The following is a 72,089-nucleotide window of genomic DNA, read 5'->3' on the forward strand; positions in this document are numbered from 1 at the left end:
TATGGAATGCTTGGAGTGTTCATGTTTTTCCTTGGTACATGTTGATATACTGCAACAAACTGATGATAGTTATTGGGTGGGCTCATGTGCATAGCATATTTGGGTTGTATAGCATATTTACAATATTTTGAAGCATGTGCATAGCAGATCTTGGCAATTTTGAAGCACATAAACATTGAAGTTTTACCAAAATTTCCGGTTCCATGATGCAGGCCTCGTGCTTTCATTGTAGCAACATTGGTTTTAACTTGATGTTTGGACTAGCTGATTCGGTTCTTTGTGAGTGCAGAGTGGTGGAAACAATCTTGGAATATAATGCTTTGCAATATAATCGCAAAGAAAAAGTTCAACCATTGCAGTGCAGGTTATCAATCATTGTGTGATAAGTTGGTCATAAATTAACAATAGGTATGCTTTTTCTACAAGTTATCAGCTCACAACAGTCATTTCTGCATACCTGTATATTTATCTCACAACTTGCTTTCACTAAATTATAGTTTGTAGTAATTTTAAAATTTATTATAGTTTGTAAGAGAATGATGAAAGACATGAGGTGAATAAAGAACCTGGATGGATTTAGTTAAAGACAAAATAATAACATTGACTGAATTTATTATAATCAGACTGTTGGCATTTTTGGGTTCAGTGGGAAAGATCATATTGAAAAATATAGTTTTCCACCTCTGCATGTAAGATCCATTTCTCCCCTATGTGTATTTCTTATTAGTTTTTTTAATATATCATTTTTGGGTTTGCTGTCAGCTTGAAATATGAGTGTTGGATTTCCTCATAATATGAGTGTTGTTTTTTAAATATACATAATAATGTTTTGTTCTAATGTTAGTGGTAAAGACAGGCTTGCCTCCCATTGGCTGTGTTAGCAGAGTAGCATATTGATGTCATTTTGTGTATCCATGCCATGTTAACAACCTTTTACTTATTGTTCTAAACATATTTTTAATATACTTTACCTGGCAATATCCAGATTAGTTATGTAATTGGTAAAGAAAGTTGTCTGCATGGATTATTAGGAATATAAATTTTTGAGTAACTTGTGTTGTGTTGCTAATGATTTCGAGGTTGCATGGAAATATAGGAGGCCAACACTCATTTCATGGGCATGAAGTTGCAATGAGTTGTTTCTTCGGTATTTGAATATTGAACTTACTGATTTTTGTGTTTGTATATGTTGTGATTTCAGTCACTTGCTTCATATATACTGACGTGTTTGTTTGCACTTCAATACTATGGCCTACATAATGCGGGGTTCTTTTTCTAGCTGATAATATACATAAGGTGTTTACTTTGAAACTGGCAGAGGGGGTTCATATGCTAGACAAACTTTCCTGGAAATCAGGATGCCGATTGGTAACCATTATCTGGTTTACACAAAAGAATCTACACAAGGGAAGAAGTAGGCAAATGTTTTGATATTGATTTGTATACATGAGTAATTTCAATTAATTGGTCTTTACATTTCCAATAGGATTTTAAGTACGTAATAAATAATTGGCAGGGGATTCTTTAGAAATAGCTATTGTTCCATCCTTACACAAATTACATAAAAAATACTTTCTGTTTTTCTATTTCTCCACACACAAAAATTAATCCATTTGTTTTAACAACTATCCACACTTTAGTTTTCAGTTGAACAAAAAAACCAAATATATAATTTACTCTTTCAAAAATTTTCAATAGGATAAATAGCTAACTAAATTACTATTAAAATGTTGACACATAATATTAAATCGCCATATCATGGTCATCCTTAATTGTGTCTTCTATAAGTTATGTGAGTTATAACAATATTTTAATTGTTGTTGTTTTCTATTTTAAAAATATGTTTTTCTTTTAAAAATTACAATCTATTTTGATAAAATTATTTTACTTTTCTTATTAATATTTTTATTATATTTTTAAAATAAAAGAGTGCGTACTACACCAGTATCCGTGTGAATACACAGGTAACACACCAGTATCGTGTGAGCGCACATGTAATCAGATCAAATCTCGTGTGAACGCACGGGTAACACACAAATATCGTGCAAACGCACAGATAACCAGACAAAAATCCCTGTGAACCCACAAATAATCAGGCCAAAATCCGGGTAAACGCACGTGTTATTACAAAGAAAAAATCGTATCCATCCAAATACGAGACAAATGTGTTGTTTTTTAATTATTTATTTATATAATATTTTATTTTTACATTTTTTAAATTTTAAAATATAATAATTTTTAAAGTAATATATGAATAACTCAAATATATATTATTGATGTCTTTCTTTGAAAAATTGGTACAATTTTGTTTTTGTTTTAAATTTTTTTTATTATATTAAATTACTATGGTAAAAATTCTTTTGTCTTTCTTATTAGCATTTTAATTATATTTTAAAAATAAATGTGCGGTCCATATCATATTCTATAAATAAAAATTATTTTTGAATTATTTTTTTATCAATTTAATATTTTTGTTTAAATATTAAAAATTCTATATTTTGATTTGATATAAAAAAATTGTTTGATAAATTTAGTCCAACCCATACCAGAACCCGTGTGAACGCACGGGTAACCATGCTAATATTGTGAATGCACGAGTAGTACACGAGTATCGTGTGAACGTATAGATGAACATGCCAAAAATCCGTGTGAACGCGCGGGTAACACACCAATACCGTGTAAAATTATTTTTCTATTAATTTTCAACTAATTTTAATTTTAATTTTGAATATTTATTTTTCTCATTTATTAAACTTTACAAATGTTTTTATTATTACAACTCTATCAATCTTAAAAAAAATATTATTTCTATTTTTCACAATTCATTTTTTTACAAATTAGTTGTTTATTAGTTTTTTTCGCCGTCTATATTTTTTCTTTTTTCCAAATAACATTTTAATATTTTTAATTTGTCTAAATTCCCATGGCAAGTATTGCGCGGTCCACAGCGGAACCCGTGCAGACGCACGGGTTTCCTACTAGTTAGTTGTTATTAGAATAGTATACAAATATTTATTGTCATACTTTTATAAATTAGTTTGAAAATATATAAGTATTTTACATTATATAATTTGATGGACTATGTGTATAAAAGAAAATTACACCTGCTATACATACAAATTAAATATATTTATATTAATCATATTATAGATTATTTACAACTGCTTATATAATTGTCTATCATATCTTACTAATACTACTACTGCAGAAGAAGATTGCTCCAACCAAAATGTCAGAAGATTTACAATTACGAATGAAAAGTTCCCATAGTTCATAGAAAAAAAATACATATGATTGAATCATAGTAAAAGGCACCAAAAAGACACGAAGGTTTTGATGCACAGGTCCATTAATTTTAATTAGTATACAATTTATTTATATGAATTTGTAAATATGAATTGATAAATTTAGTTGTGTAGTGCATTCAGATTATATCAAATGAGTAATAAATTAAAACTGTCAAAAATAATTTATCAACATAAGTTCTCTCGCAGCTCACTATTACGATGAAAAATAATAATCGGAGAAACTAAGGTTAATTAGGTACATTTTCCATGATAATGTCAAATAACAGTCTTGTTACTAAGAATTATTACATTTGCAAAAAATTCTGGTCAGCCTCTAGTTACTTGTCTAAACAGTATTATAGCTGATATTGGTGCATACTATATCATAGTTATGGACAGACCACAAAATGCATACCTTCCTAATTCCAATTTTTCATTATTCATTTGAAGTTTTGAACCATATGGTGACAAATTTAACTGAAAGAAGAAAATATAGTTAAGAAATAGTATATTAGTGAATACAAACTACATTTGATGATCTGCAGGGCACACATCAAAATTGAGGAAAAAGAGATTAAAAAAACAACTTATATAAATTGGATTCATTGACTTCAGGTTTGAATTGCGAGACATGAATAATCAAGAGGATTAAAAATATTATTAAGAATATTTAGATCACATAAATGCAAGAAAATACTACTCTATGATCATCATTTTTTATTTGAATTTTAACCACTAAAAATTGAAAACTTAATTTCCACACTTCTCCCTTCAATTCAACTGTTTGAATGTGATTTTTAATTTCACTGTCAACTCAAATACTCCATCCATGCTAAGACCATCAAGGCATCATCAAGTATTCCTTAGCAAAAACCAATCTACTCAGAGGCTGTAACAGAAGTCATGGATGAAATTCAGAGATCTAACTTCAAACAACCACTAACAAATCAAATCAAGTCTAGATTTAATATCTTAACAAAATCACTATTTATTAAACAAAATGTTATTATTTATATAGGAACAAATAACCAGAGCCTGCAAGATGAGAAATCCAAAATATGTACCGCAATTTGGGACTTGAGATCATTCTCCTCGGTAGTAGTTAATTGAGCTGCAACATAATATTATTTAATTTAGATGAAATTAGATTTGGTAAAAATCGGATCAAATATTATGTTATAACAAATCCATAATGCTTAACTGTAGAAATATTAAGATAAACTATTAACCATTGATAGTGTTGTAGAACCAGCCCCAACTTTTTCCTGTAGCGTGAAGAACATAAGAAACCATGAGATTAATTTCAACAAATCAGAAAATAAACAAATATTTCGAATTAGTCCAACAAATCACTTTTTGATTAATTTCAACACGTCACCGACAAGATTTATGGAACCTGATGCATCAACAACACAAATTTTGCAGTTAGATAGTATACACAGTACAGAAAAAAGAAAGTGCAGAACATAAGGAAGCTAATCTTGATTGTAAAATATTCACAAATTTACAACGTAAATATGTATTAGTTAAATTTACCTGAAAGAGAGTTGACTGGTTTTGTTGCACTCTGTCCCTAAGCCAATTGTCTGCAGAACAATATTTTTTGCAAAGAAATGGGAAAAAATATGATTCATGATGCTTATGTGAGTGAATAAGCTTAAGTGAATGAAATTGGATTCATGATGATGAATATTTTTACACAGAATTCTAGTCGTTATCGCCGCGACAGAATTATATCCGTTGACGACATGGTGTTGGCGGTGAAAGCGACGGTTAGACTGAAAACTCTGAACCAAACCTCTGTCTCTATGATATTTAATTAATTCGGGTCTCGGTTCGGGTTCATATTTCGTAAGTTCGGTAAATGAAAGGGTTCATGATAAATACTAATTCACCATTACACTTGGTGGTGATAAACGATGAAAATCTTCGTTTATAACCATGCGACTAAAAGTCAAGTCTAATGCATTCTCACTGCTCTCGGGAATCAAAATTGGGGTCAGTATTAGTAACATTATTTGAAGAATCAAACTACTAAACTATTTTCTAGTGGAATATATGTTACTTTTGCTTAGCTGAAGATTACAGAAGATTTATTTGAAGAATCAAACACCAATAAGAACCTAATTGACAATTGCATAAACAAAACCATTACCAATCAAATGAAAAGAAAGTATGTCAAATGAAAAGGCTTACTATACATAAGGACATTTCTTGCATGATATGTATACTGCCACAACCATCCAACACAGATATGACAAAATTCCATGGTTGACACAGACTACTGTTCTTGATATATTTATCAGTAAGAATTGAAAATGTCACCTAATCCTCAAGGAACATGCGTGGAGGTGTACACCATGCACCATGATGTAAAGCATTGAAGGAGCTTACACTGCTCAACCCAGTAAATAAGCTAATGGTTGACATTTGGGGACTTTGCTGGCCTCTAACTCCTAAATGTTGTTCCTGCTCTTGCTCCAGCTCCCTCATAGCTACAATGTAATCATATATGTTGAGTCCCTGAGTCAATCGCAAAAGCATAACATTGATGTTAAATGGGAATTATGATGTAATCTTATACTTTTCAACATGAAGGCATACTATCTTACCTTTTTAATGAGGATGATCTGAAAGATGAAAAGTAGAACAACAGGTAAAGTAGCAATCATAGATAGTTGTTGAGCCAGTGCAAAAGCTCAAAGTACATCAGTCATTCAGAAAATATGCCAAAGAATGAGTATAGAAATGGTAAATCAAAAAATCATATTCGGCAATGATGGCCAATATCTAGGAAGAATCTCTAGATTATATATTGAAATTGAAAACCAATACATGAGAATGGGTCCTGATTAGAGATACATTTACACTGTTATTGAAATAATTATTTACCTTGACACGAAACTCCTCGAATGAAAGCCACAAAACCTTTTTCAACAATGCAATCAGAGCAGTGGTAGTAGCTGAACCAAATTCAAGGGCAGAAGCTAATAAAGGAAGTAAATGTAAAAACCAAAAATTAATGACATAATCAATTAGGATAAACTGTTGATAACATCAAAGGTTAAGAATTATAACTTCCAAAGAGACAGTTTAATATATATCAATCGGTTTAATGTATATTACCTGCAATTTCCGCTTTTTAAGCATTTGTTCTTCAAGTTCATCGAAAGAGCTATAAGGAAAAGAAACACCAAAATAGTTACATCAACTGTGGTACGACCAGAATCAACCATAACTTTAATTAACCTACAACATACGAATACTTTAATAAACTAAAATCTGAAATAGTAGTGTAATCTTACAAAAACATATAATCACGTTTTACTTAAAGACCATAGCTTTCAACTTGAACATACATTAAAAAAATAAACCGACATAAATATAAACCTACAATGTTGAAAACTATAGAACGAAATTCATCCTGAAAACAACAGAACAAAGAGACATGAAGCAAATGTTAGAGTTTGATCCAAAAAAAAAGTTAGGGCAAAATCACATGAAATAGACATTGAAAGCATTTTTCATCAAAAACAAAAATCAGAAGCTGTATAATTCAGATTTTAAAAACAATCATTGATTTTAAAAAAACTATGGAGAATGAAAGGTTTAAGTTGACTGAGTCTTACTTGAAGAATTAGATTCAGATTCAGAATCTAAGGTAGTGAAGTTTGAAATTCATGTGCATCTTCTTCGAAACAACCTTTATCAACGACATCTTCACATGATTCTTCATCTTCTTCTGAATTTTGAGTTGAGGAGTTCGCATATGGGGGTTCGTCAAGAGGAGAAGGACAAGGGGCGATAGCGGTCTAGAGAATAGAGGCCAAAGAACACGAAAGAGAGAAAGGAAAGGTACGTTTAAGAGAGAAAGAGAAAACGTAGGGTTTGTGTGGAATGTTGCTTCGAAGAAGATGATGGAGTAAGGAGATTCATGTGTGGAATGTTAGGGTTGGAGGGTAAAGGGAGACGAGAGAAAACAGAGAGATATAGAAAAAAAATAGGGGAGTAGTGTTTTGGGGGGAAATAAGTTTTTCAATTTAGACCAATGAAAGAGTAACACTTGGTGCAAGCAATTAGAAAAGATGAAAAGTGAATGGTTATTTTGTTAATTACTAAAATGTCCAATTTGTAGTGTAAATTATTTTTGAGGGAAGGGTAATTTAGAGAGTTTGATCAATCTATTATTAATAGGTAGATAGTAGACTAGGGTTTTGAGTTCATCTTCCTTCTTCTTCGACATTCCGCCGCCCCCCTCCTCTCATCTGTTCAACTTCAACCTTTTAGAAAAATAGTACTTCCACCACAATATTCAACCTTTGATGTCTTCATCATCGCCACATTCATATCTCCTGCTCAATCTCTTCTCCTAATGTTACCCTTACTCACATATTAGTTTTCAAACCCAAACCCTAACCCCCAAATTCATAAAAGATCGCAATGAAACACTTGAAGAACATCTTCCTACTATTTGTCTAGAAGGTATAATATGTTGTGATTTATTAATTTCATAGATACTATTTTGTTACCGTTTGATTTGTTTCACTAACTTATGTTATGATTTTTTATAGCTACGTCTTTTATTGAGGTGATTTCTGTGTTGAATCAGAGCCTTCTTACTATAGGGGTGGTTAGTTTATTGTTCTTACTATAGAATGGTTTCTTTTAGATGTTTACAGTTAACTCTATTGTGAAGTTGAATGGAATATCTTCTATTTCTTGTTTATATTTATAGATCTGTGTACTCAATTGAAAATATAGTGAACTTAATGGTTTCTTGTTGTGAAAATACTGTGAACTACAACACTTTAGTAGATTGAAGTGGGGTTGAACAAAAATGAGTTTTGAAAATTTTATTCTAATTGTTTATTTTGAATTTTGATTCAGTTCCACTTTAAAATCATTTCTCTTGTCTCATAAACTCTGATTGGATTTATTTCTTGTTTTGCTAATAATGTTAGATTCAATATTTTCAGCTATAGGAGGGACATCACTGAATGAAGCAAGCTCTATATCTCATCAGATTCTCAGATTGGTATGATATGTTGTTATTTTTGTTGACAAACTTAGTGAATGAATCAAGCTCTAAAACTCATCAGATTCTTCACTGGTTTTGATATGTACTCATCTATTTTGCCTCTATTTTTATTTTTAATTTTGTTTGAGGTAAGAATGAAGCAAGCTCTAAAAGTCATCAGATTCTTCACTGGTTTGATATGTACTCATCTATTTTTCCTCTATTTTTGTTTTTAATTTTGTTTGAGGTAAGAGTGGAAGCAAAGCACAGAGGTGAATGCTTGTTTAAAGATGTTGAAGAGGTGTGTGTAATAAAGAAGTGGAGTTGGGTTCCATTCTTGGGAAGGGTTCATTCCTTGATGTATGCAACAAAAAAAAATAAGAGCTGTGAACAATATTGATTTCATTTTATATGTATTCATCTAATTTTCCTCTAATTTCATTATGCAGGTTAATATGCAATCTCACCTAATATAAACATGATGTAAAGTTGATGAGGGGTTAATATTGACTTAATATGCAATTTCTAATATCATTAAATTGTCTGACAATTTGATTTTTTTATTATTTCATCAGAGGGTATTCTTGGAAGGAAATCCTTACCTCCTAGGAATTACCATGATTGTTTCTCTTCTTCAGTCAGTATTTGACTTTCTGGCTTTTAAGAGTGGTAAGTTATTTTGCTTATTGCCTGCCTAGGACAAGTCAATCTCCTTGTTGTCGTTGACTCAACTTGACTTGAATGTAGGTGAACATGGTGGCTAAATATAGATGCAAGTGAGAAACTGTGAGTTTGTTGTAGATTTGAAACTTGCTTCTTTGGCCATGGTGAGTCTGTTGAAGATAAAAAATGGTGATTATTCTTGTTGCTATGTTGCCATGATGCATTTTGGCTGTGTTGTAGATAATAAGTAGTTTTTATATCTAATCATGCGGTTTTTTTATGCTTCTATGATGTGCTTGGAAAATATTCTGCTGCATAATTGTAAAGAACACTACACTAATTGTAGAGCACTCATAATTGGTGAATGGCTTAGTAGTAATTTTACTTTGATACAAATGTTATTCGTTATTAGTTTTAGTTCTAATTAGATTTCACTTTCATTTTGAGAGTTCTTTTGGTTGAGTGTTGCATGAAGATAAAAAGTAACTTCATTAGAAACTTCATAACTCAGAGAGAGAGAGTTATTGTAAATCAAGCATTAGAGTTTGTGAGTTTATGAGTTTTCTAACTTCTATCTTGTTGGAGTCTAAGTTTTGTTAACTTGCAAACTTAAATATTTGGTGAAAGGTCAAAGTGAATTAACACCTTGAATGACAATTTTAATTTCAACAATAATATCACCTGCTTTTGCTATGACAGCTTGTAGTTAATTGCAATTGTCTTTCTATGTTGCAGCTTATTGGTTCTGTTAGTGTCTTTGGAGTTAGTTGAGTCTGGAAGTGGTGTTATCATATTAAAATTTAAGTTGTTAGAATTTATGATATTTTTTCATTCAAATGTCAAGCATCTTCAATACATTATCTTTCTTGTATGTGTATACATAAATTGTAGGAATGAAATAGCAAATGGAGAAAAAGTGTATGGAACTTGTTGAAGATATTATGAAGGTGCGTATCGAGGAAGACATTGGGAGCTTTTTCAGTGTTATATTTTATATTACCTTCATATTGAGCATGGCTGTTTTGTTTCAGGTGTGAAATAAAGAAGGCTGTTTTGTTTCAGGTGTGAAATAAAGATCCATGTTTAATCATGTCATTAATTTTTTTAAAGTTGGGTAATAGTATTGATTTTCTTTTAATTTCACTAAAGACTGACTTCAATGTCTTGTTTAAAGATGTTGCATTCTTAGTTTTTTTTGTGTGCATTGTTAATTTAATTCTTATTTTATTAAATTTGTAATTTATGTAGTGAAAGATTTAGTTTCCAATTTCATAGTAAATTTGTAATATTAAATTTGTTATTAGAAGAATAAATTTGTAATTTTGGATGATACAGTATCCAAATATTTTAAAATTATTCTATGTTTATTTTGAGTGGTGTAGTTATTAGTTTTAATAAGAATTTTAAAAGCAGAAAAAAATTCAGATGAAATAATTATTCGGGCTGAATTTCATATGGGCCCAATTGCAAACTAAATCCGAAATAAATCGGTCTAGTTATTCGAACCCGGTTTAGTCCGTACCCGAATAAACCGAGGGTTGGGCCGGATTGAGGTTTTGGGCCCGAACCCGATCCGGCCCGAACCGATGTCCACCCCTACCCCGTATGTTTCCAATTTTTTTTGAGAGTATCTAAATTACAAATTTGTTGGTGTTAGGATAAAAGAAGATGTGCACAAACTTTTTGGAGATTTTTCTTTTGCGTGCGGTAAATAGCACTTAAAACATTGGCATGTGGTATTCTTGGTAAAGAGGTTGAAAAACAAAAAAAAAACATTACTTTGGATATTTGGAGTAATTTTCCACTTACTTTTATATCATTTGAAATTGGGAGCTTTATTTCATGTAGAGTTTATTGTTTATAGTTTTATTCAGGGCTGACGACATTTAAAATTAAATTTTTTAATATATTAATTTTTTTTTAAAATTAATATATTTAAGATTTTTTAGGATGTAAAAGCATTATATTATTATAATTAATTTCATTTAACATTTTGTTTTTAATTAATAGTAAAATTAATTCATCTAAATACTTTTCTCATTATTTAAAAAAAATAATCATAATTGAAAAATAGTACAAAGTTCTTTAAAAAAATACTTAGATACTTACTCTCCTCTTAAAGAATTCAAAAATTTATTATCTATACATTTAAATTTTAAATTAACAAATCAAAGAATGCACATTGTAACTTATTATTATTATTATTATTATTATTATTATTATTATTATTATTATTATTATTATTATTATTATTATTATAATTTTAAAAAAATTACTTTTTTCAAAAAATCAATTTATTAAAATCATAAAAATATAAATTAAAATTTTGAGGTCCTAGGCCGTAACCTTGGTGGTCTACCCCTAGGGCCGGCCCTGCAGTAAATTATCAAAGAAGACACCAAATCTAAGAGCTTAAATAAAGAACACAAAATCTAAGAGCTTAAATAAAGAAGTTGAAAATCTCAGAAAAATTAAATATGCGAGAACAATAGTAATATAGAAAACAAATTAGAAATGCTATACACATATGGATCAATTTCTACAAGACAACTACAAAAATAAGTGTATTTTTATCTTCTATAAAGAGTGGAGACAAATTTATCATTTTGTAATGATAGATAACTTTTTTTTTTGAATTATGTTTTATCTAACAACAAAATTTAATAAAAGAAAATATAACAATAAGTAAAATTGAGTTATAGAGAAAAATGTTTAATTTAATAAATAATGGTGAAAAATGTAATCAAGCTAAAAGGATAGAGAGGCAACCTGCTTTTCACTCAATAAACAAAATTATAAACGAAGAAGAAAAGAAAATAATAAGAATGGAAGAAAGATATATGAACTAGAAAAGGTGGTGGAGGGATGTTTTGTAGAGTTCTATCACTCAACAATCATGTTTGTTGTCACATAATGTTTATTTTGTGTTGGTTTTCTATTTGAATGTTGTTAGTAGTTAAATAGTTGTTATGCATATTCACATGATCCTTTTTTTTTCATAAAAATATAAGTAGATATGGTTATGGTTTTAAATTGCGTTGACCGCAATCCCATCACAACTGCAACACCGTCACAATGTTTTTCATTAGCTTCTTCAACAACATCGTTGCGGTTTGATTTAAAATCAGATGTCCGACCTTATTATGTACCGCATCAAATAACTTAACGACTACAACATTGTTAATGCGGTAGCTTATGCAACACAATAATGGACTGCAATCTCATCTTGTTGTAATTATTATAATAGTTGTTCCAAAATGACAAGAGAAGTGGATTTAAAAAATAGCAACACTTCATGAAGAGTTGTAAAATGAAACCATGCAACTTTTGAAGTGTGTTTGTAGGCCAATCATTGTGACTTTTGGTAAAAAGACATTGTTTCACCAAAAGTCGTTACCTTGTGAAACAATACCAATGTGGCCTATAAATAATTCATTATGAATTCAGAAAATCACATCACAAAAATGCAAATCCTCTAGAATAATTCCAGAGCACTCTTCGCTACATTCGAGTTTTCGCCAGTCTTGCGCAAACTCGAGAAGGCTGAATTATCCTGAGTATTCCTGCGTAGAAACTCCAAGACAAATTAGGAGTGCTTGAAATACTATAAGGAAAGTGTTCCGTACACGATTCTAGCCTCGATTCCATTCGTTCTAAATTATATTTCTAACAATCTTATAGTATTTCAAATAATGGCAACCGACGCTTCCGTTTTCAAACATTTGAAAGAATGAACTCTTGTATCGTGGACACATTCTAAACACAAAAAGAATTAATATGATGAATCCAGGTACGTTTTTATTATTTCTCATAATATTAGAGCAGAAAAATTTATAATTATATATCAAGATTTAAATATGAACTTTTCTATCTATTAATATCAGCACATGCTTGATTGATATTACAAATTTCTAGAAAGAATTGATAATAGTGCTTTGACATCGTTTTTATGTACATGAACAAATGACACTATAACGCATTGGATTAGTAGAGATGCAGGAGAATAAATTCTACAATAACATGGTTTTTTTCTCTCGTAAAATATGGTTAATATTTGGAAAACAGTATTTTGCTTGCTGTATTAATAATGTTAGAATTTCATAAAAGAATGAACTTATGTTATTATGAATAGGATATATCCATATACATTTTGAAATATATAATATACACATATATAAAGCCATTCCTTTGCGGTAAATATAACAGTGTTGCGTTCTTCAAATTTTCCTTGATTTGGTCATACATATTAATTACAGTTCTAGATTATAGTGTATATGTACAAAAAAAAAATGAATATTAGCATCACAATACATGTAGGTGTTAACATTTCTTTTTCTTGAATTTTAATATTAATTATCAAAGTAGAAATTTGTTAATTATCGGTGATCAAATTAATTAAAGTTTATAATTATGAATTATACAATTAAATTATGATCTATATGCTATGTCAATTGTTTGTGTTTCATGAAATTTATTATTATAAGACATATAAAGATCATTCAAAGATGATTCATAACGAGATGTAGAATTTTGAGAACCTTATCGAGGAGGATAAGGAATTTGAGTTTCTAACTAATGAAGAACCCTACGACGAAGATTCTTCATGATTGTTGAAAAACAACTCGAACTTAGAATAAGCAGAAAGTCTGAAAGACTAAGGATCAAGGACTGAACAACATAGATTGTCGACATATTTCTTTTATCTAGTAGAAGAAAATAGTAAGAATTTTGTTCGTAAGATTTCTATTATTCTTCGAGTGGAAGATGATCCTAAGATTTACAATGAAGATGTAATTTCAAAGGACTCCTCTTGAAATGATGTTATCCAAAATGAAATGGATTTAACAATGTCAAACCATACTTGGTTGGATGCAAGTGAGTGTTTAGAAGGAAGTATCATAAAGATGGTACACTAAACATCTACAAGTCTAGATTAATAACCAAGTGTTTAGACAAAAGGAATGTGTTAATTATTTGAACACATATGCACTAGTAGCAAGGACGGAAACAATTAGAGTATCGTTTGCATTAGTTTTTTTGCACGAACTTATAGTTCATCAAAAGGATGTCAAAATGACATTCCTAAAATGGAGATCTCGATGAGGAGATTTACATGGAGAAATCAAAAGGTTATATATTTCCTGTTAATGAACAAATAGTGTACAAGCTTGTTAAATCCTTGTATGGATTAAAACAAGCACCGAAACAATGGCATTAAAAGTTTGACTTTGTCATTGTAAGATTCTTCGATTAAGGAGGAGACACACAAACTAAAGGGGAGACACACAAGTTAGGGGGAAAATTTTCAATCTTATCAAAACAAGAATTCAAAGAGTTTGTCATCATCAAAAAGGGGGAGATTGTGAAGAATATATTTTATATCTAGTTTTGATGAAGATAAAGGTTATCAAAGAAGAAAAGAATCAAAAGTGTCATGCACATCAATGATGAAGTCGATCAAGAAGGTTGAACATAGAAATTCAAGTGAATATTTGAGACAAGAGAACTTAACTAAGGTACTCATTGCAATTTATACTATACTACTTTAAATTTCTCATAATTTTATCTCTCGCTTAATCTAAAAACCTTCTTGCATCATCAAACATGATTATCTAAAAAGCTTCTTCATCTAATTCTTGTGACAAGTGTTTGTACACAAAGTTATGTAAGAACATTGTGATTTTCTTGTCTCCATGTTGATTATATGTTGATCATTATCAACGAGATGAATGGAACTTTAGAAACAAAGAGGTTTCTAGATTCGACATTCAAGATGAAAAGATCTTGAAATGATAGACACCATTTTTTATCAAAGTAAAGCGAAATAGTGGGGGTTAAAAACATATTGAGAAAACTTCCAAATTCAATATGAAAGATGTTGGACTAGTTGACACTCTTTTGGAGATCAAAGTAATGCGAAAATAGTGGGGGTTGTGAACTTAGTCAAATACACTTTGTTGAGAAAGTTCTTGATAAGTTCAAAATAATGATGGAAGAGTTATGGTCTTATTAGAATACACAAGTTAAATTGGTCTTCTAGTATAATGTACTATATCCGACATAACATTTGCAATTAGTAAATGAGTAGATTTACTAGCAGTCCAAATGGTGAGCATTGGAAGACCATCAAAAGAATTTTGATTATCTTTTAAAAACCAAAATCTTGACCTCCATTATGGTAGGTTTCCTGCCATATAGAAGGATATACCAATATGAGTTGGATATCGAGTGTTCGAGATCATATATTTACAACTAAGTGGATATTTACACTAGTTGGGGGTGATATTTCTTGGAAGAGCAAGAAACAAAGATGCCTCACTCTCTTGACCATGGAGCCATAGTATGTGGATCTCGCTTCCACTGGTCAAGAAGTTGAATGGTTGAAAGACCTTCTGTTGGAAGCTCCATTGGCTAAATACAGTGTTTCAAAGGTGTTAACACAACGTGACAGTTAAGCCAATTTAGCATGAGAATTCAGATAAGTGTAAAATGAAAAGTCTGGGCACCGAGGCCTTAGACATTCTTTCGTGAGAAAATTGATTAAAGATGTAATCATTTCATTCACATATATACGATCGATCTATAATTTGAATGATTCATTTACTAAACCACTGGCCAGGGATTTAGTAAAGACAACCTCAAGAGGTGTGAGGTTGAAACTCCTTGAATAAGTGTTCCAACAATGATAGCAACTCAATATGAAGTTAATACATCTTAACCTAAGATTCAATGGGTAACAACAAGTCATTGATTTGGAAGTTGGTGCAACATTTTGTGACAATGTTGACTATTACATAATTGAGGGTTGAGTTTTTTAGAAACTCTTAATGAAGTTCTATATCGAGGAGGATATGTATCTCAAGAAATAGATACAAACTTAACTTCACCTACATGAAAAATTCACGAAGAACAGGAAAAGCACATGGCCATAAATAGTGCTAGGCGAGATATGTAGGCGAAGAACCTTTGAAGAGTGTGTGTATAGTAACGCCGATCTTATCACATGGGATAACGGTTCAAAGCATAGTTACCTAACATTCCGATTAGGCTTTGCGTTGAAAAATAGAAACACTTCATGAAGAGTTGCAAAATGAAACCATGCAACTTTTGAAGTGTGTTTGTAGGCCAATCATTGTGACTTTTGGTAAAAGACATTGTTTCACCAAGGGTCGCTACTTTGTGAAACAATACCAATGTGGCATATAAATAATTCATTATGAATTAAGAAAATCACATCTCAAAAATGCAAATCCTCTAGAATAATTCCAGAGCACTCTTCGCTACATTCGAGTTTTCGCCAGTCTTGCGCAAATTCGAAAAGGCTGAATTATCCTGGATATTCCTGCGTAGAAACTCCAAGATAAATTGGGAGTGCTTGAGATACTTTAAAGAAAGTGTTCCGTACACAATTCTAGCCTCGACTCCATTCGATCTAAATTATATTTCTAACACATCTGCAACATTGTTAATGCGGTAGCTTCTACAACAATAATTTAAAACTATGGATATGTTGCTTCTATGGGATTCTACCTAGTACAATCAATTACAATTTTATTGTCTAGTGTATGAAATAGAACAAACTTAAAATATGGAGCATAAACATAACAACATTGTTATAAACAACAAATCTCTTTGATTTAAAAAAAAATACACATTAATTTCCCTATGTCTAGTATTTTCCTATACATGATTATCCATGTTGTGTTATAGAATACATCAAAACTATGAAATTGATGAGATTAGATCATATAAATTTTACTACACTTTGTAATCAAACCATGTTTATGTACTTCATCATTTCATCAAATTAACACTAACATGATGCCTATGAAGACTATGCTTTATGTTTATGAAGGTGCTGCCTCAATGTTTTCTTCAGCCGGTGGTTGCGCGGTACTGCTCGACGATGCTTCATTTTCAGAATTCGTAGGTGGTGGCAGGGGACTGCTAGACGGCGTCGGCGCTACATCTTTAGAAATTTTTGCATGTGGATTGTATCTCTCAAGCACCCTATCTTTGTTCGTGTTCCACCATTGTTCTGCTTGATCTTCACGAAACCTTCGTTTACTGCATTAAAACTAAACATTATAACGATAACGACGATGATAATGATAAGAGCATGTATATAAGTTATTTCTGTAATCAACAAGAAGTAACTGTAATACCTGAATCGAACACGTTTGAAAGCTCTATTACCGTTAGGCTTTACTATCAGTGTCACGTAGACGCCAGGTTCGAATTGTTCAATGATTTGTGATTCTCCTTCTCTCACTGATCTTGAAGGGTTCAATGATTTTGAATCATTTTCAGAGCTTTGTGATGGTGCTGCTATTGTTTCGGTATTAGACGAGGACGATCCGTTGCTTTCTTGAAAAACATCTCCTGCATCCTGAGACGGATTAACTTCTGCAGCTTCGTGGTTATTTTCTTCTATTACGCGTTCACTTTGTTGCTCCGATTCCAAGTTTGATGGTATCGAACATGTTTCGGATTTCGGATTTTCATCTAGAAAATTCTCAGCCTGAACAACCATGTTACTAAATTTTTCGCTCTCTAAAACTTCTGGTGGCAATTGCTCGGTCATTTCCTTCAACTGCGTAAAATCATAAGCCAGTTACTTAGTTAACGTATCCAACAAGAAATTAATAACTTCTGAAAATATTTTGAAAAAAATGAAGATACCTGAGTTACCATGGACTCGAAAAATTCTTTCGCTGCTTTGTGTTTAGAAGATTCTTCTGCAGCTAATATCGCGGCATCCTTAATGTTTTTCTGTAGTTTCTGAATTTCCATGTCGCTTTTTTGCTTCAAGCTTCGATTCTAAAAGAAATTTCGTAAACTTATCAATAGTGAGTCTTGTAAGAGAATTTCGCATACACAAAAGAAACAAAAAGTGTAGTAAATGAATCTACTTGGTTCTGCAATTTCGACACTTCTTGGTTCAAAAGCTCGTTTGTCTTCTTCAAACTTTCGATAAGACTTCTTGAAAATCCTGGACTGTTAGAACGCGGCGGACTTGGTCTTCTCGGGTATGGTGATACTGATCTCGAATTGAGAGGTGGAGCTGACGGTGGAGCTGGAGCTATCGCAAGCTTCAAACTATTTTGAATGGAACCTGCTGCACTTGGAAATGCCATCTCTTTCATTTGTGTAATAGACGGAATTTGAGAAGTTGGCATCATGGAAGAACTTCCGAGCTTATTATTAGTCCTCATTTCGAGATATTTTAGCGGTTCTGAGAAAGGAGGAAAAAGAATTTTTGTGGATCTTATTATTTCTCCTTGGCCGTATCTATCCCTTCCCTCGATAGAATTGCGAGGTTGTGTATTAGTAACTTTTCTATTAAGACTGGAAGCCGCGTTTGACTCGATCGCTTTAAGCTTGGCGTAGCAAGAATCGCATACACGGTGAGGCTTTCCTGGCGTGGGAGCCAATGCGGCTTTCAAAACTTTTCTCGAGCTACAACCATGACAATGTACTAATCCGCAGTTATAACAATTATGTCTTTTTCTAGTAAAACCAAACGGTTGTCTACAACCGGTGCAAGCGGATTGGTCAACTCCAGATACCCATTTATGAATGCATATGCAAGAAGTGAAACTTGAGCCGCAAGAAATGTTTTTGACATGCCTTTCTTTCAAGGCTTCCACCAATGTCGGTGTTTTTCTATCGTCGATATCTCCTTGTCCTAATCTTCCATTCGCACCTTTACCCCAAGTAAATAATTCGCTCCTCGACGTCAAAGCAGCGACATGATGTGCTCCGCATGATATTTCCTCGACAAACTCACCCACCAACGAGTCTTGTACGAGTATCGGTATTTTTCCATCGGATAAAGAATTTCCTAGCTGACCGAATTCAGTGCCTCCCATAGTAAATAAATGTCCGGAAGTAGTGAGAGCAATAGTCATAGTATGTCCACATGCAATCTGGTGGAAATTATATTCGATGAGCGTTGAAACACAAGTCGGTTGAAGGTATGTTTCCTTGTTTCCATGTCCTAAACGATTTTTGTCGCCGTCTCCCCAAGTGAAGAGCTTTCGTGACGAAACGTTCGAACCTGATTGAAAAGTAACCTCTACAATGGCTGCAGTATGCCATACTCCACATGCAACCTTAATAGTCTTCAAACCACTTAACAATTGTACCTCTTTCGGATATGACACGCTCTCTCGATTTCCATGACCTAATACACCGAATGTTCCATCGCCAAAGGTGAAAAGTTTTCCATTAGAAGTTGCCAGTGCCGAATGCCATGTACCACATGCAATCGATATAACTTGAAGTCCTTCCAAAGGACCGCTAATCCTCTTTGGTATCCAATGGCTAACATCGGTTCCATGTCCGAGAATTCCAACGTTATATGTACCATCACCCCATGAGAATAAATCGTCTGATATAGATACAGCACATGTATGATTCTCTCCGCACGCAACACTCTCCACACTAGTAACGGATAGAAACTCGACAAGTTGAGGTCGGCCAAAATCTTTATCCAATCCATGACCGAGTCGTCCGCCAGATTCCTCTCCCCAAGTGAAAACTTCTCCTTGCCTAGTAACTAAAGCCATGTGACGCACACCGGATGCAATCTGTTGAACATCAAGAACAACACTTGACTCTAAAGGCTTAGGAACCAATACATCTGTGGTGGAAGGGAGATGAGTGACACTTCCATCCGGTGAAACTGCATCGGCCCAAACTTCTCCCCATATATAAACATCTCCTAATGACTCTATGTCATCAGGTCCCGATCCTCCACTCGAACAGCTAGGTGTACTTGACACACTAACCCGAAAACCATCTCCAATACTTGTCCTTGCATTCATATTTTTACGATCTAACCCAACATCTGGGTTCGCCCAACACAATGATGACTCACGAGGAGCTGAATGAGTCGAGGTGGTAGAGAGCCTACCGCGAGAAAGGCTTGTAGAAAACTCTAATACTGCACCAAAAGGTCGATTCGGAATATAATCAACACCGTCCTGTAACCAAAATTTGTAGACTAGTAAATAGTGATCACTAAGTTCAATAACAAATCTATTATCATATAAATAGAAACATCTTAGAAAATTTGCATTTCATCGGATAAATATTCATTCATCGAACTCATGATAAAACTCACATATGATGATTGACTCCTAGTAAGCCTTTTATGCCTTCCGTTGGAAATTAATTGTTTAAGCCCTGCAAACCACACCTCTACCTCAGCTTTGTCCTTGCATATCTATAAATAAGAGAGAAAAAAATCACTATATTCAAAATGTTGATAAAATTTAACATCATTCGAATGCAGTATCAATATGTTTTCTAACCAGATCAAGTGTTCGATCTCCGTTATTATAAACAAGCGAAAACGAAAGATAGTCCTTTTCTTGTTGCAAATATCTTCTAAATACAGCCTACAAATAAATGGTCGTAAAAAACATGAGAAACCGTCAAGACATTGATAACACGGCCATCCATGAAGATCAACATTTACATTGAATGACAGATTATTCAACTTACGGTTCTTTGTCCAGGAATAATGCGTGAAACCGAAGATAGTTGTAGAGTCCTTTCCTTTTTATGAGAAATCCAAATCAGTGTTGTTTCATCCTGTTAATGCCACTAAATATGAAATTAGTTAGAGATAGTAAATCCACCATACACATGTTTAATGTAGTCACTGAATTTTTTCGTCGTAGATTTAGAAGTCACGTTGGCTCTCGAATAATCATAAGTAAAACCTCACCAAGGAGAGTCTGAAAGGGCAAACTTTTGGCTTCGCTTTTCGGCTGTACTTTATTATCTGAGTTCCTTTCTTCAAAATAGTGAGTGCCTTCAAAAAAGAGTTGAAATAAATATCAAATTCGAGCTCGTAAAGCGCCTGACTAAGCAAATATAATCCTTCATTTTTCTAAGATATAACATCGACCGATTATGCAACATTTCTATAAGTATTTTCAACGATGAAACAACATTCTTTTCTTGCCATTTTTTCCAATAGTGTTTCTAATTATTGGCCAAATTATGAAACTCCATCAAGAAAGGCACAATACTATCCCCAATGCATAAGCTTATTCTGTTCCATTTCATATCCTATCACTCTTCTCCTGGGCTGGCCAAAATAGTCCTACATTGCTTGGGAATCGAGACTCAGGGTAGTTTATATACAACACTCATACACCTCAGTCCAACGAGACGTATGACAAAGCCATGAGGGTTCTCACACTCAAAGTGAACAATACCTCGTAGCCAAAAGTGGCATGGGCTAGAGATCGACCAGGAGAACTCTTTTTCTTTCTCCACTCTTAATCATTCAACTAAGAATGTTTTGTTTTCTCATGGCTATGGCTAAGTGTATGCATATCATGGTTTTAAATTATCGTCTACAACGGCATCATAACTGCAATTTCAACCATATTGATCACATTTTGCCACAATATAAAGATTCTCAGTATAACTACAACCGCAACCGCAATCTAAAAACATGATGCATCTAATAACATTTTGAAAATGAAACAACATACAATCTACATCATAATTTACACTATCACTATCTACATGCAAGATGAAGAAAAAATCGCATTTGATGAATAAAACAATTTATAGAAAAAGCTAGATGAAACCAACTTGTTCAATATCTCGATCAAGACCTCCATTACTAGCAGGATCTGCCATTCCATCTGAGAAAATTGTAATGAAACCACCAACAACAAAGTTCAAGAAACAAAAACTTCATCGAAATCTCCATAGATTGATATTTTTTCGATTTCGGCCTCTCATCAAAATCACCAATATCAAAAAATTGAAAAATCCAAAGAAAAACAAAAAATGTGCAATGTATTGCAATGCTTGAAATCTCTCAAGAGAAGAACTAGCACTAGCCCTTGTGTATATGATGGAATCAAATATGACAAAATATCATATGAATGTAAAAAAATGTGAAATTTTGTCAAAAGGGGTTGTGAGATTAGCATAAAGTTTGAGAGTGATGTGGAAAAAAAGGATTTTGATGAAAGAAAGCATGAAAGGAATTGCAGATGAATGAAAGAGAGAGAAGGGGCGAAATGAGTGGGAAGTAAGTGGTCAAATTTTTAGGAAAACTGAAATTGAACAAAGTGTGGTACTTTGTTTCTTTCTCTATCAACTAACTAAACGATTTCTGCCACATGGCTTCATGTCTCTCCATAAAAATAAATTAGATGTTATTTTCAAGTTTATACACAAATATATATTTTTGTATGAAAAAAGTTAGAATGAAATGGATATATATATATATATATATATATATATATATATATATATATATATATATATATATATATATATATATATATATATATATATAATGTGAATTTAATTAAATATTAAATAATAGGTTAAAATATTATATTTGTGAGAACAAATTGAATAGTTATGTATAAATTAAATTTGTTTTATAGACAAAATAACTATTATATTTGTGAGAATATATTCGATAGCTAACTATGTGCTTACAAATATAACTGTCAGATAATTTCGACGATAGACAACTGATGAAGTGTTATAAATATGAAAGTTTCAGAAGTCAAACGATTTTTGGATGTCAAAGAGTTTTTTGTGACAATGGAAGTTGATATCATCTGTCGATTATAGCTCTTAATGATGACATTTGATCAAGAAAATGTCTAAAGTCTCATCAGACAATCAATATACTAATCTAATTAAAATGCTAATCAAGTTGATGGATAACCAGAGGATTTTGAAGTTTGAAAAAATAAAGTGAGAAAGCTCGTATTGTCATGTGCTTAGCATTTTAGAGTAAGTCTTGAAGTAATGAGACAGTCCACATACGCCCAATTTTTTACAAACCCTTCTGATTTTTTAAAATATTTTGAAAACATATCAAGGCTCGTATGAAATTGACTAAGGCTCTGTTTGGTAAGACATATTTTCGAGCTTATAGCTAATGTCTTATGTCTTATAAGCTCATATGATAATTTAGACCCGTTTGGTAACAGTCTTTTCGTCACGAGCTTATAGCTTATTTTACTAGCTTATAGCTTATTTTCCAGACGCTATTTCAAATAGCGTTTTAGCTTATGTCTTATAGCTTATTATTTTTTCTTCCTTTTTTATCCTTATTATTTCAATTAAAATCCATTTTTAACCCTTATAATTTATTTTAATTTAAAATAAAATATTTATATATTAAATATCTTTTATGTCATTTTACATTTATAAGTTAATTGAACCGCTAATTTTACCAAACACTTCAATGAGCTTATAAGCTATCAGTCTCAACCATCCGCTATAAGCTACAAGTCATCAGTCATCAGCCATCAGTCATAAGCTATAAGCTATCAGCTATCTTATCAGTCAACCGCTATTTTTACCAAACAGACCCTAAGAAATCTTCTCTAATCAATTAAGGAAGTTTACACACTGCCTAATTGAGTAAGGCATTGTTCCAGTCAATTATAACAAGGTGAAAGACCTCTTAATCGATTAGAAAAACCTTTAATCGGGTTAATCCATGTAGTCGTTTTAGGGTTTTCTTTTTTGAATAAGGGTTGCCATTTTTGAAAATATTTTAATCGATTACCAGTTAGGATTAATCGATTAAATCAATTAAATAGTCCATGAATCATTCCTTTTGTTGAGCCAAAGAATTTTTTTCATAAAAGATGTTTCTCCTCATTTCTCTTTGCACCAAAACTCTGAATGTAAATTTCTCTATGTTTTCTTTACTCCCTATATTTTGAATTTGTTTTTTCACGAGAATTGTCGGTAGTGCTAAAAAATTGGAAAACTTTTGTGAGAGTTGTGTTGAAATTGGTGTTGTGATTAATTAGATTTATTCAAGAGTGAAACTCTCTTCTAAAATTAATTTTTAAAGGACTTAAAGTTGCAAGCTAAATCTTAAAAAAGTTTGGGTAAAGGTTTTTGAGTTAAGTTAAATATGTGTAAAAGCTCTGTTTAATTATTGTTAAAGGTCTGTGGGCTGATCTAGTAACTCAAGTCTAATTTGAGTAGAACTCTCAAGAAGAAACTCTTGGAGACATGAGTAGGCAAAGTGGTTAGGCACAATCTGTATAAGCATGTAGTGTACTCTTTATTTTAATTTCTGTTGCGTATCGCTCTTCATCTCCATCTTTCTTCTATATAATTCATATCCTTTTAACATAAATATAAATTAATCACAAATTTTTAATATCATAATTCACTCTCCTCCCCACTCTCATGTGTTTGAAGTCACTTGATCAACATAGTAATTTTTGATTTCTTATTTGTAATCAAGGAATATGAATTTCTTGGCCCGAGGACAAGTTTGAGGGGACCTTGTAAAATAGTTAAAGCAAATGATATGCATCCAAAATCTTTGTTGTCAATAGAATTAGGATGAGTGGTATGAAGGAGTTCATAGGGAAATTTGGAGGTCAATATACGAGATGAGAGACCGTTGATGATAAACACAACATGATTAACATCATAGTTCTAAAAGACCTTAAATAAATTGCATTAAAACATGATTGCTCTTGTGACATTGAGGACATGCTTATGCTTTCTCTATGCAATTGCATTTTTCTGTGGAGTTTTCACTCAAGATCTCTTATGCAAAATTCCATGAGTGTTCTAGAAATTTGTCATGAATAACTCCTTGCCACTTTCAATTTTGCTGGTTTGCATTTTCTTGCCAAAATATATTTGAACATAGATAATGAACTGCATAATTATAGGTCTTGTCTCATATTTTTATTTCATGGGGTAGATTCAAGTGTGATGTGAAGTCATCTATGGAGGTGTAACCAAGATCGCACCCACATTTTTTGCTGGATATATGTTTGATTGATCTAGAGCTGGGTTTGAAAGGTTGTTGATTGTTGTTGGTATTGTTGTTGATGGAGGAAGAATCATTGATTTCAAGTGTAACCATCATTGTTGGTTGTAGTGGAGATCTTGAAACGCGGGAAGATGATGATTCTTGAATTTATTCTATTTCTGGTGATACCATAAGACAACATAGAGCTATTGATGAATATCATGTATTTTCTTATTATTGCACAAGGAATTACAAGGACAGAACTCCTATTTATACAAGACAGGGTAGTCACTTGAAGTGAGCTAATGTTAAGAGAAGTTTGATATGGTTAACAAGTATATAACTAACTCAACTAAACAATAGAAACTAATTTAGCACATAACTAACTTAGGAAATAAACATAGGATTATCATCTAATATTACATTATATAGACTTCAATAGCTATTCAACAATAATGGCTCACCATCTTGTTCTTAAATCAGCATATTACATACTTGAATCCTGCATCTGGTAATTTCATCAAGATCCAATACTTCCTCAAATAGTGCAGATTTTAGAATACTGTCCAAATCCTTGGACAAGAAAATTTTATTGATAACAAAGAGAAGAAACATGAACTAGATTGAGATGCATAACTCATACAAAACAGAGATAGCCTTTGTGTATTTTCCTTTTAGTGCATATTGATTGCTAGAAGCCAAGAATTAAGCTTCCAATTGCTCAAAATGAAATTCTAGTTTCAGCTTTCAGTAGCGTAGAATCAACGATAACTTAAAACTAGAGAAATAATATGTTTTTTTTTCAAAAGAGATATACTACGACGAAAAGGAAGAAATGCGTGAATTGGCGTATGCATGAAAATAAAAGAACAGCCAACAAAAATGGGAAGAGAAAAGATAACCAAGAGACAACGAGTTGTTGGCTCATTCGTTTTCCACCAAGGCGGTTTGCAACTATGTAGGTCTAAAATCTGCATGTAAAATTTAAAATTTTACTTGCTAGAGTCGAGATAGATGATAATCTAGTAGAGATTAAGTTATTAACATCATAAAACATAGTTGACATTTATTTACACTGCATCTTATTTATGCTTCGCAGTTCAAATTCTAGATAAGGTGTAGTCCATCGCATCCACTAGGAAATCTGCAAACATAAATATAAAAACCTGTAATTAATAAAACTAAGGCTAGTAGTATTAATTTATCTAATGTTAACAAAAGAGAGAATTAGAAGCTAACCTGCATCTTCTTTGCTGAAACATAAGGGAGGTGTAATTCGGAATACATTTCCATAATAGCCACCTTTTCCAACCAGCACTCCTAAATCTGCGGTAACAGCAGAAAAACTGGTTAGTGACACGGAAAACAGATAAAAATATGGCTAGATTGTTTCGAATGCTGCAGGAAATCCGGGACAACTTAGCTTATCGGGATTGAGATTCGAGACTTTACCTTTCAATTGTTCCATTACATGCAGGGTTTCTTCTTTTGCTGGTGTTTTCAGTTCACGGTCGGTGACAAGTTCAACTCCAAGCATGAATCCTTTTCCTCTCACATCACCGATTACTATAGTAGAAAACAGAAAAACCGATTAGAAACAAATAAAAGCAAACAAAATTCTTAGATGAGCAAGTATATGGGATGAAATCTTACTTTCATATTTGTCTTTGAGTGCATTAAGCCTCTCTTTCAAATGGGATCCCACTACAAATGCATTTTCTTGGAGCTTTTCCTTCTCTATTACTTTTAGAACAGCCAATCCTGCCGCTGTACAAACAGGGTTTCCACCAAAGGTGTTAAAGTAATTTCTGTGAGTCAAAGCCTTTGCAATCTCAGGAGTAGTTACAACAGCGCCGAGAGGAATGCCATTTCCAATACCCTGCCAAAGGAAAAATCAACAAAACAAGCCAACAATGATGAGCATAGATACTTGATAAAGCACACATAACATGTATGTAGACATAGATAGATATATGCAAGGTTCTAAATTTCAGTCGCTATCACTATCGCAATTCTTATAGTCTAAGCATCACTTTCTGAGTAGACAAGGGAAAGTATTCTATATTCATTGGCGGCGCAGACTGTTGGGTTGTTCTGTTTGCTAAATTAAGTGAAGGTTGTATCTTTCTACTTCGACAAAGAGAGATGAATTACCTTTGCCATTGTTACTATATCAGGTTGAACACCATGGGCTTCAAATCCCCAGAAATGGCTACCAGTGCGAGCAAACCCAGCTTGAACCTCGTCAGCAATACAAAGACCTCCAGCTTTTTTAACACTGTCATAGGCAGCAGACAAGTAACCAGGTGCCAATTCAACAATGCCCCCCACTCCCTACCATAAACAACAAGAGCATTATATTACCAATTCATTTTGGAAGTTATATACCATACAGATTTACTCCATGATACATCAGCTTACACAATTAGTATTATTAGGCAATTTTGAGGTCTATTATCTAAATATTAAGGATTTTGAGGTCTCTGCAACAGTTACAACCACAATTTCAACCACAATATTCCGTTATATTGAACTTTGCATCATAACCGCAAGCTCAATTTAAAAACATGATCAAATGAATAATGACGCGCATGGTTTATATCTAAAACTGCATTTTTTATCACAAAGACATGATTGAGATGGAATTCATATATGCTTCACTTTGATATATACCTGTATAGATTCAGACATGAATGCAGCAACATTTCCGAAAGTTCCAAAGTTAATGATATCTTGGACATCTCGTGCATACTTCTCTCCATCAGAGCCAAAAATACCTCTGTAAGGGTCTGGATTTACTGCATGATGAACACCAGACTAGTGGTACACAAAGCAACAACAAAAAGGAAAAACTGTTAAACAAAGTAGAAAACTCAGTTAAAAGAATTGGTGCTTGAAATGGGAAGGAACATAGAAAAGAGAGGAAAAAAAATACACAAGTTTGCATTTGCATGTGAAGAACTCACATGAGAATTGGCAAGATACATAATGACATAATTGAGAATGAATAAGACAACACATAATGACATAATTTTAAGATTAATTGTTCAAGAGGGGTCCACACTTTCATTATCATAATAAATCATTATCCTGGCACTTTCAAAACTTATCCGAACAAACATAGTTTCCACAGATCTGTTCCTATTTTTATTAGTACAGATAATAAGGGGTCACTTTCATAGTTGATAGAAATGTCCCCAAAGATGCCAAACTCCGTTGCTGTTGCTATCACACACATACATGCATATAAAGTTTAGTGAAACTACGCGTCAGCTACATTGACGTGTTAGTCCATTCCACTGGCCAAATAAGTATCGTTGCTATAAGTTAAACATATAATTATAAAAGAATACAGTGCCGTAAATTTTTGCCCAATCTTAGGAAAACAAGTACTCCAATATTTAACAAAAGCAATTTATCTTCATTTTCCTATATTAATGATGAACTTTCGTTTGTATCTAGTTAAAAAAATAATAATATATTACCTGAACGACATTAAATTTCCAGATGCTTTGAGCTGTGGCCCCCATTGTCCCACTTGCATTCCCATGGTAAGAATTTCTAATTGAAATTATATCATTGCATCCGGTGTACAACCTTGCTATCAGCATTGCCAATTCGTTTGCTTCTGTTCCAGAGTTTGTAAAAAATGCCACCTACATATATAATTGAGTGTATTTAAATAGATAGTTTGGTTTCTCGTGTGAATTATTATTAGGTGACTGATGTTATTGTTGTTGATATGGACAACAAACATTATCTTTTGGCCACGAAACCAATTAGCATCAATATCACCCACGCCAGCGCAGCATCTATCCCATACATATATACATGTATAGTAGTGTTAAATTAAACGGGTTATGCTAACAATTATGTCCCTTTTTAATTATAAATAAAAATGTTTATATATTTGATTCTACTTTAAATTAAATATATCAATTTATTTTTTATACAAATTTTTGTATATGATTGAAAAATTAAAGAGTAAGGACATCCCTTAAATTAAACACTAGTGGAAAATTTTATTTTTCTTTAAATATGTTTAATAATATTTATATAAAAACTAAAATATTTTTTAGAGTTAAAAGGTAGTGCACTGACAGTGTAAAATAGTTTTACACTGTCATCCAATAGAAAATCATAAATGTGCCTTGTCATTAAGTTTTTTTTAAATAAAAAAATGATTTAATTGGATACATGGGTGATGATTGGTTGACAGTGTAAAAATATTTTAATATGTTTTATTTTAGATGATTAAAAACTGCTACTCCTTTCGTTCTCATAACATATTCTCATTAAATAGAACAAAAAATATCTCACACTCACTAAAAAGTTAGCTAATTTTGATTTTACTGAAAATAAATAAAAATTATTTTTTAAAATACTTTTTCAAGAATTTGTTCCATAAATATTAAAAATTGTTAAAAAAATTATTTTAATTAATTAAAAGAGAGTTTAGTAATTTTATCAAAACAGAAAAGAAAAATAAAGTTTATGGATGTTGACATTAAATTTACTGAACTATTTTTTAAACACGAAGAATTGAGATATCAAAGGTTTAAATCAACGCTCTCATATATAAGGTTTCTCTATAATTATTAACCGAGTTGGTTTAACCGAGTTTTCTAAACTATTATTTTTACAATAAAATTTAATTTAGCTCCTTTTAATGACAAACAATCATGAGAAGTTCAAATTCACTACCCTACATCTAATATTTTTGCAGAGCTATTTAACGGAATTTACTAAACTATTTTTTTTTTACTATAAAATTTAACTTAGCACCTTTCCACGGACAATTTTAACCAAATAATTATTAGATATAACAAATACATTAACATAATATTTTTTACTTATTAAACAGGTTTTTCAAAATAAATAAAAAACTATAAAAGTCTAAAAATGTTTAATTATCTCAACTGGATTGAAATATTACGTCTAGTTGACAAAATGTCAAATTTATAAACATATATTAAATTAAATTCCATAAAAAAAAAAATACTAATTGAAAAAAAGTGACGTTGAAAGAAAAGAAAACCGTACCTTAAGATTACCGGGAAGCTTAGAAGCCAAAGCTTCAGCAAAATCAGTAACGGCATGATTCAGATACAAAACCGTTGAGTGCTGTAACTTCTTCGTTTGTTCCACGATTGCTGCGACTACATCAGGGTGGCAGTGCCCGCAGCACACCGTAGCAATCCCTCCAAACGCATCAAGGTACCTCCTCCCGTTTTCATCGAAAAGGTACTGTCTCTTCCCTTCCACGACGTTCAACTGTAATCATCAGTTAATTCTCATTTAGATCATTAATTTCATTTACCGTTATAATTTAACGGAAATAATAACAATCAAAGTGATGTTAATTGTCTACGGCTATAATCAGATACGTTATTGCAGTTTTTATTATTATTTAGCGAGGAATTATCCGGTGCGATGAGCCTCACCGGTGATTTGTACGCATGGAAGATTGAAGGGCTAAGATACTCCCTACGCTTCGCAATGATATCGTCACCGGAGGGACCGGAGTACGGTGTTGGAATATGATCAAACGCCGGTAATACAGGTGGTTCGGCGGGAAGAGTGTCTTTTGTTCTCTCGGCTGCGGACTGAGAAATGCCTCGTTGAACGATGAATCTGTTCTGCTGTGAAGATCGGCGGAGGATCAATCTTGAGAATAATGATCCTGTCATTTCTTTCTCCTGTCGGCGGAAGATTCCGGTGATGGCTCCAGAAATGTAGGACCCGACCCGAAATCGCGCGATGTGAGAAAAGGAGAAAGAAGAGAAGAAATCGGAGAATTGTGATATCGAGGAACGAGAAGAACGGGATGGTTTATATAGGAAATGGATGTGAGGTGAGACGTGTGTCGATGTGATTGATGGAGAATTACTGCTAGGAAAGTCACTGCGGTAAAAATAGAACATAATGTACTTGGTGAATAATGCATAATACTCTCTTTGACTTCAAAAATAAAATTGTCTTTTTACTAAATAAATTCATATTTATCAGTAACTTTTTCTACTATTATACTATCTGTTATAATAAATGATATTAATTTTTAATTATAAATTATCATGGAAAACTTTGTATTATTCTGGTTTGTCATTTATTTATGCTCTGACCAGCTTTTAATTTTATTATTATCTTGGCCATTCCAAAAAAAGAATTTTTATTATTAGAATTAATATATCTAATTATTTTTATAAGTATTATAATTTGAATTGAAAATTTGTTATGAGGTAGTGCCGAGGTGGAAGTAGTCCTTATCATCAATTAATGTATAAAAGGAAAATAAATTACTTTTTTTTTTCAAAAATAATCTATGGTAAATTAATGCACTTCTAACTTTATACCTAAATTTTATTCATTTTTAGACTAGTTTTTACTTAACATATTGTAAGAAATTATAACACATTCATTTTGATCTTATCACTTACGTAACTTTTTTTTTGTTTATTTTCTATTTTTTTGAATATTATTTCTAGTTTTGTTTTAACATTTTTAGAATTTAATTATTTTAAAATTTTATCAATAAAATTATTTAATAATTCAATTTTTAATTCAATTACACTTTCGACTTTTTATTTTAGTTTATTTACGAAATTAATTTTCATATTTTTTTGATATTTTTCAATCAATTATAATTTTGATCCCTTTAAGATGCAAATTTAATATCTTATTTTCAATTTAAATAATTTTGATCTTCTTTTATACTCTGTATTTAAAATTAAAATTAATTACATGTTTATTTTAAATGACGCGTCACTTTTGAAAATTGACAAATAATTATTTTTATAAGTTTTATAGAATTTGAAAGATACAAAATTTAAATTTTACATTCATTAAAAACATAAAAATGTCATTAAAAACATAAAAATGTTATCAATTTTCGAAATAAAAATGTAAGAGAAAAATTAAATTTATAATAAAGAGACTAACTTACGTCAACATGTCAATATTCCAAAAATATGAGAAACAAATTTGTGATTAAGTCAACTTTTTTAAATATAACATTTTTTTTTATAATTTTTATTTTACATTTAAAGATATGTTTTTCAAATACATTTTAAGGATAATCTTTTCCTAACTATTTCATTAAAAATATGTTGAACGACAAATATGCCAAATTATGTGTTCAAAGGTGTATCGACAAAATGGTTGAGGGTTTAATACTAATATAATGATCAAACTCATATTCAATTTATTATACTAATTGCTACTATTCGCCGTAAATTTTAGTAAACAAGCGTTAGTCCTCCCAAAAAGGTTATTTGCAGGATCGATTAGATGATCCTAGGACAAAGTATACAAAGCTTCTGATGTTTTTGTATGATTTTCTGTGTAAAGGACATAGATTTCAATGTAGGTTAAATCTTTAGGATAAAGTAAAAAGAGGAAAAAGAATGTAAAGGCCGAGAAAGTTTAGATTTTGATAGAAAGTAAAAGCGCGGGAAAATAACTTAGTGCAAAAGACATTGTATAAATAAATTGTGGTGTTTGAACACATACATTGCACTCAGTTGAACTATTTTCTCACTTTCGCTCAGATACTTTAAGTATAATAAGTTTCTGTAATAATTGCAACACATGAAACCTAACGCTAGAATTTTCTTATTAATAATGAAATCTAAATAACTATCATGAATACTCCTTTATTCAGCAACGGACACGTCTTCACTTGCATGCATTTCTCCTTTCCCTCGCTTCCACGCGTCATTCGCATACAAATAAGGCCAAAAAACCGTTACTTAACCTTGTTCCACATTTCAACTTCCTCAGTAGAAAAATCCTCGAAATCAACCAAGAAAACTCACTAAGTTTCCAAGACTTGTGCGCGCGTGGGACTTTCGACACATTCCTTTGAAATAATCTGTCAAACCATCAATTTAGCATCTCGTCAAAGGAATACCAAAATACTTGGCTGAATTTCTTCAAGTGTTTTAAACTTTTCTAAATTTATTGAACATTTGAGATATGTCGAAAAATCTAGCTAACAGTTACTCAGTGTTAGATATGATATACCAAACCCCTGTGTTTCACGCCAGTAAACATGGAGTGGTTCTAAGAATCTCCAACTCATATAATATAATGTATCTCACAGCAAATCTACATGTATGCTTTGAATCATAAATTGCTCCATTATTTAGATTTATTAATTGATTTGAGCATAAAATACTAACCTTCTAAACCCTGTTATTTGACGGTGTAGGAGAACATTTTTCACCGCACGAGTAGATTTTGTAATTTAAGATCCATCATTTCAGATTTCATGAATGAAATGTAAAACTCAAGTAAAAGAGAAGATAGGAAAACTTTAATAGTTAATCTTTATTAAATTATTGTAAAGAAAAAGAGAATTTAAAATCAAGATTATATGTTTAAACATGTATATTTACTTGTATGTAAAAAAAACAATCTTATTTAAAAGTTAATTGACATTCAAATCATTCCTTTAATTTTTTTTGTTTAAAAAAATTCATTTATTCCAATTGATAGAGTACATTGTTGCAATATAAATTAAAAATTGCCAAAAACAAAAAGGATGAAATTGCAAACAAACTTACATCATCTACGTTAATAGCATAAAACGACAAATTGTATATGCCTACGAATATAACTATGACTATATTGAAATGTCCGAAATATTTATGCCTCTGGATCTGTAGCGTTAATGGCATCAAAGTCATAGATTGGATATGTACTAGATCGAAACTCATCTTTCAATATGAAACAAATAAACATCGCACAAAGACGGAAAAATAAAATACACCGCACAAAGACGAGAAATCAAAACAAATAACAACACACTAAAATGACGAAATCACAAAAAAAAAGTAAAAAGAAGCACTAAATATATGTTAAAACCACTTATTTAACAAATAGAGAAATTTGGAAGGATGATTTTGTGTCAAAATCGATCATAAATCATCAATTTCTAAAAGATAAAAAGAAGAAGGAAAGTGACCACATATTAATTCTTTTTTTCTTTAATATTTACTTTTAATATCTACTTTCTTTCCAACTAAAATTTTGAAGTTTATCTACATTCAAAAGTTCTCTTGAATATCACTATATTTTAACTAAATATTATTACACATCTTATTTTATCTTATTCTATCAATAACTTTTTTTTTTTTTTTGAATTTTAAGTATTTAATTTATTTCAATTTTTCTAAAAAGGAATAATTTTTTAATCAACAAATATTCTTTATTTTATTTGTATTTTTCAAATTTCATTTTCTTTAGCAAATTGGTGGTTGCAACTAATAAAAATTCGTCACATAAAAAAGTGTCAATACAATCGAGCAAAGAGAGAGACATTAGATGTGATCAAATCAAAGTATATAATTCTTCTAGTGAACATATTTCTTTTTGAATCTATCATGGTTCCTACCATGTCAAATAGAGCTGGACAACCACTTTTTATGGTGGAGTTCAATTTCTATCACAAAGCCTCTTGACTTAAATTGAAGTGCAAGTTAATGTCACTCCCTTTAGAAAACCAAGTCCGTCCAAATATCAATCGCGAAGCTTGACATGCATAAGCCTCCAAGAAACTAAAGACTTTGAGGGAGGAACATCTTTACTCCAAATTGAGCTTAGTGGTGTGATTTGACAAGATAGGTTTCTGTAATATGCACAATACTAAAGTCATCCTGTTGAGTTTAAGATGTTAGCCACTATAATTTTGAGATATGGTTTATGGAAATGTTTTTTACAATGTACTATGTTAGGGATCAGCCCAGAGGCCCATTAGAGAAAGCAGAAAATTAGTATTATTAAAATATTTAATTATGTAATAGTGAATGTTTGACCTATTTTATATGAGAATTTTTTTATTGACCCCTCTATGGGGTGATCTCCAGGGAAATTTCCGACTTGCCCCTGCTTCGGAGATGTATCTCCGAAGTTTTTTTTTTTATAGATTTTTTCAGACTTCGGAAATGCATTTCTGAAAACATCAAAAAATTGGTGTTTTCGGAGATCCATTTCCGAAATGCATGAAATTTCAAAAAATACGTTGGTTTTAACAGTCAACTATTATTTCGGAAGTACATTTCTGAAATAATGTGTTCATATACCATTTTCCCTCCTTCACTATTTCATCATTTTTCTCCAAAACAAACTCAAACCCTCTCCAAAACTTCCATCAATATCAATCCATTTTTCGTCTCAAAATCAAGTTTCAAACCGTTGATCACGTTAAAGGGAACATAGAAAGCTACAATTTGAGGTAAACATCTCTCATATCATCCTCTATTTCACTACATTGTTGCTGATTTTTGTGATGAAAACTCCGTCAGTTCGGAAGTTCATTTCTGAAATAAGTCACCTAACAAATTTCGGAAATGTACTTCCGAAATAATGCCTGGCAGCATTAAAAAAAATATTTTTGACCGTTTTTGCTAATTTTTGCATATGTTAGGTATGGTGCATCCGGACAACATTGTCGCCGATGACGTAGTAGTTCCGAAAGATGTCAACGTTAATAACGATCTGGTTAATGATGTTAAATCCATGATCGATGCGGTGGATGTACGACAACAATTTACGAATGATCGGAGCTTCGCTTGTCGTGAACAATTGTTTGATTGGGTTCGTAGTGAAGCTAGTAAACTTGGAATTGGCATTGTTATTTTAAGGTCCGACAATGGAAATAGTAGACGGAAAGCTTTTGTCGTTTTGAATTGCGAGAGGGGTGGGAGGTATGTACCAACAAACCGGGTGTTAAAACACGAAGACACAGGATCGAGAAAGTGTGGGTGTTCGTTTAAGTTGCGTGTGACTCGGAGGATTGATGATTTGTGGCGTTTAAGCTTCATTTTTGGAATTCATAATCATGCCTTGGATGCCAAGCTACACGGGTATCCAACGGTGTGTCGGTTGTCCCGAGAAGAGAAGAATATTATTTCGAATTTATCGATAATCAAAGTGGGGCCGAGAAACATACTTGCCGATTTGAAGCGAAAAAACCGGATAGCGTTTCAAATATCAAGCAAGTATACAATGAACGGGACAATCTTAAAGTCTTGAAAATGGGCCCTCGGTCAGAAATGCAACAACTTTTGAAACTATTAGGTGATAACCAATACGTGTCAAGCTTCCAAACATGCGAGGACAAAGTTACGATGCGTAACATTTTTTGGACTCATCCCGAAAGTATCAAATTGTTCAACACATTTCCAACCGTTCTTGTGATAGATTCGACGTACAAGACCAACAAGTATAGGCTTCCGCTTCTAGAGATTGCCGGCGTGACCTCGACAGACAAGACATTTTCGGTCGGATTTTCTTTTTTGGAATGTGAAAAAGAAGATAAATTTACATGGGCTTTGGGAATATGCAAGTCTTTGTTGGTTGATCAAAAGAATATGCCAAGTGTCATTGTTACCGAATGAGATAATGCTTTGATGAATGTGGTCGATACCGTCTTCCCGACATCGAACACATTACTTTGCCGGTATCACATAACATGCAACGTGAGAAGTAAGCTCAAACCCGCGGTTGGCACGAAAGATAGGCCAGATGAAAACGGTAAATTCATCAAAGCCAGTGTTGTGGTGGATAACATTATGGCCGCATGGAGGGAGAATTTAGATGCACATTCTGAAGAGTTGTATACCGAGAAATTGGTACACTTTAGGTCTTTGTGCGTTTCTATTAAGACATTTTGTCATTATGTCGAATCCACTATCCTTTACAAAGTAAAAGAAAAAGTTGTTTGTGCTTGGACGGATCGAGTAAGACATCTTGGTTTCACTGCAACTAACCGAGTTGAATCCGCACATGCGGCGTTGAAGAGATGGTTGGGTGATAGCAAGGGGTATTTGTGTCGGGGATGGGACACCGTGAACCAAATGCTCGAAAATCAAAACAATGAAATTCAAACATCTTTCAGTCGGAGCAAGACAGTTATGGAACACCGGTTTAAGGGCCAAAATCTATTCTCGCAATTGATTTACAACATATCTCATTCGGGATTGAATTTTATGTTTCATGAAGTGAAGCGGGCGGAGACAACGGGTCCGGATAGTTCTAAATGTGGGTGCACAATTAGAAAAGCATACGGGCTTCCATGTGCTTGTATACTTTCTAAAAAGATGAAGTTGAATTCACTGATACGCATTGATGAAGTAATTGACCATTAGAAGAAGCTCTGTTTTGATGATTTCGAGCCGCCGAAAGAAAATGATTCCAAAATCACCATCTCCGACGAGTTGGAAGTGATAATGGATAAGTTTGCTAAAGCGGATGACACAATGAAAATGCACATAAAATAACAATTGCGAAAAATTGCATTTCCGGAGACCACCGATTTGAAACCGCCATCTCAACCGGTTAAAACGAAAGGTGCACCGAAAAACCGAAAAATACCCAAGAAGACACACCAACCAAACGATCTCCTTCCTACTTTGAACATGTTGATGCATTGATCCCAAATTCACCAACACCAAAGTCCAAGTGTAGTAGTAACAAAGGAGCGCGTATTTCGAAGCCGCCTCGCACACCTCCGATCAAAAAATCTCCCATGATCTACATTGATGAGATGTCGCTTTTTATGCATAAAATATATTGATAACGTAGTTGATGTTGGCACCGACAACAATTAAGGATATCAGGCCGTTGCGGGTTTGCTCGGAAAAGGAGAAGAAAATCACACTCTAAGGAGAAAAAAATATTATTTCGGATGTACATTTCCGAAATCAATTTTTTTCATAAAAAAAACATGTTTTCGGAAGTGCATTTCCGAAACCACCTTTTTCTCATAAAAAAGTGACTTCGGAAATGCATTTCCGAAATAAAGGGGCATTTTGGGGTTTTCTCCACGGGTAACCAAGAAGGTAGGGGGTCAATAAAGAAATTCTCTTTTATATTTAGAATCAAGTGGCCCATGGCCCATTTAGCATTATAAACCCTAGTATAAAAGGTTGTATGAGCTGATGATATTGGTTATGAAAGAAAAGTTGTTTTTATTTTATCTCTTATGCAATTTAGATCTAACTTTAGCCTAGCATAATCTAACATTGATGCTTTCAATCTTGAACACCTAACCCTCCCATGGCTCCCCCTAAACCCCCTAACCATTCTTCTAAGGAAATCTTAGAGGAGGCTATTCAAATCTCCACCCTCCAATTAAACAATGCAATGCAAGAAACTCAAGAACAAATGGATGAGAGATTTGCTCAAATTTCTTCAGATCTATCCACCCTCCAAACAAGGTTAGACAATGACAAATTTTTTGAAGATTCTAGATATGAATCTCTCATGGCTCTCATCACCAAGATCTCTCTTCAAAGGGAGCAACAACCAACCGTGGGTGCTAGCTCCGCTACTGTTCATGGAACAGAAAATCCGTCCGCTACTGTTCACGAAACAGTACATCCCTCCGTTAATATTCATGGATCAGCCAATTCAGCAGGTATTATACTCAACCCTAGCTCTATCCCTAGGGTAATAACACATTTTTCTCATGTTCTTTCACCCTCCCACACACCAATTAGACAGTCAACAACTTTCTCTACCACAAAACCTCAACCGACACCCACAAGACACCATATGACTCCCATCCCTCCACCTTTTCCTCATACCCTCCTATTCCATCCATTTTATCCTCCAGCCAGCCTTTTAATATTCCATTTTCCCAAAAAATACCTTTTTCCCAACATACTCCCTTTAACCAAATTCCCCAACCAATTTATTATTCCAATCTTTCTCATATTCCACCTTTACCACCCAGTAGAACCCCAAAACTTGAACTCCCTATGTTTGATGGTGCAGAACCCCTTGATTGGCTATTTCAAGCGGATCAATTCTTCAATTTTTACAATATGCGCCCAGAAAACCGTATGTCATTAATTTCATTTTACATGAAGGGTGATGCCTTGTCTTGGTTTAAATGGATGCATCAAAGTCATTTATTATCAGATTGGTTTTCTTTTACCAAAGCCTTGGAATTACGTTTTGGTCCTTCAAATTTTGATAACCATCAGGATGAGTTATTTAAATTGAAACAGGATGGTTCAGTAGTTGATTATCAAACAAAATTTGAGAACTTAGGAAACCAGGTTGTTGGGTTACCACCAGATTCCATTTTAAATTGTTTTATTTCTGGTTTGTCAAGTGATATTCGCAATGAAATGTCCATTCATAAACCTACCAGTATTTCACAACATATTGGGTTAGCAAAGCTCATTGAATCTAAATTGAAAGATTCTAAACCAAAATTCACTAAAACATTTTCAAGTCATTATCCTAAACCTACTGCCTCCTCATCCAACCCAATTCCCAAACCTCAAACAAACCCACCTTCCACCAAGTTACCCATCAAACGGCTCAGCCAAGCCCAACTACAAGAAAGAAGGGCCCAAGGGCTTTGCTTCAATTGTGACGAGAAATTTGTCACCGGCCATAAGTGTGCGACCAACAAATTTTTATTATTAATGGTTGAGAAGACCCTACTGATGACCAGATTAATACTACTGAATGTACAGAAATTGAAAGTGAATCAGAATTGCAAGATACCTATTTTCAGATCTCTACTCAAGCATTGATGGGTCAATTCTCACCCCAGACCCTAAAATTCAAAGGCTTCATCAACGGTTTCCCAGTTTCTGTCTTGGTTGATACAGGAAGCACACATAATATCATGCAACCACGCATAGCTCACCACCTAAATCTCAACACTACACCTATTACTCAGTTTTCGGTTATGGTAGGGGATGGTTCTCACTTACATTGTGAAGGTATTCGCAATGATGTCCAACTTGTACTCCACAACAAACCATTCCATCTTCCATTTTACTTACTTCCAATAGAGGGCGCTGATGTAGTGCTTCGCATGGCTTGACTGCGTACCCTTGGCCCAATCCAGACAGATTAGGTACAAACAGTTTGTCTTTGTAGTACAACAAGCCTCTTTTAACTCTGTACCCTGTTATTGTGTTATGTGGGTCTTGCCTCTCTCTCATCAATTGTTGTCCCTTTGTTGTAGTAGCATAAAATTGTTGAAGTTTATGGAGGATGTATGGGACTGGGGAAGATAGAGTAAGGAGCAAAGAAGCATCAGAGGGAAATTTTCGGCTAAGGGCATCAGCAACCAAATTAGATCGACCAGGTTTGTAAAATATATCAAAATTGAATCCCTATAATTTTGACGTCCACTTTTGTTGTTCTGGTGTTTGAATCTTCTGGAGTATCAAATTCTTTAAACTCTTCTGGTCTATGTAAATGTGAAAGTGTTGGCCAACGAGGTACTTACGCCATTTCTTGATTGATTCTGTAACAACGTACATTTCCCTCACATAGACGGAAGCTTGTTGCATTCTGGGACAAAGTTTCTTGCTGAAGAAAGCAATAGGGTGACCATTTTGAGAGAGTACAACACCAATAGCTACTCCGGATGTGTCTGTCTCAATTGAAAAAATTTGTGTAAAATCTGGCAAGGCAAGAACCGGCATGTCGGTCATCTTGTGCTTTAATGTTGTAAAGGCCAGTTGTGCCTCTGGACTCCATGCAAATTTAGTGGAACGAAGTAAATCGGTGAGAGGAGCTGCGAGAGTGGCGTAGTTGCGAATAAATTGTTTATAGAATCCGGTGAGGCCTAAAAAATCACGGAGAGTCGTGAGTGATCGTGGTTGTGGCCAGTCTACTATAGATTTTATCTTCTCTGGGTCAGGTGCAACTTTGCCTACTAAAATTACATGACCTAAATAATCTATCTGCGCTGCTACAAACACACACTTAGAAAGCTTCACAAAGAATGAATGTGATTGTAGTAAATCTAGCACAGCCTGCAAATGTTGTAAGTGATCAGAAAAATTAGAGCTGTAAATCAATATGTCGTCAAAAAACACTAAAACAAATTTTCGTAGGTAAGGTCGTAACAAATCATTCATTGCTGATTGAAATGTAGAAGGAGCATTTGTGAGACCAAAGGGAATTACGATAAACTCATAGTGCCCATCAAAAGTGCGAAAAGTTATTTTATATGTATCTTCCGATGCAACGCAGATCTGGTGATATTCTGAGCGTAAATTTAACTTGGTAAAAATGGTAGCAGCATTAAGCTCATCTAACAGTTCATCTATGGTGGGTATGGGAAATCTATCTTTCACTATAACTGCATTAAGTGCTCTATAATCAACCCAAAAACGCCATGATCCATCTTTTTTTTACTAGCAACACTAGGGAGGAAAAGGGGCTACTACTAGGTGTAATAGTACCTTCTGTTAGCATTTCTTGGATAAGTTTAGTCATTGCATCCTTTTGTGAGTGAGGGTATCGATATGGTTTGTGTCATACCCCAAAATTTGCTCACTATATTTCAAGCTTTGATTCACAAAACAGCTCAAATGGTCAACAGTCGACTAGTTTGACCTAAAAGTCAACTGTGGTCAAAGTACAATCAAATCTCGTGATTTTTGGTCAACATCCTTATTTTGAAGTATCATTCATCATTTGATCAAGGTTTGATCATGATTCATCGAGGAAAGTTCATAAATCAACAAAACTCAAAGTTTCTAAATTAGGTTTTTTGACCTAAAAGTCAACTGAACTTTGACCAGCCATAACTTCCACATGGAACATCCGAAATTCTCCATCCAAAGCTCATTTTAAAGGAAATTGAATTCTCTACAACTTTGTCTATCTAAACCAAGGCCAAAAATGCTTCATTCGGGAGATATGAGCCAAAACATTACAGGTCCTTTTTGAAAGTCAACCAAAAGCAGTTTTTTGTCAAAGCCCATATCATCAAGATAAAATCCTCAAATGGAAATTAAAGGTTCCAAAGTGGCTTGTAGAGGACACCTTGAGGTTTCCAAAAAGTCCTAGAACTCTTCCATATCTTAAAAATTAAGGGAGATATGCCTTGTCAAAGTTGGATAAATTTGAGTGAAAAATATGAAGCAAATATGGCTCAAATTGGATTGTCTTGCAAATGGGCCCAATCTTTTTTGATTCAATCTTGATCCCCAAGTAACTAAGAATCTCTAAATCCACTCCCACGCCCATATGATTTTTATCCTATTTTTATTGAATTTGTATTCATTAAAAGAAGATCTAATTAAATAATTGAAGAAAATATAAGAGATTTGGTTTGGTTTTTGTTTCCAATCAGTTTTAATCATCCAAATATCAAATATATGGTACAATTTTTGTGGAAAGAGAGATTGGAGAGAGATGAGCAAGATTTGAGCCAAGTTTAGAAACTTTCAATATTTCATTCAAATCAAATTCCAATCTCTTGATTGATGAAGATTTGATTCAATTTCCTTGACCTAATTCCATCTACTATAAAGGCATAACTCATTCAGATGCAAAGGGACGAGAATTCGGACCAGAGAAACCCCAACAGAACTTCGAAAAATCTCAAAACAGGGCAGGTTCGATTTCCAGATGGCAGCCGTTTTTAACCTATTCTAAGGATCAAATAGGAAATACCGGTGTTCTCTGAAGCCATTACAATCATCACCATACGTCATAACGCCCAGAATCACAACCATCATCACCACGGTTTGCTTTTTTTTATGTTCGATTACGTCAATCCACGCATCATAAACATGTTTCAATGATATATTCGTGTTTGTATGAACACATAGACTGTTTCTGGATGGTTTAATTTGAGTGTTGATGCAGGATTGATAGGCTGCCATAGTTAGGGTTTCGATTTCTCAATTTGGGGAAAACCTAGTTAGAGGCAATATTGATCCAAATTGATGACGTTATGTGATTCAGTGGCCGATTTATGATTGATTCATGTTGTTATATGGAATTTATTTGATACGTATGACGAGCTTGATGATTGCAGGGTTATGGCTACACCCTAGCGTAGCCAAAAGTCTTTCATATTAGCAGAGAAGAAAAAGACCAACGAGGAAGACAAACCTGGAAGCGCACATTTTCTTTTCATTTTAAATTTAAAAAATTATTTTTTATAGATATTAATTTTGTTTCCATTGTTTGACAACATGAGATGAGCGGTTCAGTGGCAAAGTAAAGGAGTGACCCCATGCATCTGGGTTCGATTCCTAAGGGCGACGACCCTTCATTTTTTGATCCAGCGCACTTGGCTAATGAAGGTTCGCAGCACACCCTCAATTCTAGGCCATGTGATTCACATTAAAGCCAGATCCAAGGCTCTAATATGCAAGCTGCACCATAGACCATCAGGACGCTTCCTCACAGAATCACAGCGCCAGTTTCTTTTGATTTTATTTTAAATTTTATTATTTATTCCTTTTAATTGATTTTAACCCTTTTCTTTTATTTTCTTTTTTTATTAAAAAACCTTTTACTGAATTCTTTTCAATTTTTTTTTAATTAACAAAATTTATTTGAATTAATAAAATTAAGTTTTTGTGTTTTATTTAATAATTTTAATTAGATTTAATAACTAGGTTTTAATTTATGTTTTTTAGATTAATAAGTTAATTTAGTTTTTAGGTTAATATTTTAATTTAGGTTTTCTAATTTAGATTAATTATTTAATTTTAATAAAATTAATTTTAGGTTAATTAAACCAGTTTTAGGTAATTTAATCAGATTAGGTTTTTTTAATTGATTAAGGTTCGTGATCAAAATAAAATTTAAACACTAACCCTAGTTTAGGTTTTTAACCTCCTTCGTTCTATTACTCATGGTTAACTTGTCCCCGTTTGGGGTTTGCCTTCTTGCCTTGTTTATTTTCATCGTCTTTCTAAATTATTCCTACATTGCAGGTTTACAATTTTAATTTTTGATCTATAATGTATCTGCCCCAAAGCCTTGTAAAATTTTTTTCTACCTTTCTGCCTTTATTTTCTGTTACCCTCAGGGTTTTATTGAAATAGTTTAGGTTTTCTTTTCCGCCTTTATTTTTCTGCCTTACAGGTGTTTATTGTAATAGCATAGGACTATTAAACTCCTCTATTAACTGCTGTGGTTAGTAATCCTAGGGAGTGCAAGCCTTGAATAAATTAGAATCACTAATTACAAGATAAATATCTAAACTTAACCACATGATTGTGCCACATACACACCTTTAGGGTAACCCTTCTTATGTTGTCTGTTACCTGTTGCCTTTTAATTACGATTCTAAAATAGTAAAGTCCCTCGAATACGAGGATACCTAAGCAAAACAAATGTTACTCTCAGTTCATTATCATCATTATATGAGATCTAGTCCCTCAATGTTGCCGCCCTCAATGTTGCCGCGAAATAAGATGCTTGTCCCATTGATAAGGTATCCTCGCCTGTTGCCTAAATAACTATTCTATCATTCCCTAATAAACATAATAGCTTTCTAAGTGTGTGTTTGTAGCAGCGCAGATAGATTATTTAGGTCATGTAATTATAGTAGGCAAAGTTGCACCTGACCCAGAGAAGATAAAAGCTATAGTAGACTGGCCACAGCCACGATCACTCACGACTCTCCGTGGTTTTTTAGGCCTCACCGGATTCTATAAACAATTTATTCACAACTACGCCACTCTCGCCGCTCCTCTCACCGATTTACTTCGTTCCACTAAATTTGCATGGATTCCAGAGGCACAGCTCGCCTTTACAACATTAAAGCACAAGATGACCGACATGCCGGTTCTTGCCTTGCCAGATTTTACACAAATTTTTTCAATTGAGACAGACGCATCCGGAGTAGCTATTGGTGTTGTACTCTCTCAAGCTGGTCACCCTATTGCTTTCTTCAGCAAGAAACTTTATCCCAGAATGCAACAAGCTTCCGTCTATGTGAGGGAAATGTACACTGTTACAAAATCAATCAAGAAATGGCGTAAGTACCTCGTTGGCCAACACTTTCACATTTACACAAACCAGAAGAGTTTAAAGAATTTGATACTCCAGAAGATTCAAACACCAAAACAACAAAAGTGGACATCAAAATTATAGGGATTCAATTTTGATATATTTTACAAACCTGGTCGATCTAATCTGGTTGCTGATGCCCTTAGCCAAAAATTTCCCTCTGATGCTTCATTGCTCCTTACTCTATCTTCCCCAGTCCTATACATCCTCCATAAACTTCAACAATTTTATGCTACTACAAGAAAGGGACAACAATTGATGAGAGGGAGGCAAGACCCACATAACACAATAACAGGGTACAGAGTTAAAATAGGCTTGTTGTACTACAAAGACAAACTGTTTGTACCTAACCTGTCTGGATTTGGGTACATAGTTCATCACTTAATCCTAATAAACATAATAGGAGAATAAATCCTATGAATCATTTCATTGCATCATGGTATAATTCATTGCGTTAGCTTTCCAACGCTTCGAACGACGCATAAAACGGAGTTACGGATCAAAAGTTACGACCTCTAAAAAATCTGCCAAAAATGGAAATCTTCAGGTCGACGCAAGGGATCCATAGGTCGACGCATGGATGCTTATGCCACCCTCGGGTTAGCTCAGGTCGACTCATGATTTAAGACAAAGGATTCTATAGGTCGACGCACAGAGTTCATAGGTCGATGCATGCTGAAGGAAAGTGGATTTTCTGCCTTTTGTGGTTGCTCAGGTCGACCCAGGCTGCTGTATAGATCGACTCATGCTGCGTAAAAACCCAAAAATCACCATTTGTCTTCCCCAATTCCCCCTACAAAAACCACTAACCCTCATACAATTTGTACATCAATTGAAATCAATTTATCACATATGTAAGGTTCATAAACATGTTTTTAACCATGGGTTCATACACAAACATCAACAACATGATTAATGGCACAATTTCATGGATTCTATCATAAACCCTAACAATTTCAAACTCACACATCCATAGAGAATAACATATAATCTAACCCACCATAAACATCATCATGCCAACCCTTAGAGATTAAGAACCCCATCCTTACCTTAGCAAAAGCTTCACCTTCTTCAATGGAGTCCTTCCTCTTCATGCCATAACTTTCCTCTTTTTTCCCTTCTTTCTCTTCTTTTTCTAAATAATTTATGAGACTAAATCTCTAAAACCCTAACTCTCTTACTATCCTTATAATGGGCTTAACCCATAAATCAATCTCATTGTGTTATATTTCTTCCACTTAGGCCCAATTCATAATATTCCTCTAATTACTCAATTAAGCCAAATAACACACATAAATAAATAATCACATAACATAACGAATATTATTCCCAATAATATTCCACAACTACAATTGATCCATAACGCAAATAATGCCATCTCGCAATTTGTATTTCTCTGACTAATTCGACTAATAAATCCAACCATAAACTTAACTGCTCAAATCAACATATTAATCCAGTTATGCCTTTAGAATAATACCGATAAGTCCTAACTTCGACTAATTCCAACGAATAAATCCTTGATTTAATCTAATTAAATTCGGGACGTTACACCAATGGAAACATTTTTTTTTGGATCAATTCCGTCTCACTTAATAAACTAAAATCAAGATTGAGACACCTAAAAGTTGTCATGTTAAATATTTTTACATTGCTCTAAAAGTATTTTAGTTTTGTGTTAATAATTAATTAAATGTTATCAGATGATTTGCTGATATAATTACTTCATGTATTTTCATATCTTTCTTTTAAAGAACCATTAATGAATTGATGTTTTGAGGTTATTGAATCAGGGTAAAGATCCTCTCAATTTCTTGTCTTTTCCATTTTTTTATGGGAAATGATTAATGTCACGAAAATTTATTTCGTGAATTTTAACAAAACGATTTTTTTTTCATGCAAATCTCACTTACATACCATAAGATTAAAATTCAATTTAATTTAGTTTTTGGACTGATTTATGTATAAGTGATCCACTCGTCTCTTAAAATTTCCTTCCAGCTTCTTCCTAGATAAAGAATGGCTTTTTGTTGACATGCAGTGACAGTGAAGCAAGGCAGTACTAGACCCTGCAAGTGGAGTGATTATTTGTCTTATTTTTAAATAATAAATTATAATAATATAGAAACGGTCATTCATAAAAAACAATGATTTATATGAGCAAATATAGATTATGTGGAAGATTCGTTATGCTTTCGCGAAATACTTGTCATGTTAGATAGAAACACTCTTTTTTTATTATCTAAGTTTTAAAAATATTAATGTAATAATGTGACATTTAATGATCACATTTATTTTTAATATACATAAAACTCTTCAAAACTATAGTAATGAAGAGAGAAAATGAAAAGAGGAAATGGAGAGAATCTCAATCCATAGAGGTGTCAATTACTATAGTTTTGATGTATAAATATATAATTAATGTTGTTTGTATTGGTGTGAGCATTATGATTTCCATTGCGTTACAATTTCGAGCGTTCGGCCAGATCTACCATTTTGTTGAGAAATTGTTTGAGAAGTTCGGTCAGATATGATATTTTGTTGTGAAATTGTTTGAGAGGTTCAGTCAGAAAATGTATTTGTTCGAAGTTAGAAGTGGAAATTTATGAGCATAATTGTAAGCTATAAACAACAACAACACTAATTTGAAATTGGATTAATTAGCTTAGTTGTGAGTTTGAAAAAAATTAGGCTATGAAGGTTGAAGGCGTGGGTTTGATGAAGAAGATGAAGAGGAATTTATAGAAATTGCAATCATTATATAATATATAAATTTTGTGAGAAAACATAACAAAACAATTACCATGGCGTAGTGGTAACATTATGAGCTAGTTTGGGAAAGAACTTGAGCGCAATTCTCATTGCTTGCAATTTTTAACGATTTATCTTTTTAAAAATCCAAGCCTAAATAATGAGAAATAAATAAAAGCCATGTGGCATTAAAAAAGAATAATTAATAAAAAAGACAACTAGACAGTCCATGTCAATACAGAAATAAATAAAAAGGTTGCCATGTCATTTCTTTGATGATTGGATTTCTTGAGGGGGCAAAACAGAGGAATCTTCAAATGTTAGAGGGGCGAATCCAATTTTTTTTTACAGGTTTTTTTTTAAAACCCGCCCATATGTCATGGACAATATAACTATTAGCCCTTTTTTATATTATTTGTCTTGAATATCAGTAACAATTTTGCCTTTATTCATGGTAAAAAAACTATAATAAGTTGATATAGCATTACGTCACTTAGATATCAATTTAAGGGTTAATAACTATTTTCCCCCCGTTATTTGGGTTATTTTTGGAAAAAAAAACTTTGTAAAAAAAATTTGGCTTCCCTTCCTAACATTTGAAAATTCTCTTATTTTACCCCCTCATCATACCCAATAATCAAAAAAGCTGATGTGGCAGAGACATTTCTTCATTTTCCATTTAAAATTTATTCCACCTGTGTATTTGACTCATAAAAATGACAAATCTATCCTAAGTTATCTAATGTATCCTGATTTTATTTCTTCATCCAATTAAATTGAAAAACCTTAATTACATATAACTCATTCCTTCTTCTTCATTGTGTGTTTGCTCCATCATTCTTTCCCTTCGTTTCCTCTTTTTCCTTCGTTCTTCTTCATAGTGTTCTTGCAATGTTGTCTTTCATCTTCTCTATCCTCCATATTCCTCCATCGGAAATGAAAATCTCAGAAAGTTCCAAGTCAAGCATGTCTTCAAATAGAAGAATCACTCTCTAATGTGGATATAATCTTTCTATGAAGATGTTTGTTTCAAATTCTAATGTAAATCCTGTGAGAAAATATTGGAAGTACAAGTATTAGGGTAATGAAGAAGACTGCGAATCATTACATTGGGATGATGAATTTTTTGGTCAATGTGAAAGAGAAACAACTCTAAATGAAGGAAAAATCATACACCTGTTGACAAAATTTGGTGAGAATTTTTGGAAAGGGATTGGAACTCGGTTGTGTTCAAAAGAGATGGAATAAATGAAGAAAAATGTTGAGAGCATAACGAAGAACACGAACTTTGTAATAGTAGTAGTTATTTCTTCTTGGGCTTTTTTCTACTAGTCTTAGGATCATGTATCAGAAATTAATGTAACAAGTTTGATGTGTATTGCAAATAAATGTTGATGTGTATCATAATCTGTTTTGAATGAATGAAAATCTAGTGTTTCAGGTTTAAACTTTGGCATAATTGTGTAGTATACTTTGGCATAACTGTTTTTGGTTTAAATTAGTTTTAACTTTGGTTTGAACTTTGTCATACAGAAGAGATAAATAAATATATTTTTATGGACACATTTGTTTCAATTGTTTAGTATTATTACGTGACATTTTAGAAATAAATATGTTTTGACATAATTTAGACATAACTTTGACAGTGTTGGACCTGTTTTGGACATAATTTTGGCCTGTTTTGTATATAAAAATTTGGACAGTAATGTGAACATAATTTTCCATTTTGAAAATTAACACAAATCTATATTATAGTACAAATAATTCCATTACATAATATTAACATTAACATTAGTTCCATTACATGTTGGTCCAAAATGAGCATATATTGTGCATTACATGATGATCCAAAATGTGCACATATTATGCATTACAAAGATGTTCCAAAAGTAGCACATATTGTGCATAACATAGATGTCCTTAAATTACACTACAAACTCTTTCATAAGCATTACTGAGTCATTCGACTAGAAATTTCATCCATGACTTCATTTTATTTACATAAGGACCATGAGAGCCATCAATTTCCAATAGTGCATCTGAATTTGATCTTGGGCCAACATTGTTTTAAGACCTCCAAACATATCTTAACCTATCATTACTCCTCTTTGGTTTCTAAACTTATTTCTTCTTATGAACTTGTTTCTTCTTTTTAACTGGTTTTTCTTCTCAGCTTCTTCTTGTGTCTTCTTAGCTTATTCACCAACATGTGTAAGATTACAGACTTGAGATTGGGGATCTTAGGAAGGTTGATCTTCAAACACTGACATCATCTCCTCAATCATTGCATCTTCAACAACATATGTTTTATACACACCTTCATCGATATTTGTTTCAGACACCTATTCAACAGCAGTTGAGAATGCTTTGCTCTTTGGTGTTTTCATTTGCACACAGTTAGAATGCAACAAGTTTATCACACAATTTTCAATTCATTCATAGTAAATGAGATTAATATTAAACAATCATTGATAGTTACCTTTATTTTCAATGCATTAGGATTATGTTAATTGCTCTGACATTTTCTTGAATTATGGTCAAATTTGTCACACTTGGTGCATCTATAAGCTTCACATGCCTCCTCATCCTTGACCATGTTTCATCATTCTCTCTAGACCTAAATATCTTAGGCCTAACTAGACCCTTCTTATACCGATGTGGTAACATGTCTTCAATATCCACATTAGGCCACATTTTCATACCTTTGATTGGACTTACATTATTTTCATAACACATTTTATAAGCCTCCCTCATGTATCATGAATTAACATATAACTCAGGGAGAAAATTTTGATAATGCATACCACTGACAACATGTCTACAAGGTATTCCCACTAGGTCCCCAAAGCAACATTTACAAGTTTTTTCCCCCAAGATCCACTACAAATTGAAGTCCATTATATAGATGTTTGAAGGTGCGTGAAACACAATAAGGGGGTTAAATTGGGTTTCAAGGATTTAAATAAATTTCTTCCCAAAAAAAATCCATGAACACAAGAACAAAAATAAATAACACAATCATTTTTATCTGGGTTCACAGTTAACGAAGTTACTCCTGTCCATCCGCCAAAGTGATTTCGTCTTATCAACAAGGACTTAATTCACTATAGCCAAACTGATTATAGAACCACAATAAAGACTACCTGTCAATATTGCAAACCAAAACAAAGACAAACATTCACTTGTTGTAAACCATAAAGACTAACTGTCAATGTCTTATTGAGAATTCTAACTGAAGCCATAATCTCTCAAGGTACTATCACCTTCACTCGTTGATTACCAAGGTTTTGTGTTTATAGAGTTGCTTCTTGAAAACATTTCACACAAAGATGAAATACAATCAAATAGCACAAAAGTGTTAAGCAAATATCAAACAAAAGCTCACGTGCTACATGTAGCGGTGTAAATTTGAGACCGAAGCCATTGGATTGACTCTGCTTGTATTTTAGTGAAAGTCGCCACTACAATTTTTTGTTTCCAAAGGAATTGGGAAAAAGAGCAAAATAAAACCCAAAAAAGTTTTTCAAATCAAAACTAATAAAAGAAAGCAGAGATCTTAGGTTTCAGGGTTGGTTATGCAAGGTGTTACACCCTTCTAACCCACATGTATTTTTACAAAAAAAAAAACCACAAGGGCGTCGCATCTTTATAGAACAAACGATCCTGCTCCATAACACGGGTTGCAAAACACTTTAACATAAATGGCATCTTTGGCGCTATTAATCTAATTACTTCAAAATTTGCAGCGGAATAAATAATTCTGTAAAACTTCTTCACAAATTAATAAATACCATGAAAGGTAGCTTAACATCAACAAAATCCTCACACTTCATATTTATAATTTCATGGTTATAAAAGATATAAAATCTTTCAAATAACAAAAATGCTCAAGGTTCAGAATCATTCGATCCTAACCCCGATGTTACATATCAGAGCAAGACCCACTGGAATCAAAGAAAACTAAATAAGTGCACTCTGAAGCTACCTCCTAAGCTCCCTGTACTAAACTTGATCACCTGCAAGTTACCCATGTTTCAAGGCAACATTTCCAAGCAGAAAGGGTGAGTAAATCATAATCATTATAAAAGACATAAGTAATAGATATAGTAGATATATCAAGGAAACAACTCCAACGTAACATTATTTATAGCATTCTATAACATAATAGAAATCATTAGTTCTTCACGTCAAAACCTCATAATCCAAGAATTAATCAAATAAATATTTTAAAACATACAGAACATCATCTTCCAAGAATTAATAAAATATATCACATAGTCCAAGTATTGTGCAATGCCACAAATAATGGAATGCAACTTCTTAAGAATCATGCATGTGGTACCAAAAGTCCACTGAGGATATTAAGTCATATACCTCCAAAGATCCCCGCCAGTAGGATCGGTTTCCACTTGGAACCAGAGCACTTCACAAATTGCACTCAATCCACACAATTTTATTGAGGCTGTCACTGGATAAATATCCTGTAAACTTCACTAGACAAAAGTCCTACAAATGCTATGAATGCATGATGCACAACACAATATAAAATACGATCATGGCTAGTTAAAACACATCATCATTCATCATATTAATCATACCTCATCACATGCATTAAAATACACATATCATCAAAACAGCATAGCACATAAGTCAAGTAGCGACAAGAGACTGTTAATTCAACTTCATAATGAAAGCATGTTTACTTTTGATTCATCACAAGGTATCATTATATCATCGTAAAGAAAATATTAGGAAACTATGTCCTATAACTCATTTTACTCCACCAGGGTATAGATTATTGTATTAGCTATCCTATGCTTCGAACGACACGTCAAGCGGAGTCCGCAAACTCAAGTTACGACCTTTACGAAAATTCGGGTTCAGGCCCCATTCCCTCGGAGATCCCTCTCATTCTCCCGGCGACTGAAGACAGTAGCCAACATCTAATTTTCTCCAAGCCATTCACCCGAAGAGATCCTCATTCGCCCGGTGGCACATGCTTCAATCAACTCGCCCAACGACTAAATTGATTCGCCTGACGAATCTGCGTGAACATGGTTTTCCTGTTGCGATTCGTGCTTAAAACCAGCCTTAAATCCTACGGTTTCCTCACATTACAAGTCCTAATTCATCATCCAAACTCAGAATTTCATCATATAACCACAACCCAATGGATTCTATATTATGGGCATCATTCTAATACAAATTAATACCTCTAACTCATCAATATTTATCACATCATCATCTATTCATCATAACCTAAAAAACTCCAAAAAAATTCTACGTGCAATTATCTAACACTCAAACAAAATATAATAATCAAGATTTGAACAAGTGCTGAAGACTCTGAAGACTTAGACTCTGAAGATTTGAAGACCTAGTGTTGAAGTTCTAAAGACAAGGTTCTTAGTGAACAAGTTATGAAGACTTTGAAGACTTAGGTGCTAAAGTTTTAAAAGACCAAGTACTGAAGACCCTTAAGACAAGGTTCTGAGTGAACAAGTTTTGAAGACTTAAATTTTGGTGACTCGATGTTTTGGTCCTTCTAAAACATGCTTCAACATGTACTATCTAAAGCCTCTGAAGATTAGAAGATAAAATATCAAATTTGGATTCACATGAGGAAACAGTAAGTGGTATCTACTCTTCCACTACTCGGATAAGGTGGCACTAGATCAATACTATTGTATCATACTATCTATGTCTCCCTCACTGACTGTTGGAACTATACAGTTAGAATTAAGTATTCTGATTCTGCCCTTCAACAAACTTCTTTCTTGAACCTATAAAATGAATACTTGGAAGATTGAAGAAACTGACGAAGCAGAACAACGATAAACATTACAAAACTTATGCTAAAATACTGCTAAAATCACTCTGATAATTTCTTTGTATAGTTTTGTAAGAAAGTGAAATTTTGTTCGTTAACTTGCAGCAAGTGAGCTTTTGTTCGATAGTTGCTTAACATTTTTGAGAGACTAGGGCTTTAGTCAGAATTCTTAAGAAGACATTAACCGTTAGTCTTTGTGGTTTGCAACAAGTGAAAGTTAGTATTTGTTGTGGTTCGAAATATTGACAGGTAGTCTTTATTGGGGTTATGTAATCAGTTTGGTTATAGTGAATTAAGTCCTTGTTAATAAGGCGAAATCACCTTGGGAGGTGGACTAGAGTAACTTCGTTAATAATGAACCAGGATAAACTTAATTGTGTTATTTTTTTCTTGTATTCTTGTGTTTTGGATTTGGGAAGCAATTGTTTTTAAACCTTGAAACCCAATATAAACCCCCCTTTATTATGTTTCACGCACCTTCAGTCTGCACTCTTGAGAAATTATAGACTACGTCTGAATTCAGCAAAGTGCACTTTTGGCGTCAGATCTAGAAAGCTGCTAAGGTTCATTGTTAGCCAGTAAGGAATTGAGGTTTCATCTTGACAAGTTCAATGCCATATAGAATATACCAGAACCTAATTGAGAAAAAGAAGTTTGTGGTTTCTTGTGCAGATTGAACTATATTTCTAGATTCGTCTTGCATCTAACAACCATTTGTGTACTAATCTTCAAGTTATTGCAAAAAGATCAAGCTATCGAGTGGAATGAAGATTGTCAAGAGGAATTTGATAAAATCAAATAGTACTTGCAAGAACCACCAATCTTGATACAATTTGTGTCAGGGAAACCCCTCATTATGTACTTAATAATACTCCATGAATTCATAGGATGTGTATTGGGGCAACACGAGAGATAGGAAGAAAGGAGAATGCAATCTACTACTTAAGTAAAACTCTTGATGTGATAACACTCAAGATTGAAGGATAACTCGAAAAAGTGGAACGAGTGCTCAAAGTTCCCAATTTATAAACACAAAGGGAGTCAATTTTAACGAACATGATTTAGTAGAAGATCAAAGATCATTTTCAACGATCAAGATGAAATCTCAAAATTGTTACTCCCATTAAGTGCACTCGAGGAATATGTTTGCGCATCAACTATTTATCCCGCGCGAGTGGGTGAACTTGGAAGCCTCTGTTGAAGAAATGTTTCGTCTATACAAAGAAGCATGAAATGCACATGTTCTCAATGCTAACTTCCCATAATCCACACAACAACAGAGTTTTCCCTTCGAGGGGAAACATTCTAAATGGACAAAGATCTCTCAACACTACATATTCTCATATCAGTCTCACTGACTTCTACTCAAACACTCCTCTCTTCAAAGCTAATGGCAAGGATTTAGGGGAAACTGTTCTGGCCTGGCCAAAAGTCCATAAATACTTGCCCAATTCATAGCCACAATTCAGCAAAAAAATTTTTTTGACTCACTGAAGAATAAGTGTACCTTCACTTCGTTAACTTGTATAGGAGCACAACCCCTCTCTTATCTTCACCAATGATTACATCCAATAATCATTTGTACTTTAAGTCGAATCAGTCGGGAGAAGTTTTGACCGTCCCATCTATATAAGTGTGGCTCTGATTCTCACTCATAATCCTTTTCATTCATACTTGCAACAGTTTCACCTCTCTCACATAATATCTTGAGCATTTAAATGTTAGTTTTGCATATACCTCTCTTTAATCATCAGAAATCATAACTACTATATCTAAAGCTTTGTCATAATAGTCATCTTTAACCTTTAATGTACTTTGTTCTTATACGTAATAAATATCATGTTAAAATTCGAAACAACTATGTTAGAACAATTAGGGTTTCAATAAGACGAAGAGGAAAAAGAGAGAAGAGAGAAAACTATATTAAGAAAAGGGTTTTTATTAAAATTGAAGTTGTTGTTAAAACTGTAACAAACTATTTTGAATTACAACATCATACCTATTTATAGGCAACCAAGGTCGAAGGCTAAAACATACCGTTCAAACCCAAAACATATAAAGTTACACTTCGACACAATAGCTATATTATCCGACTCTGTCGAATACATCTAACTCTACAACTATTACGACTAGATTGCACAACTTTATCGAACACAAAATGTTTCATGAAACGATGAATTACATCCTTTAACAAATGAATACATACATATGAATAGAGGTTGATACTTTCTTACCTTCATGTGGAATTTTCGACAAACTTTCTTATTGTTTCCACGTTATAAATATTTACCGGTTTTTTAGAGAATTAAAGTGAAAATTACAATAAATATGGTTTTAAATTTTAGTACCGATATGAACTAACTCGATAGTATATAATAGGGTTAATAGTCATTTGCCCCCCCTGCAATAGTAGCGATATTCGGTTTACCCCCCTTTTAAAAAAATTTTTTGTCTTGGCCCCCTATAATATTAAAATTGTAAGTCTTTTGCCCCCTAAGAGGGAAAATTACCCCCCTGTAAAATATTTTTTTTTGATTTTACTCCCTGGTTTTTACACGTTTAGGGGGGTATCCAAATATTACAGGGGGGTAAAACAATTTTTTTTTTTAAAAGGGGGGTAAACCAAATATCGCTACTATTGCAGGGGGCAAATGACTATTAACCCTATATAATATGTAAGTTTTTTTGTATAAACAAATATCTAAGTCTTAAGACTTTCCCTAACCCTAGTTATCCCGAAACTCTTCTAACTTTCTTATATTTAAAAAATAGTTATGCATGTATTGTCATTTGACACTATGTGAAACAGAATTGAAGAGATGAATATGCACTCCACGTAACTTTTAGTTTTTGTCATTACACCAAAAAAAAAACAACAAGGAATCATGCAATTATAATATAGCAATAAAATAGGCACATAATGTACCTAGTCCATAAGTTGCATTGTATGAACTCATCAAAATGTATCTGACCTTGTTTCTAAACCACTCATTGTATTTCTATATTTAGATCATGTCCCTCCATCATCGTTTCAAACTAATAATAATAGTACATTCCAACTCAAATAATGTAAGTGAATCATCATGAGTCTTATCTAAAAACCAATTCTAAAAGAAAAACTCGATCCTATCCATCAATTCCTCGATCGATTCACTTGAAAAATTAAATTATTGGGTAAGGTTTTCGGGACTTTGAAACGCCAAAGTCACCATGACTTTACATTTTTTTCTTACGTGCACATCAACCTCTCTTCTTTGATGCTCTTTTTTTTCCCTTCACTTTCTCTCTATCATCAAATATAACTAAAGTCACCAAAGTTACGGAACTTCAAAATCACTAAAACTTCTTTCCAAATTATTCCAACACTTGATGAATTATATAATCAAATATCAGATCAATAATTTGATTCACTTGAAAAATCAAATTATTGGGTAAGGTTTTCGGGACTTTGAAACGCCAAGGTCACCATAACTTTGCATTTTTCTCTTACGTGTACATCAATCTCTCTTCTCTGATGCTCTTTTTTTTCCATTCACTTTATCTCTATCATCAAATATAACTAAAGTCACTAAAGTTACGAAACTTCAAAATCGCTAAAACTTGTTTCCAAATTATTCCAACACTTAGATGAATTATATAATCAAAAATCAGATCAACAACCATCGATTATTGATATATGTCAATAATGCTTTAAATACGATTATGTATAGAACATACATAAGGAAAAAAAATCAAAAGTAACACATCAAGGAAAACAACATAAGATATTTTATTATTAAAGAAACCCTAAGAGTTGTTTGTGGTTGTGGTTAAGAGTGAGCATAGTAATAATCATTAATAAACTTACAAATGTCTTAATTAACATCATGATCAATTATAGACCTAAAACAAAGTAAGAAAAAAGCATAAAGAATTATAGGTTAAAGAAACAAAATGGCTTTCAACATCATACTTTTTTTGATTTTAATGAACTTCTTGGTATATATGTTTGCCGTGTAGGATTTCCACCACTTAATTAATTCTGATGACGATGTAAATGTTATGATGTAAGTATTTTCTTTTGTTACTTAGTCAAGAAAACTATTACTAATTGACAACATTATTGGAAAGACCCAAAGAAGTCAGCATCTCTATTGTTAATTTATGGTGTAGGTTATATATAGAATCTTCCAAGTAAAACAGATTCTTCATCCTCTTCTTAATTTATAAAATTTAGTCTTTTAATATCATTTTGAAAATATAAAAAATGTCACACTTCAAATTGTTACTATGTTTTTTAAAAAATAAATTTAAATAGTACTTATCTTAAAATATATTTATTTTTAAACACATCACTCATTGTGACAAATACAAAATAATAATATCATAATTCAGAAAACATGCATATCCTAGAAAATATCCATACTCTAATTAATGAACAAAATCATCCATATATATATTACAAAAATATTACTTACTATTTTACTAATTTTTTTGAAGAGTTCTTGCATGACAAAAATTATTTATTTTCATAAAAGATCAAATATATTGTTAGTTGTTATAAATTTGGATCTTCGAAATTTAATCTCTATTATAACAAATATTTACTTTAGAATTTCAACTTTCTTTAGAGTTTTTGTTGTAAGGGTTGCACCCCTAGTGCGATATCTTATAAAATCGCTTATTAAAAAAAAAAGAATTTCACTTGAAATCGATTTGATCTAGTTTAATATTTTTTAATTTAAATTAATTTTTAAATATTCAAACTATAATTATAAAAAATGTTAATATTACAATATAAAAAATTATATGCAAAAATATAACATATATTATAATAAAACTAACAATATAAAAAAATAATGATCAATTATAAACAAATTAAATTAATAAGTATTGTTAAATAAATTAACAAATAATATATCTGTAGAATATATTCTCTCTTTTTATTATACTTTATAGAAGAAAACAATTAGTAAAACATATCAATATATCATACTAATGAAGAAATAAATAAATAATAAAATATGTATCTGAATTTTGGGATACTAGAAGTTTTTACTTTTAATAGTTTTTAAGAATAATAATAATTTTTTTGTCTTTTGGAGAACACTAACTGTATCGTTCTTCTGAGATTCAAACTAGATAATATGTTGTCCGACATCGAAAATAGAAAGGTGAGTAAAATTAAACTTTTTTTTATTATGGATTCATATTGATAGTAAGCTGAAATTCAATCATATTGGGCAAAGGCTGACGAAGATTTAAAGGTTATGTGGAGAACCTATCACCGTAGGTTAACAAAGAGATCGATTAGGTTTGATACGACAATTTCTAGATCAATCAATGATATAATCAAGATGTCGAAACGTCTTAAATCATCTAGCAATGTTTACGCTTGATTATTTATTATTGTTTTATTGAGTTATATAAATGTTTATGTTAAGTTATGTTAATTGTAATGTGTTGTTAAGTTAGGTTAATCCTGCAATAATGAAATTGATAAAGTGTTATCTAATAAATTGTACAATACAAACATCTTAGTATTAATAGAAATAATATACAAATAACACAATAATAATAATAATAATAATAAATACTATTCACCCCCTGCCAAAGTAGCGAGATTCGGTTTTCCCCCTTATTAAAAAAAATTTTAGCCTTCGCCCCTTAGAAAACAAGATAAACCAGGATTCGAACCCAAGTTACTTAGGCTACAGTGCTGCAAGCTTACCACCACTCCATGTATATTTAGTTGTTTATTGTTGCTAAAGAGTGTTATATATTAATACATCATTCTTTTTCAATAACATATAAATTAAAACTGTAATAATATCTAAATAATTATATAAATGTATTACTTAATAATTACATAATTATAAATTATTTAAATTTATTTTAATTAACGTTTTTTTTAAATAATTTTATTTAAATGTTTTATGTAATAAACGTTTTTAATAATTTTTATTATAATTTATATAAACATTTATATAACTATAAAAAACATTTATAAAAATATTTATATAATTAAAAAATCTGTACATAATTATAAAAAAAACTCTTTTTTAAAATTATTCAACTTTTAAAAAACATTTTAAAAAAAGATTAATATAATTAGAACGTTTTTAATTATAAAAAACATTTATATAATTAAAACGTTAATTAAAAATACATTTATATAATTATAACGTTAATTAAAAAACATTTATATAATTATAAAAAAAACATTTATATAATTAAAATATTAATTAAAAACATTAATTAAAAACATTTATTAAAATTATTAAATAATACATTTATATAATTATAAAAAAACTGAAGAAAACATATAAATAAAATTATTAAAAACGTTTATATGAATTAAAAAAACTTTAATAATATAAATATAAAAAAAAGCTGTACATATTTATTAAAAAAAAATGTTTATTAAAAAAGTTAAAAACGTTAATTATTAAACTTTATTCAACTTTAAAAAAATTATTCAACTTTATTAAAAAAACTTTTTAATTAACATTTATATATATTATATTATATATTTAAATAATACATTTTAACGTTTTTTTAAATTTATTTAAATTTATTTAAATTTTTTTAAAAAAAGCTGTACATATTTATTAAAAAAAACGTTTATTAAAAAAATTAAAAACGTTAATTATTAAACTTTATTCAATTTTAAAAAAATTATTCACCTTTATTAAAAAAAACTTTTTAATTAACATTCATATATATTATATTATATATTTAAATAATACATTTTAACGTTTTTTTTAAATTTATTTAAATTTTTTTAAAAAAAGCTGTACATATTTATTAAAAAAAACGTTTATTAAAAAAATTAAAAACGTTAATTATTAAACTTTATTCAATTTTAAAAAAATTATTCAACTTTATTAAAAAAACGTTTTAATTAACATTTATATATATTATATTATATAATTATAAAAAAAACTTTAAAATATTTAATTTACCTTTTTTTATAATTATTTAACTATTATTACAGTTTATATAATTATGTAATTATTAAGTAATACATTTATATAATTATTTAAATATTATTACAGTTTTAATTTATATGTTATTGAAAAAGAATGAAGTATTAATATATAACACTCTTTAGCAACAATAAACAACTAAATATGCATGGAGTGGTGGAAAGCTTGCAGCGCTGTAGCCTAAGAAACCTGGGTTCGAATCCTAGTTTTGCAACTTATTTATTTTCAATTTTTCCAAACTTTCCAAAGCAAAGCAGCCACGTCAGCCAAACAAGGAAATCAGGCGCCCAGTCAGCAAGATTCTCCCAGCGCAGTCAGCCAAACATGAAATAGCATGGAACAGGGGGGTTCCTGGAAACAGAATCTTGTTTTCTAAGGGGCGAAGGCTAAATTTTTTTTTAATAAGGGGGAAAACCGAATCTCGCTACTTTGGCAGGGGGTGAATAGTATTTAACCCTAATAATAATAATAATAATAATAATAATAATAATAATAATAATAATAATAATAATGTCTAGACATATGTCAAAGTATAAACCTCACCATCTGAGTTTATTAAACTCTACAGGTTATCCATAATGATTGTTATCATCTGTAGACGTTCCTGGTAAATCATACTATTTGGAGGCAGTAGGGGTGGTGACATGTCCTATGAAGGTCCCCCAAGCATTTAAGGTCCAACATCATCTGCATGCTCAACTGGTGGGATGATGTGAGGGTGTGATACAGTAAGAAATCACTCTGAGTAACCATCCACACACTACGTAGGGAACAAAAGCTCAACTGTATGATCTACAATAGCACGGGCAGAGCTGATAACGTGGCCCATAAACCATCTATTAATGCCTTAAAATGGAATAGTAGGGACTGGCCATGGGATGTCCTAGACATACCCAAACTGGTGTAGACATATCTCATGTAAGTGTTTGGCCAATAAGATTTCATATCATATATGAGCTGGAAATAAGAAAGTGTCATCAAACTCCTGATGCACTTTATAGTATATGTATGGTGTCCATATGACATCCTATATAGTCAGCGCATCAATCCTTCTCCTATACACCAGAAGACCTCTTGGCTGTGCATGCATGACATTCCATCTCATGGCCCGCGTGAAGCCAGTAGTGGTTGGAATAACACGTCTATCACAAATAGACCGGAAATGCTCGTACATGCAACATTACACAAGAGACTAGTCAAATCAATAAATTTCATAAATAAGAACTAAATTAATAAAAAATAATAAATTTTTATACCTAAAATAAACTCATATAATCGATATACTTCTCTTAAATTAAAATTTCCACCATCTTAGTTTTCCATAACCAGAAGTCGTTGTTATTAGAAAATTTCTCGATCTCCCATCAACTAACCATGATACTCATTTGTAAACAATACCTCTTTGCTCAACTCTCACCGTACTCGTTGTTGTGAATTACGATAAAATTAAATATCAATTTGTGAGGCAAAGAATAGTAGCAATAAAATAAATGGTATATAAGAATAATAATTTGTACACAAATAATATAACAGAATAAGGCGAGAAAAAAACAAATGTTTGTTTACCTACTTCGATCAAACAATCTACTCTAGGAAAGAGAGCAGTTTTCCAATTCACTATACTTAGAAAGTTGTTAAAAGAAATTAAAAATGAGTTAGAAGAAAATAGCTTTCGCAGTTTCCAAAGAACAAACCTTATTTTCTACCCAAATGTTTCCGAACTTCTCCAACTCTCAATATAAGAATCACTCAAATCCAAGGTGTTTAGAAGTATTTCTCAATCCCCTTAGATAACTTCAAAGGTTTTCCAAAAACCTTTGTCTTTCTAAGTTTCTCTTGGAATTCCCTAAACTCTTATTTCTTTCTTTTTCTCTAAAACTCTAAAATTGTCACACTATAATAATATAAGAGATACATATTTATAATAGGCACAATCCAAAAAATTCCATAACAAATCCCAAAATATTAAGAATAAAAGATATTATCATAATCTTATAATATCTCTCAAATATTATAAATATCTTATAATATCTCTTAGACTATATTATATATATATATATATATATATATATATATATATATATATATATATATATATATATATTATAATAGCTTTTAGAATATTATAAATAGGGTTAATAGTAATTCACCCCCCTGTAATATTAGCGAATTTTGCTTTCCCCCCTCCCCATCTTTTGGCAACGGTTTTTTCAAAAAAACCGTTGCCAAAACCTGCATTTGGCAACGGTAGGGGGGTAAACCGAAACACGCTCATATTGCAGGGGGGTAAACTACTATTAACCCTTATAAATATATATCTTATAATATTTTTTTAAAATATTATAAATATTTTATAATATCTTTTTATATTAATTTATATAATCTCTAAATTAATATAAAATATTTTAACATTAAAGAATAGATCAATGAATCGAACCGACTGAATCCGATATTTGTATCGCTCGAACTATATTATTTTTTGGCTTTCTGATTCTTTAGCAATTTCGAAACATGTTTTCTTTCTCTTCATCAACAAAGGTTTTAAGACACACGTCAACAATAAGGAGAATCACCCAATAAGGAAAATCACCCGTAGACCATTTATGTGGTATCATTAGAATTTCTTAGCTCTTAATAAGCATCATACAGCTTGGTGAGATGGAAACTAAACGAAATGGTCACACACACAAAAAGCCAGGAGACTAAGGTCTTTCTATGATAAAAAAATGGGTTAATAGTCATTTGCCCCCCTGCAATAGTAGCGATATTCGGTTTACCCCCTTTAAAAAAAAATTGTTTTACCCCCCTATAATATTAAAATTGTAAGTCTTTTGCCCCCTAAGAGGGAAAATTACCCCCCTGTAAAATATATTTTTTTGATTTTACTCCCTGGTTTTTACACGTTTAGGGGGGTACCCAAATATTACAGGGGGGTAAAACAAAATTTTTTTTTAAAAGGGGGATAAACCGAATATCGCTACTATTGCAGGGGGGCAAATGACTATTAACCCTAAAAAAATTGATCAACATGGTACCAAATAAACATGTTCCATTGTGTATGAGGGTCATTATGGCCAACTATGATGTATGCCAACCATTGGTGGACCACATCCATTATTGGGTTATTATATATATTGAGTTGCTCCATGCACCCTAGCTCACTCATAAGAACCTAATTCCTTACAATGGTTGCAACCTCCAAGTATTCAAAGGTTCCACGACCAAGCCATCGAGTTTATTTAAAGTTGATGGTGATTTTTGAAACTCAAATAGATAGGAAAACTCTCAAAACTAAATTTGTAGTAATTAAGTGCAAATGCATATACAATTGTATCATACGATGTCTGACATGGCATGACTATAAGAGATTATATCAATAGTCCATTTCAAGATGAAGTACCGAATATGGTGGTGAAAAATAAATATGTAAAATTCAGGAAGGACAATAAGGGACCACCCACTACAAGGTATAAAGAGTATACACCTCTAAATGCCCCAAGAGAGGACATTTTGCAGAATTCCCTTAAATTGCGCCAATGATCCAATTGGGCCTTAGGATCTTTGTGTTGTTGAATTATGGTAAGATGTTTATCTACGACTAGTGCCCTGCAGCTTCTGGAGGTGGTGGATATATCTACAAACACCCTTACAATCAAGTTAGTGAAGCTCGTGAGTGTAAGGATTAGGGTTGGAAATTGTGTGTTCTCGATCTTGATTCGTCAATTAGGAGAAAAAAAATTTTGAGTCTCTAAGATCTTTTTTTTGAGATAATTTCCCCCTTGGACAAACCTAAAGGGGACCTTTAAGTCTTTTTATATGATAGTCAACAAAAATTCTATTGACCCTTATTCAATGTACCTTTAATGTGTGTCTAGTCGCCAGGTCGCTTATACGCTAGTGACGTAGGATGACTGCTCCAATAAATTTTGGCGAAGTCATTAATAAGAAAATAATTATTCAACTAGTTTATTCTACTCTATTTTAGAAGGAAATTTTTTAGCATACTTTGTTAGATTGGGTTAAGTTAAAAACTTCAACTTAATCTAACTAATAACAAGTTAAAAGAATCAGTGTGACTACTTATATCATCATTCGAATCAATAAAAAAAACCTCTATATTTCTAGTTTCTCTCTAAATTATAAAGTATGACCCTTTTTAATTGAGTCCTATCACAAAATTCAAAATTGAAAATGAATTATTGTGAACTCTTCAATTTTTTCACACAATAGGTAGTAGCTAGCTAGGTAGCTATATAACAATATTATCACTCTAGTTGTTGGTAATGTGTATTAATGTGTATATATCAAAAGATAAGATATGTGTCTGTTTACTACATGAAGATCCCACAGATCATGAGCAAGCTAGTAATATTATATTCTTTGCCACAGCTGATGATCTTATCTTGCCAGCTCCAATCAGATTCTTTGCTGACGATGCTTGAATTTCTTAGCTTATCTAAGCATTATTTCACATTGTATATGTTAAAACTAAGCGTTTGATTATGATACAAAAATATACTGTTCTTGAATCTGTAGTTAGGTATATCAGAATTCAAACCAATAAGCATTAAAATATCGGTTTTAAAAAATTACTTGTATTGAATAGGAATTTCAATATTTATATTTATAACGACAAATGATATTCTTATATAACATCTTACACCACATCATATTTTATTGTTTACTAATATAATGAACAATAAAATATTATAATAATAAATTTTAAAAAAATATAAAAGTTATTATTAATTTTTTTATTAAGAAATACCGATACAAAATTGTATGATTAACTAATTTTATAACTTCATTAACTAATTTTATAACTTCATTAACTAACATTTAACATTTCATTAACTAATTTTGTTTTACTTATTATTAAAAATTATCTTTAATTTTGGGCGTTTATTAACTAATTTCATAATTTGATTGATCAATTTTTTACATTTCATTAACCAATTTTAATATAAAACCAAAACTTAGGCGTTGTGGGTATTTAAGAGTTGTTTTGCATAATTTTGGCAGTACAGCGAAACGTCTTAAAGAAAGCGTACTGATCCGCGACTCAGCCAATAATTTCTTCCATGACATTATTTTCCAAAACCGAAAAAACAACAATTTTAAGAAGATTTCTGTAACTGCCATGACTACTGAGGAAACTACCGGTAATACTGCGGCCGCTACTGTGAATGACAAACCATTCAAGTTTGCGAGATCTAATTTCAAACGTTGGCAAGCAAAAATGAAATTTTTCTTAACTCTGAAAAAGGTTGTCCACGTTCTGACTGAGGATATCTCTGTTGTTCCTTCTGGATCAATCGAAATAACTGATGGTAAGTTAACTGCTGAATCAGATGGAACTTCCAAAAAAGTCTGATTTAGACTCCGTTGCCAAAGCTAAGACCGCAACAGATGACTTATAACTCCAGAAAGAAATTGCCCTATGGCAAGAATTCGATTACCTATGCAAAAACCACATTCTGAACAGTCGTGCTGATGATCTGTACGATTACTACAGTAATTACAAGACTGCCAAAGAGGTTTGGGAAGCTCTGCAAAAGAAATATGACACTGAAGAAGTTGGTGCAAAGAAATATGTTGTGAACCGCTACTTGAACAAACAAGATGGTGGATAAAAATTCTGTGCAAGCTCAAAGCCATGAACTTCATAAAATTGCTCATGAAATAATTATTAAAGGTATTCCCCTCAATGAGAAATTTCAAATTGCTGTAATCATTGACAAACTTCCCCCTGGTTGGAAAGATTTCAAAAATGTGCTTCGCCACAAAACAAACAAATTTTCAATCGAGCGTCTGATTACTCGCCTCCGAATTAAAGAGGAAGCTCGGAGACAAGATCAGAAGATGAAGTCTTAGTTATTTCTAATAACAAAAAGAGATTCAGTGTGGTTCTGAAGCCTACTAGAAAACCATTAAAGAATCAGAACCGCAATGCTCTGAACCAAATTAAGAATGGGAATCCCTCTAGGGCCCCATCTGCTCCATTTGCTAGGCAGCAACCACCACCTCAAAGAAATGACACTCCGGTTTTCACTTGCTACAACAGTGGAAAACTGGGTCATATGGAGAAAAAAATGTAAGAGCAGGCCTAAACTTGTTGTTGGCTCAAAGGCTCAGATTAACATGACTGATGAGCCATTTGTTGATATGATCAATGAAGTCAACATGGTTGGTGGAAGTGATGGTTGGTGGATAGACACTGGCGCCTCTCGTCATGTCTACAATGATCGTGTTATGTTCAAGACATACACTAATGCTGAAGATAAGAAAGTGTTGTTGGGAGATGCTCACACCACTAATGTTGCTGGAATTGGAGATGTTGAATTGAAATTCACCTCAGGGAAGAGTTTGATCTTGAAGGACGTCATGCACGTTCATGAAATTAGGAAGAATCTTGTTTCTGGTTTTCTTTTAAATAAGGCAAGGTTTAGTCAAACATTAGGGGCAGATTTGTACACCATCACTAAGAATGGTGTTTTTGTTGGGAAAGGGTACACCGCTAATGGCATGTTTAAGTTGAATGTTGATTTGAATAAAATTTCTCCTTCCGTTTACTCTTTGTGTGATTTTAATATTTGGCATGCTAGACTTTGTCACGTTAATAAGCGAGTTATTTCTAATGCAACCGACTTAGGCTTAATCCCTAAATTAAATGTCAATGATTCAAGTAAATGTGAATATTGTAGTCAAGCTAAAATAACTAAGACTTCGCACAAATCAATTATTATATAATCTAATCCCCTAGATCTTATACACTCTGATATATGTGAATTAGATGGAACTTTAACTAGAAATAGTCAACGATATTTTATCACTTTTATTGATGATTGCTCTGATTATACTTATGTATACTTAATGTTGGGGGGAATTTTATTGACTGTTTGCTATGTACTGAATAGAATACCCAAGTAAAAAAATAAGACCTCACCTTATGATATATTAAATAAAAGACAATCAAACTTGTCTTATTTGAGAACTTGGGGTTGTTTGGCTTATGTCAGAATTCCGGATCCGAAATGAGCTAAACTTGCTAGTAGAGCATACGAATGTGTATTCATTGGGTATGCAACAAACAGTAAGGCATATAGGTTTTATGACCTAAATGCGAAAGTGATCATAGAATCAAATGATGTTGATTTCTATGAAGACAAATTTCCTTTCAAATCGAGAAATAGTGGGGGCACTCAATCGAGTCACATTCCTGTGATAAGAAGCATAGAAAGCAATGGCAATATAGAAATAGAACTTCGACAAAGTAAAAGAGTAAGAGTCTCTAAAGATTATGGGTTTGATTATGCGGCCTATAATGTAGAAGAAGATCCAATAAATCTTCAAGAAGCACTGTTATCTCTGGATGCAGACTTATGGCAAGTAGGGGTGGCAAAACGGGCCGGGGCCCGCCGGGCCGCTCGCGCACCCGCCAAAAAATGGCGGGTTGGGTTGGGATTTTAGGCTCGCCGCTCGCCCAAGCCCGCCCCGCCAAAACCCGCCGCCCGCCATACCCGCCCCGCCAAAGCCCGCCGCTCGCGAAAGCCTGCTCCTCCTCCAAAACTCACTCTTTTTTTAGTTAATTCTAGTAATTGCAATTCTTGATGGTTTATTTTATACATTTATTTATAAATATATGTAATATTTTTTAAGTAAATTTGTTAAAAAATTACTTTTATAAAAAATTGTTTTAAAAAATAAGTGAAAAGTTTAATTAAAAGGTAAAAAAAGTCTATTAATCTATTAAAAAAAATATAAATAAAAATAGGCGGGTAAGCCTGCCGCCCGCCAACCCGCCTTCTTGGCGGGGCGGGCATGAATTTTATGCCCATTTTACTTGGCGGGCATGCCCGCCCCGCTCGTTTTTTGGCGGGCATAAGGCGGGGCGGGCGGCGGGCGGGGCGGGCGGCCCGTTTTGCCACCCCTAATGGCAAGAAGTTATTAATGATGAGATAGATTCTCTAGAATCTAACAAGACCTAGCACTTAGTAGACTTGTCTCCTTTTTGCAAACCAATCGGTTGTAAATGGGATTTGAAAAAGAAACTAAAACCTGATGGAACTATTGATAAATACAAGGCTCGCCTTGTAGCCAAGGATTTTAGACAACGAGAAAATGTAGATTTCTTCGATACCTTCTCTCTTGTTACTAGAATTACATTCATTATGGTACATATTTCAATTGTTGCTATTTATAATTTAATAGTACACCAAATGGATGTTAAAACTGCTTTTTTAAACTGTGACTTAGAAGAAGAAATCTATATGGATCAACCAGAAGGGTTTGTGATCCATGGACAAGAAAATAAGGTCTGTAAGTTAGATAAGTCTCTGTATGGACTAAAACAAGCTCCTAAGCAATGGCATGAAAAGTTTGATAATTTAATGATATCGAATGGGTACAAAGTGAATGAAAGTGACAAATGCGTTTATTACAAGTCTGAGAATCACATATGCACTATCATATGTCTATATGTAGACGATCTACTCATATTTGGATCAAACATTCAGGCCGTTAATGCTATGAAATCATTGTTGTGCAACAACTCTGATATGTAAGATCTCGGAGAAGCGAGTGTGATTCTTGGTATCAAGATCACAAGATCTGAACAAGGAATTTCTTTAGATCAATTGCACTATGTGGAAAAGATCTTGAAGAAATAAAATTACTTTGACTGTAAACCAACGAGCACACTGTACGATCCAAGCATGAAATTGTTTAAGAACACTGGTGAAAGTGTTAGACAGACAGAATATGCAAGCATCATTGGCAGTCTTAGGTATGCCACTGATTGTACTAGACCTTACTTTGATACGTAAATATTTTCTCCATGACTGTTAAAGCAAGGTTTTTGTTGTTGCTGTTGAGATATTTAAGATTTAACGTTATTGTTGTTTTTAGGAGTGAGGGTTTAATTTTGTTGTTGTTGTTTTTTTGTTCTTGTGGTTGTAGTTGTAGTTGTAGTTGTTTTGTATAGATTAAAGATTTAATGTTATTGTTATTTTTTTTTGAGATTTAATGTTCATTTTTTTATTGTGTTAATTTTTGTAGGATTTTAATTTTATTTTCAGAAAGTGCTTAATTATGAATTCTAGTCTGATGAAAGTTAATAGATTAAGTGACAAGTATGAGAATGGAGTGGTTCAACTTCTTTCACCAAAAGAAACCTTCTCGCCCAATAAAGAAAATTTTCATTGGCTTGTAAGATATCCAGGAATACAATAAAATATGGAAATAAATAAATACTCAATCATTTATGTTGTGATGGAGTTTATCAAAACTATATGACATGGGTGTGACATGGTGAAGTGAAAAAATGTGGTAAATAGATTTGAAGTTGATGAAGATATGAATGATCAACTAGAAGATATGATCCATGATGTTGGAGATTCTTTTAGGAGAGTCCATGTGTATGATAATTTATATAATGACAAGGAAGAGTTGTTATTTATAGGATGCAAAAGTTTTACAGGATTTTCAGTTAAGTTAAGACTGTTTAATCTGAAGGCAAAAAGTGGGTGGATGATAACATAAAAATGTATCGCGTATTAGGCTTAATTTACATGGATTTATTTATCGTTTTAAATGATTATATTGCTTCACTATGGTATTTTCACTTTGTTTTCAGGTGTTTGCAAATTATCCAAGCATGCATGAGGAAATGGAAGAAAAGTGGCCAAAGATGTACACTTCTGCTAAATAGCAGAAGTATCTGCATAATTATGCTAAACAGGGCATTGTGCCGTCCGACACACCTCACTACCCCATCTAGCACAGGCTGTAATGTGTGCCCCACGACACACACTCTTGACGAACGACACAGACTCCAATTAAATTAAACCAGTAAGCCCACACTTAACAGAAAAAAAAACCCAGTTTGAGGAATTCTCACACGATGCAAGTGATGCTCCCTAGATTCCAGGAAGATTTAGGTCGTGCAGTCATATTATATAAGGGGAGCAGTTACTCATTGAAGCTCTCTCCTCTTTGGCTCCTGTCAATTGCAATTTTCAAGCTTACTGCAAGTTTTAGTTTTAGTTTTTTCTCTGCTATTTCCTTTTGTTCAAACCTTGCTCCTAGCCCTTTTCAATTACTTTCCATAGTAATAATTTCTTGCATTGAGGAAATATTGCACCATAGATTTAGTTTTAATTTCCGGAATCCAATTGTATCACAAAGAATATCTACTGTACTGTGAAGCTGTTGGCACTTGAAGGATTAATTTAATACTCATTTAATTTTCAGGTTTATATTTCTCTGTTTAATTTTTCTTGTAATTCGATTGCCGTGCTGATATTATTGTTTCTATTTTGTTTAATCTGTATGTTCGTAATTAAAAGCATGATAGGCTAAATTTCAAATACTGGTATGTAAGGTCACATAACTGAAGGGTTCGGTAACAATTTGGCATAAACATTAACTAAACGTTTTTCTGGTCTTGATTTCTAAAGCTAATACTAAATTTTTCTGTTACGAGAGTAAATTACAAACTAAGGTTTAAAATCAACACAACGAGAGTTTGAGATTTTTACCAGATAGTAGTCATTAAAGATTAACTCTAAATACAGCGAGAGCGCTTTAGAAGTAATTATATCTTATTTAATTTTCAAAAAGTACTTTCAGTTTTTAAATGATTTAGAGAGAGCAAACTTTAGAGCTGATAGTGTAATCCGAATCAATAAACACGAGAGTGTGAGATAAAGGTTTTTAATTCGAATAACTTATTCTGAAAAGTGTTTTTATATTTAATCTATGCCAATGACTTATTGAACCCTGACATCTAACTATTGCATACCGGTATCTCAGTATCTGATTATTTAATTAAATTATATTTAATTCCCGTTCCCCCTAAAACCAAGTAACTGATAGCTTTAGCTAACTCAGTAACATAAGATCGTACTATATTGATCCCCAGTCCTTGTGGGCTCGATATCTTTTAAAACTAAACGACTAGAATATGCACTTGTAGTTGGTATCCCGATAGACTTATAAAGTCCCGATCAGTGGACAAATAAAAGTTCCATTGAATTGCTTGAATTGTTGGAAAATATGCTTCCAAAGGGTAACATGTTGCCGAATTGTAATAATGAGGCCAAGAAGATATAGTGTCCAATAATTTGGACTATGTCAAAATATATGAATGTCATATTATACAAGAAATAGTATGAAAAACTGAACGAGTGCCCAAGGTGCGGGGAGTCACGCTACAAGTTAAAGGAGAATGATGTTAATGATGATGATGATGATGATGTAAGCATAAAAGGTCCTCTTGCCAGGGTGATTTGGTACCTACCAATAATTCCAAGGTTCAAGAGACTATTGTCTAATGTAAATGATGCAAAGAATATTAGATGGCATGCAAAAAAAGAAAATGTGATGAAATAATTTTCCATGTAGCTGATTCCTTGCAATGGAAAAAATTATTTCATTATTTCTAGATTTTGGTCACGAGCCAAGAAATCTTATTCTTGGACTTCCACTCATGGAATGAATCCAATTGGTATATGAATACTAACTATAATTAACGGCATAGAGTGCATCCTATGTGTGTAGCTGATACATGCTCCGGCCAACTAAATAATGAAAAATATTGTTTAGCTTAGGCATCAAAATTTTCTACGACTCAATCATTCGTATCGAAGATTACAGGAGGTTTTTAATGGTGAGCGGAAGTTTGATATTGCTCTAAAGCCCTTAATCGGGGAAGAAATTTAAAACAAAAATACATTAATATTGTCTTGGAAAAGAAAAAAAAGACCCGTGGAGAAAAATACATGGAAAAAAAGGCCAGTGTTCTTTAATCTTCCATATTAGTCTAGCATCGATGTAAGACATTATCATGATGTGATGCATGTGAAGAAAAATATGTGTGATAATTTGATTAGAACACTTCTCGATATTCAATCAAAGATAAAAGATTGTAAGAATGTTCGTCTAGATCTAGTGGAGATGAGTATAAGACAATATTTAGCTCCAA

The 72,089-nt window shown here is 32.4% G+C and overlaps 2 protein-coding genes and 1 long non-coding RNA gene across 10 annotated transcripts; 1 reads left to right on the forward strand and 2 right to left on the reverse strand.

The window, feature by feature from the left end:
- The first annotated feature begins 7,479 nt into the window (after positions 1–7,479).
- On the forward strand, positions 7,480–10,805 carry LOC131609454 (uncharacterized). 7 transcript variants are annotated; one of them, XR_009286208.1, is made up of 8 exons: positions 7,482–7,769; positions 7,859–7,917; positions 8,264–8,664; positions 8,754–8,787; positions 8,880–8,973; positions 9,052–9,131; positions 9,859–9,914; positions 9,999–10,805. It is a non-coding gene; the product is annotated as an uncharacterized LOC131609454 (long non-coding RNA). The 7 variants fall into 7 exon arrangements; XR_009286207.1 differs by having other exon boundaries at positions 7,483–7,769; positions 8,264–8,322; positions 8,557–8,664; positions 8,754–8,973; XR_009286205.1 differs by having other exon boundaries at positions 7,481–7,769; positions 8,264–8,787.
- A 5,798-nt stretch (positions 10,806–16,603) lies between these two features.
- Positions 16,604–21,991, reverse strand: LOC131609455 (PH, RCC1 and FYVE domains-containing protein 1-like). Its single transcript, XM_058881148.1, has 9 exons — positions 21,586–21,991; positions 20,705–20,791; positions 20,479–20,568; positions 20,286–20,372; positions 20,096–20,197; positions 17,880–19,955; positions 17,650–17,787; positions 17,133–17,560; positions 16,604–17,034 (listed from the first exon to the last, which is right to left on the reverse strand). Exons 1-9 carry the CDS (start codon positions 21,631–21,633, stop codon positions 16,815–16,817), a joined length of 3,276 nt encoding a protein of 1,091 aa, XP_058737131.1. The 5' UTR covers positions 21,634–21,991; the 3' UTR covers positions 16,604–16,814.
- Positions 21,992–25,655: 3,664 nt separating this feature from the next.
- Positions 25,656–30,568, reverse strand: LOC131609456 (alanine--glyoxylate aminotransferase 2 homolog 3, mitochondrial-like). 2 transcript variants are annotated; one of them, XM_058881150.1, is made up of 10 exons: positions 30,202–30,568; positions 29,801–30,031; positions 28,243–28,413; positions 27,431–27,574; positions 26,912–27,091; positions 26,411–26,636; positions 26,210–26,323; positions 25,997–26,083; positions 25,832–25,901; positions 25,656–25,728 (listed from the first exon to the last, which is right to left on the reverse strand). In XM_058881150.1, exons 1-9 carry the CDS (start codon positions 30,445–30,447, stop codon positions 25,858–25,860), a joined length of 1,443 nt encoding a protein of 480 aa, XP_058737133.1. In that variant the 5' UTR covers positions 30,448–30,568; the 3' UTR covers positions 25,656–25,728; positions 25,832–25,857. The 2 variants fall into 2 exon arrangements, with proteins under 2 accessions (XP_058737133.1, XP_058737132.1); XM_058881149.1 differs by having other exon boundaries at positions 25,656–25,901.
- Between the last annotated feature and the right edge of the window lie 41,521 nt (positions 30,569–72,089).

Source organism: Vicia villosa, linkage group LG6 (assembly GCF_029867415.1).
Source record: "Vicia villosa cultivar HV-30 ecotype Madison, WI linkage group LG6, Vvil1.0, whole genome shotgun sequence".
Taxonomy (NCBI): Eukaryota; Viridiplantae; Streptophyta; class Magnoliopsida; order Fabales; family Fabaceae; genus Vicia; species Vicia villosa.

Coding starts and splice junctions, on each gene's coding strand:
- LOC131609455 (XM_058881148.1), bottom strand. CDS start 21,633: ATGGCAGATCCTGCTAGTAATGGAGGTCTTGATCGAGATATTGAACAA. Junction 20,569..20,704: donor GCCCTTTCAGACTCTCCTTG/GTGAGGTTTTAC, acceptor TGGCATTAACAG/GATGAAACAACACTGATTTG. Junction 17,561..17,649: donor TCGAGTCCATGGTAACTCAG/GTATCTTCATTT, acceptor GATTTTACGCAG/TTGAAGGAAATGACCGAGCA.
- LOC131609456 (XM_058881150.1), bottom strand. CDS start 30,447: ATGACAGGATCATTATTCTCAAGATTGATCCTCCGCCGATCTTCACAG. Junction 30,032..30,201: donor TCCATGCGTACAAATCACCG/GTGAGGCTCATC, acceptor TGATGATTACAG/TTGAACGTCGTGGAAGGGAA. Junction 28,414..29,800: donor AGCTTCCCGGTAATCTTAAG/GTACGGTTTTCT, acceptor TTATATATGTAG/GTGGCATTTTTTACAAACTC.